Below are 69,557 nucleotides of genomic sequence, written 5' to 3'. Positions count from 1 at the left end.
GTGCGTGTCTCCAGTCCGGTGCCTCCAATTCCGGCACCACGTACCAGGCCTACAGTGCGTCTCAGCCGGCCAGAGTCTGCCGTCTGCCCAACGGCGCCTGAACTGTCCGTCTGCCAAGCGCCGCATGAACTGCCCGTCTGTATTGAGCCTTCAAAGCCGCCCGTCTGCCATGAGCCTGCAAAGCCGCCCGTCTGCCATGAGCCTACAGAGCCTTCCGCCAGACAGGAGCCGCTAGAGCCTTCCGCCAGACAGGAGCCGCTAGAGCCTTCCGCCAGACAGGAGCAGCCAAAGCCTTCCGCCAGACAGGATCAGCCAGAGCCATCCGTCTCCGCAGCGCCATCTGAGCCATCCGTCTCCGCAGCGCCATCTGAGCCATCCGTCTCCCCAGCGCCATCTGAGCCATCCGTCTCCCCAGCGCCATCTGAGCCATCCGTCTCCCCAGCGCCATCTGAGCCATCCGTCTCCCCAGCGCCATCTGAGCCATCCGTCTCCCCAGCGCCATCTGAGCCATCCGTCTCCCCAGCGCCATCTGAGCCATCCGTCTCCCCAGCGCCATCTGAGCCATCCGTCTCCCCAGCGCCATCTGAGCCATCCGTCTCCCCAGCGCCATCTGAGCCATCCGTCTCCCCAGCGCCATCTGAGCCATCCGTCTCCCCAGCGCCATCTGAGCCATCCGTCTGTCCCGAGCCATTAGAGCCGCCCGTCTGTCCCGAGCCGTCAGAGCCGATAGTCAGTCAGGAGCCGCTAGAGCCATTCGTCAGACAGGATCTGCCAGAGCCGCCAACCAGACGGGATCTGCCAGAGCCGCCAACCAGACGGGATCTGCCAGAGCCGCCAACCAGACGGGATCTGCCAGAGCCGCCAACCAGACGGGATCTGCCAGAGCCGCCAACCAGACGGGATCTGCCAGAGCCGCCAACCAGACGGGATCTGCCAGAGCCGCCAGCCAGACGGGATCTGCCAGAGCCGCCAGCCAGACGGGATCTGCAAGAGCCGCCAGTGAGCCATGAGCAGCCAGAGCCGTCAGCGAGCCATGAGCGTCTAGAGCCGTCAGCGAGCCATGAGCGTCTAGAGCCGTCAGCCTGCCATGAGCGTCCAGAGCCGTCAGCCTGCCATGAGCGTCCAGAGCCGTCAGCCTGCCATGAGCGTCCAGAGCCGTCAGCCTGCCATGAGCGTCCAGAGTCGTCAGCCTGCCATGAGCGTCCAGAGCCGTCAGCCTGCCATGAGCGTCCAGAGCCGTCAGCCTGCCATGAGCGTCCAGAGCCGTCAGCCTGCCATGAGCTGCCCCTCAGCCCGAAGCGGCTAGTAATCCAGAACTGCCCCTCAGTCCAGAGCTGTCTCTCTGTCCGGAGCTGCCCTTCAGTCCGGAGTTGCCCCTCTATCCTGAGCTATCTCTCTATCCTGAGCTATCTCTCTATTCCGACCTACCTCGCTGTCCTGAGCTACCTTGTCCCGGAGCTGTCCCTTATCTTGGTGTTGCCCCTTATATTAGGTGGGTGGAATAATGGGGTGGTCATTCTAAAGGGGAGAAGTAAGCTGGGATTGATTATGGTGGGGTGGGGACTTCGTCCAGAGCCTGAGCCACCACCGTGGTCAGATGCCCACCCAGACCCTCCCCTAGACTTTGTGCTGGTGCGCCCGGAGTTCGCACCTTGAGGGGGGGGTTATGTCACGTTCCTGACCTGTTTTCTGTTAGTTTTGTATGTTTTGTTGGTCAGGACGTGAGTTTGGGTGGGCATTTCTATGTTTTGTGTTTCTATGTTTAGGTCTATTGTAATCAGCCTTATATGGTTCTCAATCAGAGACAGGTGTTTGACGTTGTCTTCTGATTGAGAACCATATATAGGTTAGCTGTTCACACTGTTTGTTTGTGGGTGGTTGTCTCCTGTGTCTGTGTTTGTTTGCACCATACAGGACTGTTTCGTTCGTTCGTCATTTTGTTTGTAGTAAGTACTTGTTCGTTCGTTCTGCGTGTTTTATGTCAGTTCATCGTTCTAGTCTGTCTACATTCGTTTTGTTATTTTGTAATCATTTCAAGTATAGTTCGTTTTTGTTCTTGTTTAATAAAATTCATTATGGCATTTCAACGCGCTGCACCTTGGTCGAATCACTACTCCTCCTCTTCGTATGAAGAGGAGGAGGAACGTCGTTACAGTTGCCAAGGGCTAAAATAGAAGTCAGTTCTATTTCTGACGCATATCGCGCTGCAAGTCCTGCCTCTCCCATCTCCTCATTGGTTTATAGAAGCAGGTACCCACGTGCCATCTCCTCATTGGTTATACCCACGTGGGTGACTGAAGACGAACGAGGTCAGTGGCGGTAATGCACCTAATTTATGAAAGTTGCCAATCGCAATATAAAGTCAAGAGGAGAAAAAGCCTGGAAGGATGAGAGATGACTAGAAACGATTCAGTTGACCGTTTTATGTGTGGATTAATTGGTGGAGTAGAGGACCTTGAGCATTTCAGATAAAATAACATCTCAATGTTTATATCCCAGGACAAATTAGCTAGCAACAGCAAGCTAGCTAAATAGGACAAATTAGCTAGCAAGTGCAAGCTAGCTAAATTGCCATAAATGTTTAATGCTTTTTGACCTGTCCCCAAATTAATATAATTGGTTCAGAGTTTGTTTTGATATATTAACCTGCGTGTCGTGATCGCATTTGGTGTGGGGGGACAAAATACATGTATGCTCGATGGTGCACTTTGGCGCACGCGCGCAGCCGGTTTGGGTTTCGTGTTAGTCTCAGAGCTTTGCACAATATTTGCCCATTATTTTTTAATTCGTCAAGCTCTGTCAAATTGGTTGTTGATCATTGCTAGACAGCCATGCCATAGATTTTCAAGCTGATTTAAGTTTAAACTTTAACCAGGCCAATCAGGAACATTCAATGTCGTCTTGGTAAGCAACTCCAGTGTATATTTGGCATCTTGTTTTAGGTTGTCCTGCTGAAAGGAGAATTTGTCTCCCTGTGTCTGTTGGAAAGCAGACTGAACCAGGTTTTCTTCTAGGATTTAGCCAGTGCTTAGCTATATTCCATTTATTTTTATCCTCCCTAGTCCTTGACGAAGACAAGCATACCCATAACATGATGCAGCCACTACCATGCTTGAAAATATGAAGAGTGGTACTCAGTGATGTTGAGTTTTCTCCAAATATTACACTTTGCATTCAGGACAAAAAGTACATTTCTTTGACACATTTCTTGCAGTATTACTTTAGTACCTTGTTGAATTTTTTCTTCCTCTGTCATTTAATATGGAGTAACTACAATGTTGTTTATCCATCCGCAGTTTTCTCCCATAACAGCCATTCAACTTTTAAAATCACAATTAGCCTCATGGTGAAATCCCTGAGCGGGTTTCCTTCCTCTCCAGCAACTGATTTAAGAAGGGCGCTTCTATCTTTGTAACGACTGTGTATTTATACAGCATCCAAAGTGTAATTAATAACTTCATTATGCTCAAAGAGATATTCAATGTCTACTTTTCCCCCCCATCTACCAATAGGTGCCAGTCCCCTGGTCTTTGTGGTTGACTGTGCTTGAAATTCACTGCTCGACTGAGGCAACTTACAGCTAATTATATGTGTGGGGTACAGAGACGGGGTCGTCATTTAAAATAATAATGTTAAATAATATTATTGCACACAGTGAGTCAATGCAACTTGTGACTTGTTAAGCACATTTTTACTCCTGAACTTATTTAGGCTTGCAATAACAAAGGGGTTGAATACGTATTGATTAATTATTTTTAATTAATTTGTAAACATTTCTAAAAACATAATTCCACTTTGACATTATGGGGTATTGTATGTAGATCAGTAACACAAAAACGAAATGTAATCAATTTGTAATTCAGGCTGTAACACAACAAAATGTGGAAAAAGTCAAGGGGTGTGAATACTTTCTGAAGGCACTGTACACTGCAATCCACTTATGAGAAGGATCAATACAAAATACAACTGTTTCTAGGGGTCAAACATTATGGGGCAGAAACATACCATGATACAAATCTGCTATAAGAATAACATTTCCCTGGACTCGTGTCATTCTCATAAGAGGTGAACGCTGTACGAGGCACAGACACACCGAGATGGCAGGCTACTGCAGAACTTCAACACAATGTGTTGTGGTTGGCAGATGCAAATCTGATGCCAAGCTGTTTCAGTTGAAGATAATTGTTACTGGCTCAGTTCTCACTACTGCCTTAAGTGTAAGACCGGATTACTGAACGGGCACACAGGGCAAAATGTGTAGAATAGCATGAGATGAGCTATAAAACAGAAAATGTGTAGAATAGCAATAAATTCGATTTAACATGGCAAAATGTTCTGTCATATGTGAAAAATGTGTAGAATAGCATAAATTGAACTATAAAACAGCACATTTTTCTCTCTGCCCCATGGCAAAATGTGTTGAAATGCAAGAAGTTAGCTGTTTATCTGGTGGTAGGTGCCCCGGGGCCCAAAATGCTGTAGTCCTGCCCTGCTTAAATGCCAACATGCTTTTATCTGCAAGTGGATCATTCGTTTGTTTTCCATTTCATGTAACTTGATTGGACTGAGAGATAGACGGTGTACTACTTTCTCTTCTGTAAAGATCAAGACCAGGATCGGAGTCATGAGGCACGTGGTGAAGAATGGCCTTCTTTGGGACGACCTGTATATCGGCTTCCAGAACCGTCTGAGCAGAGAGCCAGACGTCTACCACCACCGGTAAGTCCTCGTCTCCTCACCTTCCCTCCTTTGCTTCCTTCCTTCCTTATTAGACGTCTACCACCACCGGTAAGACCTCGTCTCCTCACCTTCCCTCCTTTCCTAACTTACCAGACCCAGGCGTCTACCACTACCAGTAAGCTCTCGTACCGTTATGAAGTCTATTGTATGCGTTGCTGTACATTAGAGCAACGATTCTCAACTGGTGGGTTGGGACCCTAAATATTTTACCTGTCTTGGTTATTTGTCCAGGTTCTGGAACCACTTCCAGACAGAGTTGCCAGTCGCTGGGCCAGACTGGGACTTGTTCCTGCAGCAGGTGTCATCATACCAGAGGTCTGCTGAACCCCAGGGAATCCAAACAGAAAGTGGCTCTGCTTCTACATTGTCTTAGAAAAAGCAGACTATACTGTCTCATGAGAACCAAGCTTTGTGCCTGTATCCATTAATGAATAGTAATGAATAAGAAGACCTGCTCTCCCTGTCACTGTAGGTACCACCAACCTCCCTGTGCTACTGAAACAGGGAAAAAGGGACGTGGCTGACAATATTTAATTTCTGAATTGGTTTTTTTAAGGTTCATTTTCGAATTAGTTTTTTCATGTAATAGTGAAATCTATTAGCATAGCGTCTATTGTTGCTTGGCAGGTCTGTATGTTGGGGACAAGTACCAAAACGTAGGAAAATATATGCACTCACTACTATGCCGCTCTGGATAAGAGCGTCTGCTAAATGACTAACATGTAGAATATGAATAAACCTTGTATCATTGATTATCATGTGTATTATTGATTATATGATTTTGGACGTGTGCTGACAATGCATTTGCTATTTGTCCAACGCCTATTAATTGAACATAATTTAGTTTTTCTTTTTTCATAACAAAAATAAAAAGAGGTTTTGGTTAAGGGTGAAGTTAATGTTAGGGTTAGGTTAATGTTAGGGTTAAGGGTTTGGTTAACGTAAAGCCAGTTTTAGATTTTGGCTAGTAAGGCTGTGAATGGGATGCTGGTCAGAGAAGTCAGCTTAGTCATTTATGAATGTACTGTATTAAGCTGCTGTACACTGTGGCTCAACTAGAATTTGTCAACTTAAAATGTTATGAACTGTTGTGTGATTTCAATGTACCTGATGTTGTGTCTTTGGCATCAATAAAACCGAAGACTTATTTATCAAATAACTCTCTGTAATTATTATTACGCGATTAAACTGATTAATCATGTAACTGTAATTAACTAGGAAGTTGGGGCACCAAGGAAAATATTCAGATTAAAGTTATAATTTTCCTAATATAACTTTCAGATATTTTAATATCTGTTCAATTAGTCTTCGAATTAATGAATTATTATTTACCTCACGTTAGTCTCATTCCAAACATCGTAAATTGTTGGTTATCTGCACGAACAGTCTTCCATACATCAATTGTCTTTAAATCATTTATTTACTAACTAAGTAATTCACAGAAATGCATAACACAAACAAAATAGATATGTTTACAAAGAAATGATAGGGGGATGTGCCCTAGTGGGCTAAACTGGTATGGCGGCTTGTTAGACAGAGTGGTAATTATAACAATTGAAATGCTAATCCTTTGCACATGAACGCTCACTCATTCGGGAACAATTGCAATCAATATATATATTTACGCTCAGTGTGTCGTCGGGGTCTCTGTTGAAAAGTTTGTTTCTGTTGGAGAGTTTGTCCGCCCTATCTGTCGTGGTTAGAATGGATAGTTCAGAGTGACATTCATTCATGTCGTTATAGGATAGATGTTTCGGCGGTTGTCGGTCTTCGCGTTCAATGATACCGAATTCCTAGCTGCAGACTAGTAATTAATATCAAATATTTGTTCTTATTCAGTCAGTATCGATAGTCTAAGAGTTTAACCATGTGGTATGGTTAAAAGATTCAGCCATCTACTCAAACCTTAGGTTTATGGTCTCTACTCAAACCTTGGCCCTCTCGTGGTAAGCTGGTCTGCAACCTTTAGTCATGTCGTAATTGAGGTAAGCTCGGTCTCCTCTCAAACCTTGGCCCTCTCGTTATCGAGGTAAGCTGGTCTGGTGATAGAAAACACGGGTGGGGGTTTTATTCGGAAGAGCAGAAAAGGGCCTGTCCCAGGACGCCAGACCATAACTGCTCATGGGCGGTCCTCTGATTTAGTTAAACTCCAAAGGGAGTTGGAGTTTCCTTCATTAAACAGTCCAAAATCACATTACACAATTTCACAAACAGTATCATCCTCACTCATTCATCTTATACAACAATTAGATGTAAGCCTCATATCTAAGGCTATTGTATAAACAGCGTTATGGTAATGTGGCCGTATTGTCTCCCATGAGTTTCACAAAATTGTACCAAACGGACCAGTTCATAGCTGGATTCTTCACCGATCTTTTATACCTTCTCCAGCACATAAATGTTGTTCGGAACTCAAGTTCTGTGAGGTGGAAGAAATTCCTTTGTTCTCTCTATGAAAACTCACTCTCTCTCTATACTGTGGCCATGAGGAGATCATCTCCTCCAGGAATTTATGACCTGAGGTCGCAGCAGCCTGAGTGTAGGAGACAGAGAGAGGGGGATGGTGCTCGCTGTACCCAAAGAGGGCAACGTCATAACACTGACAACCAATGAAGTTCCTCTGGGAGAAATCTAGTTATTCTAAGTTATGAGTAGGGCCCGATACATGTAATATATAGCTTCTCAGAAGTAACTCAATCCTCCAGAAATTATTTAAAAAACAAATACTTTATCTGTTGCATTGATTGATAGACATGTAAGATACTGTGAAATAGCTACCCAGAGTTACTGTCTGCCTGAAGAGTGATGAGAAGTTCACAGAACTGACTGAATAGAAGTTCAGAAAACCACAGCCTTGCTGAAGTCACGCACATGTAACAGTTTAACTTTATGGCGTCCCCTCGCCCCGGGCGCGAACCAGGGACCCTCTGCACACCAACAACTGACAGCCACGAAGCATCGTTACCCATCGCTCCACAAAGGCCGCAGAGCAAGTGACGTAACCAATTGAAAGGCTATTAGCGCGCACCACCGCTAACTAGCTAGCCATTTCACATCGGTTACATTCACCCCCCTTTCGACCTCCTCCTTTTCCGCAGCAACCAGTGATCCGGGTCAACAGCATCAATGTAACAGTTTAACTTTACGTCCGTCCCCTCGCCCCGACCCGGGCGCGAACCAGGGACCCTCTGCACACATCAACAACAGTCAACAACAACGAAGCATCGTTACCCATCGCTCCACAAAAGCCGCGGCCCTTGCAGAGCAAGGGGAACCACTACTTCAAGGTCTCAGAGCAAGTGACGTAACCGATTGAAAGGCTATTAGCGCGCACCACCGCACACTAGCTAGCCATTTCACATCCGTTACACACACACACACTCCAGTAGATTCAAACAGAACTGCTGAATTCTCTCGTTCTCACACATGAATAAAGGAAGTTAAGCTAAGCACAATACCACACTTTTCCCTAGCCTTACAGGATCCTAGAGAGACCGAAACTCTCTCTAGCTATCGCTCTAGATAAGTCTCTCCCTGTATCTTCCTCTCTGTCTCTCACTTTTCAACAATGACATGAAATTACCCTAATCTCCTTTATGAGTTGGATGCCACCATCACCAAAGCTTTCACACTGGCTACAGACGTCAGTTCAACGTCTAGTTTTGATTTACATTTGTTTAAGTTGTCAACTGTCAATTCAACTCGAAATCAACAAATGTCACCATTCCAATGGATTTAGGTTCAAAGTTGGGTGAAAAAAAAGATGACGTGCGCTTATGTTGACTTTTTGCAAATCCTATCAGTTTTTCACGTTGATTCAACGACATCACATGGATTTTTTCCCCGGTTGAAATTGTTATGTTTGTTCCTTATATAATGACAAACCGGGGCATAGGTTTAACTACTTTTAATTAACATATACTTCAGCTAGAAAACTCCATGTTTAGCCATGCAAGGCATTCTTTAACCAGCTGCCTCCCGCATAGCCTGCTGGTTAACGTAGTCTAAATGTTATTAACACATAACAAAACACAGAAATGACGTGGAAACAACGTTTATTCAACTATTTTCTGCCCAGTAGTGTGGGGTTTTTATAAGGTTTTTTGACATGCTTAACTAACTATAAGCTAGTAGGGCTTCTTATGCATTAAAGTTTGAATTACTGACTCATGTGAACCTGCATTTTCCATTAGTCTCTACTCTTACCAGTGCTCTGTCTAACCATGAGGCCACAGCCTGAAATTGCAACAAATGTATCTGAGCATAAGATATGAACAAGCAGTGTGAAATGTGTGTGCGCTGTACTGCGTGACCGAGACTGTGCTAATCTTAGAGAGACACAGGAGGGGGGTGAATCAGGGGACTGCTGACTGTGGTGTACAATAGACATTAACAGATAAACTATACACACGAAGAACATCTGTGAGGTTCTGAGTTATGCACTATGACCCAATACTATAACAAACGTAATTAGCAACTGTATTAAATGTGATTGGATATTGACAAACTGTTGGCCTGGGAGCCTGGGTGTCTGTGTGTGTGTGCTGGAAGTAACAGTTAGCCAGATAAGAGTGCTGGGAAGCTGTGGTTAGCCTTGAGCGAGAACAGTGGCCATTGTATACAGGTGCGAATAGCTCAGACAATATTACAGAGCTGTCTGACCTCAGTCTTTGGGGTGAAGGAGCGTAATCTACACAGCAACAGCGTCGGGACATCACATGCGTTAAGGGGCCAGGACTGGTTTAAGGCGCCAACATCAACGATAGGCTGGGTGAGTCTAAACCACGCCCAGTCTCTACTCTGACAGGCCGGCTCGGAAGTGGGAACTATCTCTGTCATGAGTATTTATTATAATGTCTTTGTCAGTAACAAGTGTCTTCTCTGTTTTCATCCTGCGTGATGTTACAGTGAACCCGTATATACGGAAGTTGCATTTCCCATTTATTACTTAGTTAATAAAAAGTACATAGCATACAATTAGTGACTCATTGTCATACTTGTCCTTATACCAGATTGAATTGACGCAACCCTAACAGTAGGTTACCCATCTTTTGCCAGTTTATTACACTACTAACGTTACATGGTACAGACTCACTAGTACACAGCATTTCACACCGACTTCCTTCCTCCTCGCCATCCAGCAGTAAAATATGCAGACGTCTCAGTTCCTGTGTGAAACAACCTGCTTTACTAAGAAAGGAGATGTGATGTGAGACGTTTGTGTCCTGGTTCAATCGTCTGTACCTGAAGCATGGGGCAGCTACTGCTGCAGGGATTGCTGTGGGTTGTGATTTTCCTGGGCTCATCTGTCCCTAATATCGAGTCCTCAGAGTACAACCCATTTCCTGGCATCACCGACAAGAAGTTCATCGACGACTGTGTGAGGATACACAACGACAACCGATCCTCTGTGAATCCACCAGCCAGAAATATGCTCTACATGGTAAGCAGTGAGGCAATGAGAGCATGGATTCTCAAGTCAAAACTCAGAAATACCATAATATAGCTAACACTGGTTCCATGGAAATAATTCTGAATTTGATTGTTTTTGCAGTTGGAAAAGTGACAATTACGAATATTCAATACGTGAATAGTGCTTAAACGCTTCCTAAAGCAACAACAATGCATATAAACATTGCCTTGTGAGTAGGCTATAGTTGAATAAGACAGGGCTCTACACTGTCCTTTTTTACAAGAACCACGTGTGAGCCTAAATTGAAAAATGTAGGTGGGCACAAAGAAATGTAGGTGCACAATGAAACATTTGAGGTAAGGTAATAAAGCTAGAATCCTACATTTTTCGAGGCTCACTGGTGCTCCTAAATAGAAATTCCAGGTTGCAGACAAAATATGTAGTCGCATAGGCAAGTAAAATGGTCGCACTGTAGAGCCCTGTAAAACAATGTTAGAATGAAAGGAGGACAGGCCACTCAGATCCATAGAGGCGTGTAATCAGTTTCACATCACAGATACTGTCATTTTTTTAGACACCCACTAATTTGGTTGTATTTTTTTTCTCGAGACGTGGGATGAGGGCTTGGCCATCACTGCAAGGGCCTGGGCAAGACACTGTGATTTCCAGCACAACATCTACCTGAAAGAGGTCAGACGGGTCCACCCTGTTTTCTCCTCCGTGGGAGAGAACATCTGGGCAGGATACCCGCCCTCCACGTTCTCTGTCATGGGCGCCATGGATTTATGGGTCAAAGAAGTGAGCGATTACTCATACCAAAGCAATGCGTGTAGACCAGGAAAAATGTGTGGCCACTACACACAGGTACGTGTCTTCTACTGTATATTACAGCATCACTGCTAAAAACCATCACAACGACACAATGCAGGTTTAGCGTTGGGCCAGTAACCAAAAGGTTGCTAGTTCAAATCCCAGAGCCAACTAGGTGAAAAATCTATTGATCTGTCCTTGAGCACAGCACTTAACCCTAATTGCACCAGGGGTGCCATCAATAGCTTAGTGGTTAGAGCGTTGGACTAGTAACCGAAAGGTTGCAAGATTGAATCCCCGAGCTGACAAGGTAAAAATATGTTGTTCTGCCCCTGAACAAGGCAGTTAACCCACTGTTCCTAGGCCGTCATTGAAAATAAGATTTTGTTCTTAACTGACTTGCCTAGTTAAATAAAGGTAAAATAAAAAAAATAACAGCTGATCCCTGGCCTTGACCGCACTCTCTGAAGCTGTCTCAGGGACTGTGGGATATGCAAAAAGAACTTATTTCACTGCACACTTGTACATGTGTGAAACAGAACAAATATAAGCCCCCACTATTTGACCTATTATAAAAAAAAACATTGGTATAAAGGGGAAACTCAATATTTCATCATCTTTGCCAACTGCATGCTTGCTTGCATTCCCAGGTTGTATGGGCGACGAGCTACAAGGTTGGTTGCGCCGTCCAAATATGCCCAAATGGTGTCGACAGGACTTCGTTTTCTGATAAAGAGGGAGCCGTATTTGTTTGTAACTATGCCGAAGCGTAAGTCAGACTGAATACACATATTACATTTACAAAGCATAAGGCAGACTGAATACACAGATATACCAAATGAAATCAAATTGTATTGGTCACATACACATATTTAACAGATGTTATTGCAGGTGTAGCGAAATGCTTGTGTTCCTCGCTCCAACAGTGCAGTAATATCTAACAATTAATGTACACTTAAAGGAAAATTCCACCCCAAAACTATTTTGGTATTTGTTTCATTAGTCCATTGTATATATATATAGTCCCAAAAAGTGTCAGCAATTTCAAGATATATAACTTTTAAAATACAGCCGTATGATGCATTTTGCATCATTTGATTCTGCGTTGTGCATCATATGATACAAAATGAATAATTTCTGGAACACCTGGGGATTTTTTAAAGGTTATTGGAATTATGCAACCTTGCACTTTCCCTTAAAAAAAAAGTCTAAGATGCTCTGATTATAGAAATATGGAAACATTTTGGATAAATTAAAAGGATGTGCTTTCTCCAGGGGAAACGTGGTTGAGATGTTACCATACCAGAACGGGTTGGAAGAATGCAGCTCTTGTGAGGGTGCAAACAATCAATGCCAGGCCAAGCTCTGCCGTGAGTCTGTCAGTTACCATTTCCCACACCCAATAAAATAAGATGGACAACCCTGTGATGGTCTGAATGTTCAACATATTCCTTCAAAACAACACCAATTGTACATGCTACACGTTCAACAACACCAATACTCTTTCCCTTGTACATGCAACACGTTCAACAACACCAATACTCTTTCCCTTGTACATGATACATGTTCAACAACACCAATACTCTTTCCCTTGTACATGATACATGTTCAACACCAATACTATTTTCCATTTGTGACATAACAAAGCTGCCATATTGTATTCTCTCTTTACAGACAATCCAAAACGAGACGAACAGAAAAGTATGTTTTGAATACGCAACCCTTCATTTAAATGATCTTCCTAAGCCACAATGGCAGCATGTGTTCTTTGTGACCGACGGTAGCCTTTTCTTTTCTCACCTGTGTACAGGTTACAGATGGACCCCCGACTGGGACCCAGCCCTGGCCACCTGCGGCCCCTGCTGCATGGCCTTATTGGCCATCCGACCCCTGGCCCTTCTCCTCACCTTTGTCGCCGCATTTGGAGTACACAGATTGTACCCAAGCATATTTTTTTACGAATAGCTGAGATGTTTAGATTGATTGACCTACGCTGACGTTCTCATTGTTGTGATACCTTTCTCAATGTGGTCCTGTCTTTTTAAAATTGCCGCAGCCTCAAACCAAATTCCCATTGTGATACAATAAAGTGTACTACAAAAACGTATATACAGCTTTTGCTGCTTCCATTAATGTGTTAAAGGGAAAGTCTACCCCAAAATTAACCAAATCTTTATTTACTGACCTCAAGGAGTTATGCAGCAGTCTTTAATACAAACTCTAAGGCAAGCCCTCTAAAGTAAACAATGCATAAAATAAGAGTAGGAAAAATAGGTCTTAAATAGCTCACACTTCCAATTTATGACAATCTGTGTTAGTTAAGTTAAATATTTGAAAATAACTGTTTCCCCCCCAAAAATCATGTTTGCTTAACAATGAGAAATGGTGTTGGCAAAAGCACAAACAAGTCTGTGACCAGGCTCACCAACCACTGACAGCAGAACTCATAACACAAGAGCTTATGAAGGTTGAAGAGCAGTGTCTAAATCCATCTCATTTAGCCTAACAGGAAAATCAATTCTACATTACATATTTACATTTAAGTCATTTAGCAGACGCTCTTATCCAGAGCGACTTACAAAATTCGACAAATACAGAATGAGAGATGATCATATAGTTGTTTTATTGAGTCTTTAGAAGTAGCAACACCAAATGACAGAACACGGCCCAACACACAGTTCTCCTAAACACAATGCTATTTCACTGTTCAGCAGTCTTCTAGGCCCATTTCTGCCACACTTGACGCCTGTAGCGGCACACGACAACCATGTTCATTTAATCATGAACTAAAACTTTCAATGCCTAAACACAATGCCTTTTCTCAAAGCCTGCAGGTATATAGCTTTATACCTTGTTAATCATTTATAATAAGGACTATAAAAAAAGCTTTTAATAGTATGCATGCTATTTTTTATAAGTATACATTAACAGACTTAAGTCAGCATCATTATGAAACATTACTAGTCTTCCAATGCATTAACTGCATCATAAGCCATTATACTTGCAGGCTTCATAATATTTACAGTAAACACTACTTTAACATTGACAGGTGTTGGTTGAAAGCAGTACAAGTTGTTCTGAGGATTAGGACAAGAGGAGGAATCTGTGGCGTCGGGATAAACCAGGTGAACCACATTCTGTGCACGTCTTACAAACAGTTGGTAAACTATTGAAGAATGGGCCTCGGTCACAGGAAAACTAGGTAACACTCAGAGGCATTGGATGTCACATATAGGGAGACACCTTTACTGTATACTGTCTCCTCTACTGAGGACAGAGGCATTTCATATTCATTTCATCAAAACCATGAGGAAGATTCATCTCTGTGGAATTGGGGATATTCTATTAATATCCCAAATACATCTAGACAAACCCATGTTCTGACAAACCTGCCGTCCTTCACGCCAGTGATCTGCATACCTCGTTTCAATGCTGCAATAGTGAATATTGTCCATTGTCCAAGGTTAGCCCTTGTTCTTTTTCTTCTTGTCATAGGCAGGTGTGGTCTGCGGGGCAGGGTTAACAGAGGGGGCTCCTAGCTTCTTGGTCTTGGCTTTCCTTACCTTAGCCTTGAGGGCCTCAATGTTGATTTTGGCATCTGAGGGAGCTAGGAAAAAAACATGGTAAAAGAAAAATAACACATTAAACAGCTAGGTGTGGCTGTATGTGTTCAGGCAATGCTTCATTTAACCAGGTTAATCAGTTAATGATTTTTTTATTTAACCAGGTAGGCTAGTTGAGAACAAGTTCTCATTTGCAACGGCGACCTGGCCAAGATAAAGCATAGCAATTCGACAATTTACATTTGTAAAGTGCTTTTCATTATAGAAGAATAATTTCAAAGCGCATAAAATCATTTTATTATAAATGAGAATAGAATGTTTCTGAACACCTCTACATTCATATGGAGTATAATATTTGTGTGCCTAACTTTCTCACTCATTATTATTCACGATTCATTCAGGATTATCCATAATCACAGTAGCATCCACATTATCCATATCATGAAAGCAACAACCAAAGTGTAGGAGGAAGGGGAGGCCAGCTGATAAAGATGAGTCTTATTAAGGCCTGCTTTAAAAAGCCCCAAGACTGTCAGGAAGAGTTTCAAAAGATGTGTGAGCGGGAGGAGAAGGCCTGGTTGCCTGACTGGTGCAGGGCCTGAAGCAGTCTGGCTTGAAGGAAGTGGGTGGAAACGTTAAGTGGAGAGAAGGTAGTTAACAACATAATTATTCAAATGATTCACTGTACCTTTGTTAGTCTTCTTCATAACAGGTTTCTCCTTAGGAGGAATAAAGGCTCTGTTTCGCTCCTCTTGCCTCTTAGTCAAAGCCTCGGCTTGTTTCACCTTGGAAACAGACACAAGCAGACATAGGTCAAATGGATTTGGCACAGTAAATCCTGTTACGTGTCTTTTGAAGGTAATTCGTTTCTCATGCAATGCTATACAAATAGTAACTGGTGCATAGCTATCAAGTCAAGTTACCACACCCCAGGGTGAAGCGGTGTCAAGTGATATCCATGGTTACCACACCCCAGGGTGAAGCGGTGTCAAGTGATATCCATGGTTACCACACCCCAGGGTGAAGCGGTGTCAAGTGATATCCATGGTTACCACACCCCAGGGTGAAGCGGTGTCAAGTGATATCCATGGTTACCACACCCCAGGGTGAAGCGGTGTCAAGTGATATCCATGGTTACCATACCCCAGGGTGAAGCGGTGTGAAGTGATATCCATGGTTACCTTTATCTCTTCCATCTTCTTCCTCTTCTTAACGCTCTCTCGAAGGAAGAACTCTCCCGTTGCAAGTTCCTTGTCAATCTAGACAACCAGGAAACACAACAAAACAGTGAATCCAGGAACACGGGTGTGAACAAGTCTAGTGATAGGTATAGTGATGGATGGGTTATATCAAGTAGTTATAGACCAAGTCATCTGTTGATGTTAGGCTCTATGGCTGTTGTATGTTATAGTACAAGGATGAGTAAAAGAGAAGATTGGGAAATTATAAGCAATTTGCGGGCCGGAAAAAGGGCAGTTATAAAATATATTCATAAGATGTTCTCTTGACTTATAAAAAAAAAAATATATATATATATATATATAAGTGCCCTTTTCCCAGCCCACAAATTGCTTTTGACTTACAAATTGGTTTGAAAAGAAATCTAATCCCAATGTGGGCCTGGGGCCAAAGTTATTACACACCCCTGTTACAGTATGTGGAAGAGGACTTGTCAATGTCCTGTGTTGTTATCTTGAAACTGAACTTTAAAAATATATATACATTTTTATTGTACTGTGCTTGCACTTTGCATGCTACGTTTGATGTGCCATCTACATGAAGATTTGTATACTGGGCTAGCATGTTGTATAACACAGGAACCGATACAAATAACTACAACATCATGCCTGAGTGGTGGTTCTGACCCACTAACCTGGCTCTCAGGCTGCTGCGGTGTCAGACAGTTCTGACCCACTAACCTGGCTCTCAGGCTGCTGCGGGGGCAGGCGGTTCTGACCCACTAACCTGGCTCTCAGGCTGCTGCGGGGGCAGGCGGTTCTGACCCACTAACCTGGCTCTCAGGCTGCTGCGGGGGGAGGCGGTTCTGACCCACTAACCTGTCTCTCAGGCTGCTGCGGTGTCAGGCAGTTCTGACCCACTAACCTGGCTCTCAGGCTGCTGCGGGGGCAGGCGGTTCTGACCCACTAACCTGGCTCTCAGGCTACTGCGAGGGCAGGCGGTTCTGACCCACTAACCTGGCTCTCAGGCTGCTGCGGGGGGAGTCGGTTCTGACCCACTAACCTGGCTCTCAGGCTGCTGCGGGGGCAGGCGGTTCTGACCCACTAACCTGGCTCTCAGGCTGCTGCGGGGGGAGGCGGTTCTGACCCACTAACCTGGCTCTCAGGCTGCTGCGGGGGGAGGCGGTTCTGACCCACTAACCTGGCTCTCAGGCTGCTGCGGGGGGAAAGGTGTGTACTCCTTCTTTGTCGTCTTTTTCTTAGGCTCCTTGCGCTTGGTCAGGTTCTTGTGTCGGAAATTGGGCAGGAATCGCTCCCAGCTCTGCAGCCGCAGCTCGGGGTCCTTGGACAGCTCGCGCTTGATCATGAGCGTCTGCGGTCAACACCAATTGAACGGTCGCCAGAGTAAAAAGGGAGAAACGTGTTGGAAGAGTTAACTTGTATTATTGAAACTGAGGGTGGTTGAAGTCAGACTACATACTGGTAACTACATGGCAAAGCTCCAGAAAGGATGCAGTAGTTCAAGCCAGTTGCTTCATTAGAAGGGGCAATCTGCAATTGCTACATCCCTTTTTGTGTGTATATATATACATACACACACACACACACACACACACACACACACACACACACACACACACACACACACACACACACACACACACACACACACACACACACACACACACACACACACACACACACACACACACATTGATTCGTGAAGAGTATAATTCATCAGAACCCAAAATATTAGCTTGTTTATTACATTGTAAACAAACACGGTGTAGCCTCAAAAAAAATCTTTAGACTATTATTTTGATATCTTGGATCAGTCCTTGCATCCATAGCTGTCTATGAATTTGAGTGGCTACATTTTTCAAAGGCCCATCCCTCAGCCTTTAACCAAAAGAGAGGCGGGGGAACTGTTTTGTTATTGTTTCAACTAAGGATTGCCCCTTTAAATCCCTTGAGCCACAGCATTAAAGGAGCAACACCTCACATTTTAGATTTCTTTGACTGCTTAGAAACACCTAAAATAGCTGAAGTACAGCTTCCTCCCTGACCATATAAAAAATAACATCCGCTACAGGGACAACTAACAAGTTTTGCATTGCTAAGATTTTGGCTATTGTTGACAACCTCGTGTACGAGAGCCAATCGGAATAAAGGAATTTGTAAACACAACTGGCCAAACACGATAAAAAACTTGAAAATAAAGTTATGACGGATAGAATAAGTTGGTCTGGAGCATGTTGTTCTCAGCTGTCAAGGATCTTCTAACTTCCCCTTTTGGGATCATGGTAAGTTCAAGTCATCTATTCTAAAGGACTCCAATTCCTTTTGGTGACTTCCTCTGTGGCGTCAACAAAAACCCCACATCCTCTTACATAGAACAGTGCCGGTTACTTTAAGTTTACCACGAACCATGACAAAGTACCACGTAGACCACCTTTCTCCTCCTCCTTGGATGTGGAGGAGAAAGGTATCAATTACCTTGATGTTGTAGATGGGGTGGATGTTCTTCATGGTATCCAACACCACTTTCCGTACCTACATATGGGAAAAATTGTATTAGCAGATAATAATAATTGAGTCACTCAGAGAGAGAGAACAAAAAAAATACAATTGTTGCTCACTCCAGGGAAGTTTAATGTACTTTCCCCCCCCTTTTTGTGATATCCAATTGGTAGTTAGTCTTGTCCCATCGCTGCAACTCCCCTATGGACTCGGGAGAGGCGAAGGTCGAGAGCCATGCATTCTCCGAAACACGACCCTGCCGCACTGCTTCTTGACACATTGCTCGCTTAATCCCGGAAGCCAGCCGCACCAATGTGTCAGAAGAAACATCGTACAGCTGGCGACCGAAGTCAGCTTGCAGGCGCCCGGCCCGCCACAAGGAGTTGCTAGAACGCGATGGGAAAAGGAAATCCCGTCCGTCCAACCCCTCCACTAACCCGGACGACGCTGGGCCAATTGAGCGCTGCCCGGTTACGGCCGGCTGTGACACAGCCTGGGATCGAACCCAGGTCTGTAGACCGCTCTGCCACTCGGGAGGCCCTACTTCAGGTAAGTTGACTGAGAACACATTCTCATTTACAGCAACAACCAGCGGAATAGTAACAGGGGGAGGGAAATGAGTCAATTGGAGGCTGGGGATGATTAGGTGGCCATGATGTTATGAGGGCCAGATTGGGAATTTAGCAAGGACACCGGAGTTCACCCTTACTCTTACAATAACTGCCATGGGATCTTTGGTGACCACAGAGAGTCAGCACACCTGTTTTATGTCCCAATCTGAAAGACAGCACCGTACACAGGGCAATGTCCCCCATCACTGGGGCATTGGGGAAAAATGTAAGCCAGAGAAAAGAGTGCCACCTACTGGCCTTCCAACACCACTTCCAGCAGAATCTGGTCTCCCATCCAGGGACCGACCAAGACCAACCCTGCTTAGCTTCCGAGGCAATAGTGATAGTATGCATCTGAAAGGGATTTATTACCATCAATTGCAAAATGTGTACGGCCTAATCTCCCTATGGAGAGGTGGGCCTAAGTCAATTCAATAAATTATTTGTTGCTATTGCAGAAATGGGCACCTGATGAATTCAACAGGCTTATTTCAGTGGTTCCAGTGTGGGGTTAAGGGAGAGAGCAGGGTAGTGTTCAGTAAGGAGAAAGCATTTAGAAACGGAATGAAAATGCATTTTTGCCTTACAAAATGTTTTGCTATGGTGTACCCTACTGAACATGGCCCTTATTGAGGAAATCAGCGCTCACCTCTTTGAGGCCGTTGAAGGGTCCCAGGGCTGACACAGTGTTCCCCTGCACCATGACGTAGCAATTAGTGAGCAGCTCCAACGCCTGAGGGGGAAACAGGTTAGATAAATGCCTGTAAGAGGGAGGTTGAATGTGTTCCATGGAGAGCAATCTCCATCCACTCACACTCCATGACTGCCGCTAATGCCACCAGTACTACTACTGCTGCTGCTGCTGCTGACAGTACTACTGCGACTGCTGGCAGTACTTCTATGACTGCGACTGCTGACATTACTGCTACTACTACGACTGCTGACAGTACTGCTACTGCTGCTGACAGTACTACTGCTGCTGACAGTACTGCTACGACTACAATAGCTGACAGTACTACTGCTACTGCTGACAGTACTGCTACTGCTGCTGACAGTACTACTGCTGACAGTACTACTGCTGCTACTACGACTGCTGACAGTACTACTGCTACGACTGCTGACAGTACTGCTACAACTGCTGACACTACTGCTACGACTGCTGACAGTACTACTGCTACGACTGCTGACAGTACTACTGCTACGACTGCTGACAGTACTACTGCTGCTGCTGACAGTACTACTGCTGCTGCTGACAGTACTACTGCTGCTGCTGACAGTACTACTGCTGCTGCTGACAGTACTACTGCTGCTGCTGACAGTACTACTGCTGCTGCTGACAGTACTACTGCCAGTACTACTGCTGCTGCTGACAGTACTACTGCTGCTGCTGACAGTACTGCTGCTGCTGCTGACAGTACTACTGCTGCTGACAGTACTGCTACGACTACAATAGCTGACAGTACTACTGCTACTGCTGACAGTACTACTGCTGACAGTACTACTGCTGCTACTACGACTGCTGACAGTACTACTGCTACGACTGCTGACAGTACTGCTGACAGTACTGCTACGACTGCTGACAGTACTACTGCTACGACTGCTGACAGTACTACTGCTACGACTGCTGACAGTACTACTGCTGCTGCTGACAGTACTACTGCTGCTGCTGACAGTACTACTGCTGCTGCTGACAGTACTACTGCTGCTGCTGACAGTACTACTGCTGCTGACAGTACTGCTACTGCTGCTGACAGTACTACTGCTGCTGCTGACAGTACTGCTACGACTACAATAGCTGACAGTACTACTGCTACTGCTGACAGTACTGCTACTGCTGCTGACAGTACTACTGCTGACAGTACTACTGCTGCTACTACGACTGCTGACAGTACAACTGCTACGACTGCTGACAGTACTGCTGACAGTACTACTGCTACGACTGCTGACAGTACTACTGCTACGACTGCTGACAGTACTACTGCTACGACTGCTGACAGTACTACTGCTACGACTGCTGACAGTACTACTGCTACGACTGCTGACAGTACTACTGCTACGACTGCTGACAGTACTACTGCTACGACTGCTGACAGTACTACTGCTGCTGCTGACAGTACTACTGCTGCTGCTGACAGTACTGCTGCTGACAGTACTACTGCTGCTGCTGACAGTACTACTGCTGACAGTACTACTGCTGCTACTACGACTGCTGACAGTACTGCTACTGCTGCTGACAGTACTACTGCTGCTACTACGACTGCTGACAGTACTGCTACTACGACTGCTGACAGTACTGCTACTACGACTGCTGACAGTACTGCTGCGACCGCTGACAGTACTGCTGCGACCGCTGACAGTACTGCTACGACCGCTGACAGTACTGCTACGACCGCTGACAGTACTGCTACGACCGCTGCGCTAAAATGTTTATTCTATTCTACTGAGCCATTTACATTATGTTTGTATTCTGATCTTTTATTATTGTTGTTGTTGCACTATCGTGAAGGAACCTGCAAGTAAGCATTTCATTGGACGCTGTATAGCACGAGTATCCTGTGCTGTATACCACGAGTATCCTGTGCTGTATACCACGAGTATCCTGTGCTGTATACCACGAGTATCCTGTGCTGTATACCACGTGTATCCTGTGCTGTATACCACGTGTATCCTGTGCTGTATACCACGAGTATCCTGTGCTGTATACCACGAGTATCCTGTGCTGTATACCACGAGTATCCTGTGCTGTATACCACGAGTATCCTGTGCTGTATACCACGAGTATCCTGTGCTGTATACCACGTGTATCCTGTGCTGTATACCACGTGTATCCTGTGCTGTATACCACGTGTATCCTGTGCTGTATACCACGTGTATCCTGTGCTGTATACCATGTGTATCCTGTGCTGTATACCACGTGTATCCTGTGCTGTATACCACATGTATCCTGTGCTGTATACCACATGTATCCTGTGCTGTATACCATGTGTATCCTGTGCTGTATACCATGTGTATCCTGTGCTGTATACCATGTGTATCCTGTGCTGTATACCATGTGTATCCTGTACAGAAGACTAACAAAACTTTAAACTTCTTACTGCACAATGCAAAATCATGTCATACTCTCCATATCCCCGTACAAGAGTAAATATACTTACTTTGAAAAAGTGCTTTTACTTTTAGATTTTTCTTGCAAATTTTCTCCAGCTATATAGTGTCATCATTTTTCCTTCTACTTATTTTAATTCAATATTTTTGTTGTTGTAGCACTGTTGAGAGGAGAGCTTGCAAGTAAATGTATACCCCCTGTGCATTCTGTGCATATGACAAATAAACTGTGATTTGATTAGCTGACTGATTCTGACAGGTTGGGAGGTGTTAATAACACTATGCTGCCACCTAGTGATGCTAACATCTAAACACAACAACACAAATGTGTCCATTTGAACGCTCTCCCTGGCTGCACGGTTGAACAAGACCCACCTTGAGTGTAGATCCTTTAGGTCCGATGAGTCTCTGCCTCCTCTTCACAAACCGTTCTCTGGTTCTGACCAGCGTGCCAATTTTGATGATGTCACACGCCATGTCATCCTCCAAAATACGCACGGCCTAAAGGTGGAAGACAGAAGAAAACAACCAAATGAAGATACTTGTAGTGGTTTCTTTCTTGGGGGTAAGTATAGAGTTTAGACTATTCTTCCACACTATCAGGATCATTGTTGGAAGTTCAACTATGAATTGATGAACAAGAGAGCATGCCTACCTGCTCAAATGGCACACTTCTGGCCAACAGCTTGATGAGGTCCCGTGCCCTTACAACGGCATATGGGTCAAAGGTCTTTTTGGTGGTGCAAACCGTGATGCTGCCCTCGATCAAATCCAGGGTGGCCTTGATGTGCTGTTGATGAGAAAGAAAAGCAGAACATCAATGTTTTGGACAATTTAAAGGCCGTGTGCCTAAATCTAGGAGGATCATTCATCCTCACATGGCTACATATTTGCATGTTCACAAACACCTATACATGGGCTGATAAGATTGGATCAACTCGTCAACATGTAACATTATTCTTAAAGCTGGAACCCTTAATGGTGAAACTACCTCGTCACTTTGTGATCTTACAACAAAGAAGTTACTGCAAACAACAAAAATGTCCCCCTGAGACATCAATGCACAGTCCAGTGGAGGCTGCTGATGGGAGGACAGCTCATAATGGCTGGAACAGAGTGAATGGAATGGCATCAAACACATGGAAACCATGTGTTTGATACTATTCCAATCCAGCCATTACCACAAGATCATTCTCCCCAATTAAGGTGCCACCAACCTCCTGTGGTGCACACGCTATAGAACAGCAGAATACGTACTGCAATTGTTTTATTTTACCACCGCTCGACACACCTCTCCTCTGTTTCATCCTCAAAACAAAAACATGAAGATAGGTGCTGGTCCAGACAGTGGCACCACAGACAGAATAATGAGCCAGATATTTCACCAGATGTATAAATGTGAAGCATCCGGTCTAGGGCGGGCGGGATAGCATATTTCATGATATACCGGTATTGATGCAGGGACTGGTTTGGGTTTTTACTTTTACCTTATATACCGAATGTTTGGTTTGTTAAATGTGATACGCCATGTGTAATGTCAATTTTTATAATTTACTTCGCTACTTGAGTCATCTCTCTCCACTTTCTCTCCGTGCCACTTTCCACACAGACCTAGCCACGCCCCCTGTCACTCAAGGAGCGCATTTGATGTTCCTCAACCACGAGACATTTTGTTCAGTCTGCCTGGTGTACGTAGCACATGCAACAATGTTGATGACAACAATGCTGTTTTCACTTTGCTTCTTAATAATAATCCACTAGCGTTCTATAATGACACTATTAGTTTGTGTTTCTTACATCCGCAAACAGCTAGTTTGTCTTTTCTTAGCAAGTTGCCCTAAATCTTGTGAGACAGTAAATGTTAGCCACTAATGCAAATTAAAGGTACTGAGTATTTTATTTTACCAGGTAAATTGACTGAGAACACGTTCTCATTTACAGCAACGACCTGGGGAATAGTTACAGGGGAGAGAGGGATGAATGAGCCAATTGTAAGCTGGGGATGATTAGGTGACCGTGATGGTATGAGGGACAGCTTAGGAATTTAGCCAGGACACCGGGGTTAACACCCCTACTCTTACGATAAGTGCCATGGGATCTTTAATGACCTCAGAGAGTCAGTACACCCGTTTTAACATCCCATCCGAAAGACGGCACCCTACACATCGGGATATTTTTTTTAGACCAGAGGAAAGAGTGCCTCTTACTGGCCCTCCAACACCACTTCCAGCAGCATGTGGTCTCCCATCCAGGGACTGACCAGGACCAACCCTGCTTAGCTTCAGCAACAAGCCTGCAGTGGGATGCAGGGTGGTATGCTGCTGGCATGAGCAAAAGTAGCTAGCTAATACAGCCTGATAACACCAGTGATGGTGTAGACCTAATTCAGCATGTTGTTTGTGCAACAGTATCTTCTAAATCAAAGAGGAATATACAAAGCAAGAATATGTTAGCTACATCAAGTAGCTAAGAGAAAACATGCAATGTAGCCAAAGCTTATAGGGTCCCCTAGGAAACACTTAACAATTTAGTTCCTACCCTGTCACAATAACTCCTCCCTGGCATTTTCATTTGTTGTCATCTCAAAAAACACTGTATTCAAAGTGCCCACTATTATATTCTAACTATAGAATTAGAATAGTCATTATATTTCCATGATTCCAACAGTTTTGCTCTAATTCGCAAGTCACATCGCAACTGAAACATTTGGTTAAAAATACATCCTAGATTATTTGCCCATATCGTGCAGCCCTATGTGGCAGTGTGGAAATTCTCTCAATTGAGCAGTGGTGTAAAGTACTTAAGTAAAAATACTTTCAAGTACTACTTAAGTTGTTTTTTTGGTATCTGTACTTTACTATTTTTATTTTTGACACCTTACTTTACTACATTCCTAAACAAAATACTGTACTTTTTACTCCATACATTATCCCTGCCACCTAAAAGTACTCGTTTGTACATTTTGAATGCTTAGCAGGACAAGAAAATGGTCCAATTCACGCACTTGTCAAGAGAACATCCCTGGTCATCTACTGCCTCTGATCTGGAGGTCTCACTAAACACAAATGCTTTGTAAATTATGTCTGAGTGTTGGAGTGTGACCCTGGCTATTCATAAATAAAAAAATAAAAATAAAAAAATGGTGCCACCGGGTTTGCTTAATATAAGGAATTTGAAACTATTTATACTTTTACTTTTGATACATAAGTACATTTGATCAATTACATTTCCTTTTGATACGTATATTTAAAACCAAATCCTTTTACTCAAGTAGTATTTTACTGGGTGACTCACTTTCTATTAACGTATCTTTTCTTTTACTCAAGTATGACAATTGGGTCGTTTTTCCACCACTGCAATTGAGTGCAGGAAATGCAGAAATGATAAAAGTGATGAAATTTGTTTTGGTTGAAGTTGAATTGAACAGTATAAATCGATCAGAATGGAGAAAGACTCATTGAAATCACTTATAATGTATGCGTTGCCACCATAGGATGACTTACTACTCAAAACAAATGTAGAACTTTTATTAGTCAAAAACTAAAAACACCGTCACATACTGTCACACCGTCCATTTTTTTAAAAATACCGTGATATAATATTTTGGCCATATTGCCCAGCCCTAGTTGCTACTCACTACCAAATATGGTGATGAGAGGAAGCCCACTGCCTGGCAGTGGGAGACAATGGAGCGAGATGGATTTTGGCCGACATTCTGCAAATGTTCTACTATTCCTACATCATTTTAAAAACGTTTTAATTATATATAGCCATTGACTCTGGAATAGACCATATAACTGCCTCATGGGCTTAGTTCAACTGCTCATCAGAGCCCAAAATACATGTTTATACTCCAATAAACAATGGAGACACTATAGCCTCGAGACACTGTTAAAGCTCTAACTTTTATCTCATGGATGGTTAAGTCTTTGCAATCATAGCTCTGTCTATGAATTTGAATGGCTACATTTCTCCAGCAACGTCCCTCAGTTTTTAACCAATCCCATATCAGGGTGGTCGCTTTGTTATTATTTCAACTGCATATTTCCCCTTTAATTGGCTCAACTTACTGAATCGCCTAATGCTTTTTGCACCAGTGGCCAGCATTCTTTCAGGTATGCCTCTCTGTACTTGGGAAAGAGAGTGGCGAAACTGCTCTCCTCCAGTAGACCTTTGGGGTTGTCATCTTTTGTGAATGCTGGCTCCTTCCATCCATCGGGAACAGTGAAGAGTTGAGATTCATCCACTGAAAATACAACAAAATTAGAAACTAGGATATAACACACCTAACGTTATAACTAGCTACCTAACTAGGTAGGTAGGTAAATTAGCCACATTGCATGCACGTTTTCCCATACAAGTTCTTTCACTGAGAACAAATTGGTAGCAGTCTTCAAGCAGTGCTCATACTAGCACCATAAATAAGCATGAGGCCGGGCGCGAGCTACACAAATCAAGGGGTATCAGGCTTCTGTTCAGATACATGTATCCAGAAACGTGGACTATTATTAAGAAAGAATGACATGTGTTTCTGATACTAGACAATATCGTTGTAATACCTTGGTTTGTATTCTTTTTCGACTTCTTCCCCGACTGCGTTTCACTCACGCTTCCTTCTTTAGTGGAGGACGCCATTTTTGTTGTGCCGGAAATACAGACCGGAACTGCGTAGTTTGGAACTAAAATGAGGGTTGCATTCAAAATTGCAGCGTTGCATTACGTGCTAAGAGCGTTCTTGAAACTATATTCCAATGTGTAAGAGTCTTTGCAACATTGTGCCACAACAACCTTTTCGATCCTTACAATATTTGCTTATATAAATAACAATTTATGACAGTGTATTTCATGTTCAGGTGGTTTGGTAACTTCGCTTCGTTGGCTAATTAGCAGCTGTTTAGCCATAATCAGTAGATTTTTGACCAACCTGGCGATACCTTCTTCGTTCTCATTTCGGAAGTCACTGGTGTCTACAGAACTCCTATAGCTAGTTGCATTGAAATAGCTATAGAAAATGCTCCATTATTAAATACAGTTTTGCTCCATGAAGTGATAAAACAATTTATGCGCCGCCATCTTAAGTGTCTTTGTGCAAGATTTTGGCTATTAAAAGGTAGTTTCGCGAACCATTGCTAACTAGCGTTAGCACATTGCCTGGAAGTGTATGGGAATAGCTAGCATGTTAGCTGCTCCCATAGATGTCAATGCATTGTGCTTATGCCTAGAAGTATATGGGAATAGCTAGAATGTTAGCTTCCCCCATAGACGTCAAGTCATTGTGCTAATGCTAGTTAGCAACTTCCTTCAAACTGCATATTTATTGGAGTTGCGGCCAGTGCCTCTGCTAAACGAATATAGGGGAAACACTTCGGTATAATTAACAACAACAACAACAATATAAATGCAACAATTTCAAAGATTTTACTGAGTTAGTTCATTTAAGGAAATCAGTCAATCGAAATAAATTAGGCCCCTCATCTATGGATTTCACATGACTGGGTAGGGATGCAGTCATGGGCCTTGGAGGGCATAGGCCCACCCACTAGGGAGTCAGGCCCAGCCAATCATGAGTTTTTCCCCACATAGGCCTTATTACAGACAGAAATACTTCCCAGCTTGTATTCAGCACGTGACAAATACAGTTTGATTTGATGTCTGAGTGTTGCAGTAGCTACCCGTATTTTTTTTGGTTGCCATTTGGTTAATATAAGGAATTTGAATTATTTACACTTGTACATTTTTGCAATTACATCTACTTTTGATACTTAAGTATATTTAAAAGCAAATACTTTTACTCAAATAGTATTTCACTGGGTGACTTTCACTTGAGTAATTTTCTATACAAAAGGTATATGTACTTTTATGCAAGTATGATAATTAAGTACTTTTTCCACCACGGCACACCATTCAGGTGGATGTATTATCTTGGCAATGGAGAAATGCTCACTAACAGGGACATACACAAATTTGAGAGAAATAAGCTTTTTGTGTGTATGGACAATTTGTGATTTTTTTAAATTTCACCTCATGAAACCAACACTATACATGTTGCATTTATATTTTGGTTTAGTGTAGTTAGTCATTTGATATATTGGCAAGTGGTTTGGGTGTGCCCGTCACAATTTGTCAACTGAGGTTGCCTACCACCAATAGCATTAGTAGCCACCGTACACCTACTGGTGGCATTTAATGTTAATCGCTCATTTTGGCAATATTTACTTAGTGAAGACATCTGTACAAAATATATTGAATGAAACCCTGATAATACTCAGGACAAGAGGAAAACGAGATGTGGTTCCATGTGTTTATTGAGGCCTTGCTCTCTCATAATAATTCATTATAGCCTTTATTGCGCTCACACCAAGCAGTGTCAACATCAAGACGCCCATGGTTCCTCCCACGACGTAGATCATTGTCAAAGCCTCATCCCCTGCAAGGAAACAGACACATACTGAATTATAGCTACACTTTGTAAGGGTGATGTGTATGCTTCCATACAGCCGTCACGCGTAAAGCAGAGGCAGCAATTTTTGTAATAACCTTTAAAATGTTGATACATCCTAATATTTTCAACTTGGAACTTGCCGGGTCTTCTCAACTCCCATCTCTAGTTGCAAGTGAAACGTTGGAATTTAGAAAATGCTCTGTTATCAAATTACATTTTTGCCTCATGAAGTAATAGAACAGGATACCTTTTGCATCTCTTCGATATTTTAAGTAGAAATTGTGCACCAATATTTAATTTTAAAAGACGAAGTTCCCATTAATATTGACCACATGTAAAATGTAATTAAATCTGATTAAAAACAATAAGACTTTACCCAACTTAGGACCAACAAGTTTTCACCATCATAGTTATTTTTGCTGCTTTGACAAAGCCATTTCTGAAGTTATTTATTTCATGTGATTAGTGATGCATTAAGAAAAAAAACTTGTCCCTCATTTTAAAGGTCAAACCTGTTACGTGAACTGAACTCACGTTTTAATATCATGAAATTTTCATTTTTGAAATTATTTTTTTTCCAAAAGACATCTTATTCAAATCATAATGTAAAAGCTGGTTCTACTCTTCTTGGCCATTTTATGGTGTTTTGTCGTGGAAAACTGAGCGGGTTGAGCATAACATGTTAATAACCCTGTTAGCCATATACAGGCTAGACATTTTTTAACGGTTACATTTTTTGTTGTTGTAAAGCTTGCATTCAATTGTCCCTCCCTGTTGCATACAACAAACTTCCATCCCTTAGAATACGTGGACAACTACAAATACCTGGGTGTCTGGTTAGACTGTAAACTCTCCTTCCAGACTCACATTAAGCATCTCCAATCCAAAATTAAATCTAGAATCGGCTTCCTATATCACAACAAAGCATCCTTCACTCATGCTGCCAAACATACCCTCGTAAAACTGACCATCCTTCCAATCCTCGACTTCGGTGATGTCATCTATAAAATAGCCTCCAACACTCTACTTAACAAACTGGATGCAGTCTATCACAGTGCCATCCGTTTTGTCACCAAAGCCCCATACACTACCCACCATTGCGACCTGTACGCTCTCGTTGGTTGGCCCTCGCTTCATACTCGTCGCCAAACCCACATGTCATCTACAAGTCTCTGCTAGGTAAAGCCCCGCCTTATCTCAGCTCACTGGTCACCATAGCAGCACCCACTCGTAGCACGCGCTCCAGCAGGTATATCTCACTGGTCACCCCCAAAGCCAATTCCTCATTTGGTCGTCTTTCCTTCCAGTTCTCTGCTGCCAATGACTGGAACGAACTGCAAAAATCTCTGAAGCTGGAGACTCATATCTCCCTCACTAGCTTTAAGCACCAGCTGTCAGAGCAGCTCACAGATCACTGCACCTGTACATAGCCCATCTGTAAACAGCCCATCTTTCTACCTACCTCATCCCCATACTGTATTTATATATCTTGCTCCTTTGCACCCCAGTATCTCTACTTGCACATTCATCTTCTGCACATCTACCATTCCAGTGTTTTAATTTCTATATTGTAATTACTTCGCCACCATGGCCTATTTATTTCCTTAACTCCCTTATCTTACCTCATTTGCACTCACTGTATATAGACTTTTTGTTTTCTTCTCCTGTATTATTGACTATGTTTTGTTTATTCCATGTGTAACTCTGTGTTGTTGTATGTGTAGAATTGCTATGCTTTATCTTGGCCAGGTCGCAGTTACAAATGAGAACTTGCTCTCAACTAGCCTACCTGGTTAAATAAAGGTGAAATAAAATAAAATAAATAAAAATCCCCAGTCACAAGAGGATTTAGGGCTGATTTAAGATGAAATCGTCAACCCTGTTACTTTAATTGGCACTTAAAATTACTATAGTCAGTGCCTATTATTTAACCTTGATGGGGGAAAAAAATAAGTATTATGTTGAACATGTGTTCGTTATGACATTGATAAAATCAAATGAAATAAAAAAAAGTTACAACACCCAAAAGGGACACATTTCCTGGAACGACCCAACAATTACACACCACCATCTTAGTCATCTCTCATTGATTGGGACAGGAGGGTGTCAGTCAAAGCGATGCCGATGTCATTTACAAAATAGCCTCCAACACTCTACTTAACAAACTGGATGCAGTCTATCACAGTGCCATCCGTTTCATCAAAGCCCCATATACCACCAACCACTGGCCCTCGCTACATATTCGTCACCCACTGGCTCCAGGTCATCTAAAAGTCTTTGCTAGGTAAAGCTCCACCTTCTCAGCGCACTGGTCACCATAACACCCACCCGTAGCCCGCGCTCCAGCAGGTATATCTCACTGGTCATCCCCAAAGCCAACACCTCTTTTGCCCACCTTTCCTTCCAGTTCTCTGCTGCCAATGACTGGAACGAACTGCAAAAATCGCTGAAGTTGGAGACTTATAGCTCCCTCACTAACTTTAAGCATCAGCTATCTGAGCAGCTTACCGATCGCTACAGCTGTACACAGACCATCTGAAAATAGCCCATCCAACTACCTACCTTATCCCCATATTGTTTTTATTTACTTTTTTTTGCTCACCAGTATTTGTACTTGCACATCATCATCTGCACATCTATCAAACCAGTGTTAATTTGCTAAATTGTAATTACTTCGCTACTATGGCCTATTTATTGCCTTACCTCCTTACGCCATTTGCGTTATTGACTGTACGTTTTACACATGGTATAAACACTCTGTTGTTGTTTGTGTCGCACTGCTTTGCTTTATCTTGGCCAGGTCGCAGTTGTAAATGAGAACTTGTTCTCAACTGGCCTACCTGGTTAAATAAATGTTAAATAAAAAAATAGAACGCAACGCTTGATTTCTGAGTTGCGGTCCTGACATAAAACACTTCGGCGTGGACACCCAAGTGTCTCGATCGATCTGGAAGATCAGAAACAGACAATATGGCAGCGTACACATTGTTAGATCACCTCATTGAGCAAAAATGTATTTCATTTTATAAACGGAGCATTTTCTAAGTTCCAACGCTCCACGACGGCAGTTGAGAAGACACCGGTAAGTTCCAATTATGGAAGTATTGCCATGTAACAGTTTGTTGAAAAATTGTTGCTGGTGCTTTACATGAGTTAAGGTGTACCGGCTGCATGGAAGCATTCATATATCACTGTTACAAACTGAATTAGTATCCAAGACATCATTTGGAGCATCCCCAGATACCACAGGCCTGTTCAAGAATGTTACAGAAATAAATGTATAGATTAAAACGATATCGGCAACGCTCAAAACGTTTCACATCACACCAACTCACAGTTGGAGAGTTTGGTCCCTGGTGCCGCCTCGGGGGTGACCATCAGTGGTCCTGCTGACACGACCACAGCTACTTTGATGTATGGATCCCATCTAGCTGTTGATCTCTTAGAAAGTCTCTGGGTGGTACAGTTCTACAGAGAATCATAGGAAAAGATGTTTAAAAAAAATAATGACCAAGTTACTAATAAATGTGCATAACTGTTTGTTCAATCAATACAAATGTGTTTGTTGAGCAAAGCTGAATATCAGCTTTAAAAAGATGCACTATGCAGAAATCTCCGCCATTTCCTGGTTCCTAAAAGTTTGCCTAATTTCAGGTTATGTGACTAAACAAGTAAGTATAGTGTAAGAATCATTATACCATCTAAACCGCTGTGAAATATATTTTCCACAACCAAAAATATTGTATTTTCAGCCGTTGGAAGCTGGTGTACAAAAACTAAAGATAGACGCAAAAACTAAACTTATGAATGGAAAGCATAGAATTAGCTCATATAGAAAGATCTACCGCTTCTTAGACTTACTTTCAATTAAAATGACTGCTCTATAACACATTTCTATGTGTATTTGTAAGGTCTAATACATATGTCCTAATCATTCTTACCATTTTTAAATTGAAACAACTTTACTAAGACTTCCAATATATTTATAATGGCAAATAGACTTAAACTTGTTAGAAATTTACCGTAGTACAGTCCTCATCGTGACTGCATATCCGGGCCAGGCAGTGCATGTAAATGGGTAACTCCTTGGGCATAGTGAACATGTGAATGGAGAATCTGCTCCTCTGTGACACACCGTTCACAGAGAGCCAATGAAAGGTGCTGTCAACAGGGCAGCTGAGGACGAGAGAATAGGGCATGATCCTAAACTGCTTTTTTAAAGTCTTGAAAATCCAGGGTCATGCCCAGTAGGTTTGAAACAGAAGATGTTTGAAAACCTGGAGGTACCATCTTGTCCAAAAACAAAGAATATTTTATACCTCAACAAAAGAACCCGATACTCTAATAACCTATTCCCCCCCCCCCCCCATCACATAATGCCTCTACATGACATTTTATATTGCTCGATTGAACGCAGCCCAGAGTTTAGAATACCATATTTCACACCAGTGTCATATTCACTAGAAATCAAACAGAAGAAAATTGACTAAAACAGGAGAGGCTACCTGAACTACTCCAATAACAAACTCTTGTTTTTTGTGTGCACAAATGAATATGACCCAGGACAGTAACCCACCCATCTAGGAGAAAGAAGCCCTTGGTTTCGTCCTGTGGATCCGGGCTCTCTGTGGCCCAGCAGGAAACCACTTCTAGCAGGACCTCCGAGGCGAACGTGTTGTTTGTCAGAAGGGCCACCTCGAAGAAGAGTACGTCGCTGAGGTGGAGGGCGATGGAGTCTCTGTAGCCGTAGGAGAAGGAGTCGTCGCTGTACATGGTCATGGCCAGCCCCAGCTCATGGGAGGAGTTGTACTCCACCACAGAGTGGGAGATGATCCTGGAGGGGTAGAACAGTTTTTGGTCAAAACAGTTTTATGATTCTGATCCATTGTGTGAATCAAAAGTCCAGTAGATTACTTGTACATTTCAAAAGGTACCAGTAATATTCCCTCCCTTTGCAACCCTTGCCAGGCTACAGAACCAGTTTTTCCTTGTAGGTCACATAAATCAGGAACATCTCCTGGCCCCAGAATTACTCCGATCTGTCTTTTCTTACCACTCCAGATCTACGTTTATCTGGGTGTTGCGGACATAGTTCCGGGGGTAGATGCACTTCCAGATAACCTTGAGATCTCTTCGTGTGATGGTCCTCTCGCTGCTCAAGGTCACTGTCAGAGTGTTCCGGAACTCGATGTGTGTTCTGTTCACCTGGACACACACAGAAAATCCAATTTCATCCACAGAGTGCTGTGCACAACGGCATAATCACATTACACTAGTGCTTAGCAGGTATCCAGTGTGACCTGTTGTATAGATTCCATTATAACCCCTTTGCACATCTGAATGCACGGTCACTCACCAGCCGTCTCGTTCCACACCGCGAGGGTTTGCGCAACACGCGGAAGTGGTAAAGCGTCTCGCTCTCCTCCATGGTGCAACGGCCTTCATTCAAGACAACCGTCACGTCGCCACCGAAGTAGCCAATCAGGAAGGCTTTGGCGATACCTCCGGCCATCGATCTATTCAGGCACTGGGTGAACATCCCCTTTTCTGTTGAAATTAATTAACTTTCTTTACCCCCAAAAGGAATCAGCGTCGTATTCATTAGGCACAGAATGGAAGAAACCAGACTGAAACAGGGAGGGACTGCCTGAACTTCTCCAATAAAAATGCTTGTTTTCCATTGCAACACGTTTAAAACATAAAACATTTTCCGTTGTGTGCCCTATTGAACATGACCCATCAGTAAACAGGAGTGGTGTAGTAGAGAATACAAAAAAAGGTACACCAACAGACATATTGCACAATAACAAGAAGCTAACTGACCATAACAGACAGGATGTGAGGCAGGGGTAGGAGGGGGAACGAAGGCAGGCCCGACGTCATAGAAGCCATGTTGACACACACAGGTGTAGGAGTTCAGAGTGTTGACGCACAAAGAGTTGGCGTCACACCTGTTCAGGTCAGGGGTCGCACACTCATCTGGGTCTGTCCAAAAGGGAGGGTAAAGTTACCCCTAGGCGCTGCTCTTGGGTCAGTTTCGCATTTCCCCCACTAATGGCTAAGGTTAGAATCGGGAGAGGGGAAGCTGACTTTACCCTGGAGGGTAAAAAACCAGCAGCAGCATTCTGTGTAATGCACAGAGGTTCCACTATTTCAGTGATAGTGCCAAGCAATGTACAAACCCCACATTTGGGACAGGTGACGGCCTAGGTAAGCAAGATTTATAGTTTGAACGCATCACACAAGTTTAAAAGACATGAAATGTTGATAGAAATCTGACAATACTCCATGTGATGCTGTTGTTGGTGGTTCTCTTACCATCCCAGTAGATTATCCCATCCTTGACTGTGATATTGGGCGGCTGGAGGGACTGGATATGGTCCAGCTGCTCGCCAGGTGGTAGCGGTAAGTCTGCGTCGGTTATGGAAGCATCAAAGCCTTGAAAGGTAATCTTAGTTTTGGATTCGCCTTCCAGCTCCTTGAATGCAACCAACTCCACCCTGGTCTTAATCGGGTACTCTTTCAAAAGCTCCTCCAGCTACGGACATGAAGAAATGTCAGTGAAAGGGAGGCCAGAGTTGTGATCATAAGGCCACACGACAGAAAACTTGATTAAACATATTACAAAAAAAATGAATTAACGTTTGTCAAGTCCAAGTAGTCCCTCTCGGTTTCAGTCAGTTTTATTCCATTTGGTGCTCAAAGACACTCACTAGTTTTTCGTAGATGCGCTTCAGCTCAGCCCAGGGCTCAGTCTTTGGGTCCAACACCATTAACCAAGGCACAACGAAGGCTAGAAGTGAGAAAACAAAATGTCACTTTATTTCATAATAGCATAATGCACAAGACAATTAACAAAGCACTCGTTTCAAGTAAACTCTTTACCTGATCATATCAAGTGCATGTAGAATAGCAAATGTGTTCCTGCAACAACATCCATTTCTACCTCCTAAACATACCCAACACTATAAACAACATGTGGCGTACGTTCAGTAGGCAAACGTTGTGGAACACGGGATGGAAATGTCCTGAATAGAGATTACATGCTTCCTTACGCTACGCATCAGAGGCACGTTTGATGCATGCATAAACACTAGTCAAAGGTTTAGACACAACTACTCATTAAAGGGTTTTTATTTTTACTATTTCCAACATTTTAGAATAATAGTGGAGACATCAAAACTATGAAATAACAAATATGGAATCATAAGAAATGCGTTTGAGCCAATCAGTTGTGTTGTGACAATGTAGGGTTGGTATAGACAGCCCTATTTGGTAAAAGACCAAGTCCATATTATGGCAAGAACAGCTCAAATAAGCAGAGAAATGACAGTACATCATTACTTTAAGACATGAAGTTCAATCAATACAGAAAATGTCAAGAACTTTGAAAGTTTCTTCAAGTGCAGTCGGCAAAAACAATCAAGTGCTATGATGAAACTGGCTCTCACGAGGACTGCCACAGGAAAGGAATACCTAGAGTTACCTCTGCTGCAGAGGATAAGTTCATTAGAGTTATCAGCCTCAGAAATTGCATCCCAAATAAATGCTTCAGAGTTCAAGTAACAGACATCTCAACATCAACTGTTCAGAGAAGACTGCGTGAATCAGGCCTTCATGGTCGATTTGCTGCAAATAAACCACTACTAAAGGACACCAATAAGAAGAAGAGACTTGCTTGGGCCAAGAAACAAGCAATGGACATTAAACTGGTGGAAATCTGTCCTTGGATCTGATGAGTCCAAATTCAAAATCTGGCCTCCACAATTACATTTACATTTTACATTTACGTCATTTAGCAGACGCTCTTATCCAGAGCGACTTACAAATTGGAAAGTTCATACATATTCATCCTGGTCCCCCCGTGGGGAATGAACCCACAACCCTGGCGTTGCAAGCGCCATGCTCTACCAACTGAGCCACACGGGACCTCAACCCGACCTCAACCCAATCGAGATGGTTTGGGATGAGTTGGACCGCAGAGTGAAGGAAAAGCAGCCAACAATTGCTCACCATATGTGGGAAGACTGTTGGGAAAGCATTCCAGGTGACTACCTCATGAAGTTGGTTGAGAGAATGCGAAGAGTGTGCAAAGCTGTCATCAAGGCAAAGGGTGGTTACTTTGAAGAATTTCAAATATAAAATATTTTGTTTAACACTTTTTGGTTACTACATGATTCCATGTGTGTTATTTCATAGTTTTGATGTCTTTGCTATTATTCTACAATGTAGAAGATAGTAAAAATAAAGGAAAACCCTTGAATGAGTAGGTGTCCAAACCTTTGACTGGTACTGTATATATGACGATTCCACAACGTTGTGCCCTACTGAACACGGCCCAGATGACACCAACCTAGGTCTTCATTCGGCCTCAGGGTGGACGCCACCGGCAGCACGAGGGCGTTGACGGAAACGTTGACTCCATCGAAACACACCAGGGCTGTGTCGGCACTCCACTCGCCATCACACTCTTCCCACACGTCCAGGGCATAGTGCGCGCCCTCAATGAGCCCCGGGAGGCGGAGCAAAGGCTCCATCAGCCGGCCTTGCTGGATGGTCGAGCCGTTGTCATAAGACAGCTGGTACTGAAAGGCCACGCCCTGTTGTCCGGTCCCACCAATCCACAGCGCCGTAGAGTCCTCAGGACGGTAGCGCAGTTCTGATACACCTCTGGGTCCTATGAGAGAGAAGACAGGAGTAGGGTGAAGTTGACCCTAGACGCTGATCTTGAGTCAGTTTAACATTTCCCCTCTGATGGTTAAAGTTATGATTGGGGGAAGGGAATCTGATCCTAGATCTGTACCTAGGGGAAACTTCACCCCTGAGCAGAGAGGAGAAAGCAAAGACCCACCCAACATGGCAGGTACAGGCTGTTATAGTGGTCTTCAATACTGTTCCTATAGACTCTACAGGGTGGGCAGGTTTTTGTTCCAGCCCAGTACTGCTGCACATACTGTCTACTAAACTAATCATCAATCACTTGAATAGTTGAATCAGGTGTTGGATTAGAACAAAAGCATGTACATAAAAGCATGTGACCGCACTTTCTTTACTCACCAATCAAGCTGATTAAATTAGGTTACCGTTAATACATTTCTCCATTCAATCCCCCACTAAATGCATCTCCAACCTAGTAAAAAATAAACATGAGAGCTGCCCAAACATCAATCACGCAACTGCTCAACATGAGCCTTGAGGTCTGGGCTCTGTAGTTTACCTGTGCGAGCGCGTACGGTCTTGGAGCTCATGACCACGCTGTCTCCGCACAGCGCCTCTACTCTAGCCGAGTACTGGCGGCAGGGCAGCAGGCTGGCCACCGTGTGGCTGGTGAGCAGGGTGGTGTAGTGGAGCGCCCCCTGGTGGTAGATCCTGAACATGGAGATAGAAGAAGTGTTCCTCACCACCCAGCTCAGGGTGTAGTTGTCCGGCCCCGAGGAGGTCTGCCACAGGTTCTCAATTTCTGAGTGGACTAAAGAGAGGGCTGATAGTCATTTCCAGAAGTGTTCACCGTAAGCAAAGTAGGAGAAAGGCAATTGAAGAGTGTGAAAACAGTGCCATAGATAAATAGATGTTATGGGTTTACTTTGGCTGCATATCAATAGAAGGGACTTCCTCTTGTCTCCTTCCCCTCATGTGCAATGATCAGAGAACTCTGTTAGAATAGGTGAAAGTACCTGTCTGACATTTCCTCAGAACACCGGCCCTACCTCCTCAGAACACCGGCCCTACCTCCTCAGAACACCGGCCCTACCTCCTCAGAACACCGGCCCTACCTCCTCAGAACACCGGCCCTACCTCCTCAGAACACCGGCCCTACCTCCTCAGAACACCGGCCCTACCTCCTCAGAACACCGGCCCTACCTCCTCAGAACACCGGCCCTACCTCCTCAGAACACCGGCCCTACCTCCTCAGAACACCGGCCCTACCTCCTCAGAACACCGGCCCTACCTCCTCAGAACACCGGCCCTACCTCCTCAGAACACCGGCCCTACCTCCTCAGAACACCGGCCCTACCTCCTCAGAACACCGGCCCTACCTCCTCAGAACACCGGCCCTACCTCCTCAGAACACCGGCCCTACCTCCTCAGAACACCGGCCCTACCTCCTCAGAACACCGGCCCTACCTCCTCAGAACACCGGCCCTACCTCCTCAGAACACCGGCCCTACCTCCTCAGAACACCGGCCCTACCTCAGATTTACGCATATAAAGGGAAGGAGACAAGGAGGGGAAGAAACTTAAGACTATTGACACTCAGCCTAGCAAAGCATCAACTAGGTGGATCTTACCAGTATTCCCGTTGATTAAGACCATTCTGCTGTGGCGAGCCTCCGTGCCCGCCTGGCACACCGTCTGCAGGCCAAACTTCACCCTGCTACAGGGCGGCAGGTCAGACTGAGAGAACACAAAGGTGTCCAGTGTGTGCCTGAAGGACCTCTCCTCCAGGACATGGTTGGTGCCATTGAGGTAGAGGACCGTGACAAGGAAGAAGGAGAACTTGCGGTTGTCGGGACAGTCCCAGGACACCGTGACACTGCTGCTGTTCCACAACGTCACCTGGAAATGTCTGGGGACTTCTGGGTCTGGATATGAATAGAAATTATACAGCAAAATGTAACAAAGTAATTACTTCATAAATATCAATACAACACAGTGCTGCTCATATCAGTACCGAGCTCATGGGACGAGACATAAGTTATAGTCCTCAAATCTATACTTTTATATCATCAAAAAGGCCTGTAAATAACAGTTTGAACCTTAAGATTGGTGTGATTACACAGGGTGACAACGACTAGAGAGCTACCAAGGGTGTATTCACTAGGAACCAGCATATTAGTGTTGCTACAGTGTGCACTAATGAATACACCCCAACTGTACCTGTGATAGTGGAGAGACAGGTAAGCGAGTGGCTGCCTGCCATCTCCACACAGGCAGCATAGGAACTGCAGGACTCCAGGGCTGTGAAGCGGTAGTGGTTGGAGTGGGTACTGTCCACACTAAGGGCAGCGTAGGCCTTCATCTCAGAGTGGTATAGGGACACAGAGTGGACGGGGACAGGGGCAGCCGGGGGCTGCATCTTCTCTTTCCAGGACACCAGTAACATGGAGGTACTCCTGGACTCCAGCGTCAAGGGATAGCGCACGGTGTGACCTAGGAGAGGAGATGATGGGAGTCATGACTACATTTATGACCTGCACACCTGGGAATATGCCCACTATACCACTGATCGTCACCTGAATTCTGTCTCCATCTTGATTTCACTTTTGCGTCTCTCTCTCTCTCGTCTGTATTCCTTTCTGACGATCCATCTGTGTCTGTCTACCTACCTTCATCTCTCTCCCTCCCTTTGTCTCTCTCCCTCCCTTTATCTGTCTCTCCATTTATTTGTCTCTTTCCCTTCATGGCTCTCTCGGTCCCCCTCTCTCTCACTCTCGAACGAAGACAAAGACGTAACAACGTTACCGAGCATGAGGATGAAGTCTGGGTCCTGATAGAGGTACAGAGCGCTGTTTTCACACGCAAACACCTCATTGGTGGAGAACAACTCCAGGGCTTCCTAAGAACGATAACATGAGAATGGACAAACATTAATCTTTCATTCAAAAGGGACATTATGGTGACACCAGAAAAGAAGAGGAGAATGTGATCACTTATATTCCAGGTCTACCCACCAGAGTGCTATTGATGGGCTGTTGGTCAGGTTTATGTATACTTCTGAACTCAATGGAATGTGAACCTTCAAGTGAAGAAAAACATAATAATTATACTGTAGCATGATCTAATGAACGCCAATGGTAATCTCAGAATCCCAGAACTAAAATATTGCGTACTTTTGTTTAGATGAATGGATACAGGACAGTGTTTGTACTTAGATAAAGTCTTAACAATGAGTGGAAGGGTGGAAGACCTATACTTACCTGGGAAGATGGAGAATATCCACTTCCGAACCATGACACCATATTGAAGTGTCAATTTGTGTTCCACAGTAGTGGCAACGGTCAAAGATGAAAATGTGTCCTCTCTCCAAATGGATTTCAATTTGGTGTTGTTCAACAATAAATGTCCTTCTGGCCAACTGTAGAGAATCAAAGTGAACAAGACACATAGGTGTAAGTTAGTGCAAAGTGCATGGTTCAGAAGTTTGGCGTGATTATGTGTTTATTTAATACTGGACTTACCTGCCAAACAAGGAATTGTTGCTTATCTTCCAACATATGGAGAACGTAAAACTACTGCAGCTTCCTGCAGATTGTAAGAAGCTAACGTTACATGTCACAATTAACTCATGAAAATCAACCAAACCCCGCGTCCAGGAAGGAAAATAAGCTAAATACATGTTTGTGTGTAACTCATAATTGATGTGGAAACAGCATAGCCACTCAGTATCAATTACAAACACAACAATAACGCACTTAGCACGCACAGGCTACTTACCGAGAGATATCGTGTGAGGTACAAGAATGAACAATATAAATGGAAACGCGAAACAGGTCCTGCAAAAGCAAAGTCGGTGTTCTTTATCAATAATCATGGCCACCTTAATTCACCATTCGATTAATAATACAAGAACGAAATTAAGTATTTGTTTAGCCTACATGTTTCTTGCGACTGTTAATTTGCACTCAGGTATGGGTAAGCGTGATTGAGTTGACGAAAACAAACGACTGACCTGACGTCATCGATTTATAATGATTGACAGGTGCAGGTCAATCTGATAGGGCCCACTGTCTTGGTGCAGGTTTGATCACAAATTATTTGCACAATATCATATATTATGATGATTAAGAAAGGAGAAAATAGAGAGAGCTGGTAGTGTCAATGATCAGATAAATTGTGATGAACTTTCATATATTTTGTGGAACATTAATTTTGAGCAACATGGTAGACTCATGCCAATTTTGTTCCAAATAATTAGGTTTACTATTTGGAGGGAGGCTATGAATCAAATCAAATCAAATGATATTAGTCACGTGCAGAATACAACAGCTGTAGACCTTACAGTGAAATGCTTACTTACAAGCCCCCAACCAACAATGCAGTTTAAAAAATATGAATAAGAATAAGAAATAAAAGGAACAAGTAATTAAAGAGCAGCAGTAAAATAACAATAGCGAGACTATATACAGGGGGTACCGCTACAAAGTCAATGTGCGGGGGCACCGGTTAGTCGAGGTAATTTAGGTAATATGTACATGTAGGTAGAGTTATTAAAGTGACTATGCATAGATGATAACAGAGAGTAACAGCAGCGTAAAAGGGGAGGGGGGGCAATGCAAATAGTCTGGTTAGCCATTTTACTAGATGTTCAGGAGTCTTATGGATTGGGGGTAGAAGCTGTTTAGAAGCCTCTTGGACCTCTGACTCCGCCTGGTATAGAGGTCCTGGATGGCAGGAAGTTTGGCCCCAGTGATGTACTGGGCCGTACGCACTACCCTCTGTAGTGCCTTGCAGTCGGAGGTCGAGCAGTTGCCATACCAGGCAGTGATGCAACCAGTCAGGATGCTCTCGATGGTGATGCTGTAGAACCTTTTGAGGATCTGAGGACCCATGACAAATCTTTTCAGTCCCCTGAGGGGGAATAGGTTTTTTCCTGCCCTCTTCACGACTGTCTTGGTGTGCTTGGACCATGTTAGTTTGTTGGTGATTTCAATCTGCTCCACTACAGCCAAGTCGATGAGAATATCAATGTGCAAAGGGCAAGAATGTTAGCCTTCCGAAGTCTGTATGTCATTTCAATTTTATTTATGACTAACCACATGTACAAAGACAAATGATGCATTCATAACCAGTTGGAAACTCTGAACATAAAATTAACGTAAATAATTTGCATAATGCTTCTTGTTGGTTAATTCTGGTATCATCTTTCTACAAGATTCCAAGTCTGAAATGTCTGAGTTTCCTAGTTCCGACATGACTGTAGCACTAGTCGAGGTTCTCTACATGAACAAGGGTATGTGGACACATGCTCATTGGACATCTCATTCCAAAATCACGGACATTAATATGGAGTTGGTCCCCATTTGCTGCTATAACAGCCTCCACTCTTCTGGGAAGGCTTTCCACTAGATGTTGGAACATTCAGCCTCAAGAGGTCGGGCACTGATTTTGGACGATTAGGCCTGGCTCGCAGTCGATGTTCCAATTTATCCCAAAGGGGTTCGATGGGTTTGAGGTCAGGGCTCTGTGCAGGCCCGTCAAGTTCTTCCACACTGATCTGGACAAACCATTTCTGGACCACAATGCATTCGGGTAGGTAGCGTTCTCATGGCATCCGCCAAACCCAGATTCGTCTGTCGGACTGCCAGATGACTGCCAGATTCATCACTCCAGAGAACACATTTCCACTGCTCCAGAGTCCAATGGTGGCGAACTTTACACAATTCCAGCTGACGCTTGAATTTGCACCTGGTGATCTTGGGCTTGTGTGCTCAGCCATGGAAACCCATTTCATGAAGCTCCCGACGAACTGTTATTGTGCTGAAGTTGCTTCTTGAGGCAGTTTGGAACTCGGTAGTGAGTGTTGCAACTGAGGACAGACGATTTTTACTCACTACAGCACTTGGCGGTCCATTTCTGTGAGCTTGTGTGGCCTACTACTTCGCGGCTGAGCCGTTTTTGCTACTAGACGTTTCCACTTCAATAACAGCACTTACAGTTACAGCATCATATGACGGTGCCACGTTGAAACTCACTGAGCTCTTCAGTAAGGCCATTCTACTGCCAATGTGTGTCTATGGAGATCACATGGCTGTGTGCTCGATTTTATACAGCTGTCAGCAACGAGTGTGGCTGAAATAGCTGAATCCACTAATTTGAAGGGGTGTCCACATACTTTAGTATATATAGTGTATATTCCCTTTATTCCTTGTAATTACATATTGTCAGGAATATGCTCCTAAATACCTTTTTATAGACTGCATAACAGATATGAATTCTAATTTACAAAACATATGTTTGTACTAAGTGTTTTATTGTTTATGTGGGTGTAGTAGTGATTGCTTTATGAAAGTTGTTATGCAACCTTCAAAGAAAGTGTGACCATAAATTAACTAATGTTACAGATCTGGATTGGGGGGGAGGGGAATCTGATCCTAGATCTGTACCTAGGGGAAACTTCACACAGAGCAATATTGTGACCACCCAAGAATGAGCTGAGCTTCACATCTATTATCTCGTTAGGTAAAGGAAAGACCACCTGCCTCCCATTACTGGAAGTGCATCACAGGGTCCTAGCTATCCCAAGTATATCAGTCATGAGTCCTAATCCACAGTTGTCTGACAAGGGAAGTCTGAGAACTGTCCATGATTCTCCAATTGGCCAAATTGGTGTCACGAGTATCCACCGTATCCACACAGGCCACTGTAAGAACCAAAGATTCTTATTGTTAAACCCAAGATCGTTCACATGGGGCTTTTACATGGGAATCATTTCCACACTGTGAGCACTCAATCAAGGAGGTGGGCGGAGGAAACGAATTAATTTGCCCCCAAATTAATTAGTGTTAATTTGCATATTTCTGTTACTTTTCTAGGAAGTTTAGGAAGTCCATCTACAAAAAAAAGAAACGTTTTGGGAACAGAAAACTGTATAGAGATTGGATGTTTAATCTGAGAAAATAAGTAGAATGTGGAACCAGTTTCGTCTTGATTGATATAGTCCCTCTGACATGCCACTAGACTTCCTCTCTTTACCAAATATGGTATGAATAGGAAATCCGTTAGGGGAAGTGAAAGCATTTCCCCCTTCTTCATCTGTGTGGGAGTTTAGGCTTCAATTGTCTGCCCCAGCTACGACGCAACTAGAGAATGATCTGACTGAGACACCCTGGCTAATACGTTCTAATAATTCATTCAGGAAAGATGGAGAGTTATCACTGTTTCTTGCTGCTTTGCTCCCTGGTCTTTGCGCTGTCTTTTGCAGAGGAGACAACGTTTGAGAAGGAGATCGACCTTACAGAGTTTATTAGAAGGATTTCTTCCTCTGGACTACTGGTTAGGGATCAGCCTCTAGCTATCAACAGAGACCTTCGCCTTGAAACAAACTCACCGGAGGAGCTTGGAGATCCAGAGGATTCCATTCCCATCTGGACTGATGAGGAACCAGTCATCCAGAATACACTCAACACCGGGACTACCATCCCTGATATTCCTGACTATGGCCCCATAGTGTTGACCAACAATGGGGTGATCAAGGGACTCACAGTGGAAAAGTCCCACATATTTTATGGGATCCCGTACGCGGACCCACCTGTGGCCACGTACCGCTGGAAGCCCCCCAGACCGGTGACCCCGTGGCCGGGGATGCACGACGCCACGTACCCGAGGGACGCGTGTATGCAAGGCTGCAGTGGCCCTATATCTGACGAGTGCCCTCAGAAGGTAGGGGACTAACACAGATGGGCTTGATAATTATGTTATGATTTAGCACAATGTTCTATGCCATGTGCCGCGTGTTAACAGTGAAACATGAAATTAACAAAGTCCTGAATAATCTCCCGATAACATCCAGGAATGTCTTTGATTCATCAATAATGTGAGTATTTTATTTGCCGTGTGAAATGGCGTCTGAAATGTGAATATTTGGTTTCTGAAATGAAATGTGATCGTCCCATAGGTGAGTGAGAACTGCCTCTACCTCAACATATTTGTACCTCTGGATGTGAACTTCAGTTCCCCTTTACTGACAACCCTGCCAGTGATGGTGTGGATCCACGGGGGGGATTTCATTGCTGGCTCAGCCTCCAAGCCCCTGTACGATGGGAGGTTCATCAGTAACTTCACTCACACTGTGGTGGTGAGCATGGAGTATCGGCTAGGTAAGACAGGTCTTACCAGTTTCTCTAGGTACATATCTAGGATCAGTTTCCCTAAACCTAACCTAACGTTAATCATCAGTGAGGAAATGCCTAACTGACCAGGGTCTGTATTTCAAGGGAACCCTGCACCTCTTCACTATACAACCTTTGTCTATTTATCCAGGCTAGTTTCCTTGAGATCAATTCGTTTCTTTCATAAGAGACCTGGAACAGGGCAGAGACAGTCCAGAGACCTTGTGTGATTCATTAATGTGTGTGTGGTGGGGTGGGGGGGGGCAGCATAGGGGGGAAGTGCATTGAGTTTGCTGATTACATTACCCTACACAGTCCCAAAAATAGGATTGTGATTCCAAACATTTCTGAACAGAGAGCTTGTCTGATTTAGCAGAAGACCCTGGGTATATCAAGTTGCTGTATATATAATATACTTTTCTCAAGTGGACTTAGACTCCTCCCATCCTGTCCTCAATAAATACCATTTGGTGGGTGTAGCGAGTTGTGACCCTGTGGTGGCCTGATCAATATGGGTGTGTGAGACCATTGAGAAAATGCTATTATCTGTGTGGGTGTCAGAACAGGCTGGTGGGCAGAGATGGGAGGATGAGTTAATTGTAATGGCATAAATAGAACCATATCAAAACACCATGTGTTGATGTGTTTGAATCTGAGGGGTGTGTTTTGTGTACAGTTTTTCATGGTCCATGGAACTTGCTGTATCATTGCAGGGGCGTTTGGTTTCCTCGTCTCGGGATTAGACCCCAAAACCTCAGCAACCGGGAATTATGGGATCCTGGATCAGCAGGTTGCTCTTCTCTGGGTTCAACAAAACATTGCTCTGTTCGGAGGCGACCCCAGCAAGGCAAGCACGTACACATTATCCTGGCTTGTGTTCATTAGAGCATGCAAGGGAAATATTTACAAATGTTTGGCAATGGAGTGTTTCTTAGACTAGCCCACGTAGTCCCTGCCTGTTGATGTCTGTTTTTTATCTTAACGCCTAATGATCCACGGTCACACAGTCGTACAAAATGACAACATCTAATTTTCTTCCACCACCTCAAGTCCTTGATGATCAGGTGCAGCGTTGGGGCTCAGGTGCAGGGTTGGGCGTTAGGTGCAGGGTTGGGCGTTAGGTGCAGGGTTGGGGCTCAGGTGCAGGGTTGGGTGTCAGGTGCAGGGTTGGGGTGCAGGGTTAGGGCTCAGGTGCAGGGTTGGGCGTTAGGTGCAGGGTTGGGGCTCAGGTGCAGGGTTGGGGTGCAGGGTTGGGGCTCAGGTGCAGGGTTGGGGTGCAGGGTTGGGGCTCAGGTGCAGGGTTGGGGCTCAGGTGCAGGGTTGGGGCTCAGGTGCAGGGTTGGGGCTCAGGTGCAGGGTTGGGGCTCAGGTGCAGGGTTGGGCGTTAGGTGCAGGGTTGGGCGTTAGGTGCAGGGTTGGGGCTCAGGTGCAGGGTTGGGGTGCAGGGTTAGGGCTCAGGTGCAGGGTTGGGGTGCAGGGTTAGGGCTCAGGTGCAGGGTTGGGCGTTAGGTGCAGGGTTGGGGCTCAGGTGCAGGGTTGGGCGTTAGGTGCAGGGTTGGGGCTCAGGTGCAGGGTTAGGGCTCAGGTGCAGGGTTGGGCGTTAGGTGCAGGGTTGGGTGTCAAGTACCAGGTTGGGGGTCAGGTGCAGGGTTGGGGTCGGGGAAAGGGTTGGGGTCAATTCCATTTAAATTCAGTCAATTCAGGAAGTAAATATACATTTCAATTCCAATTGTTGTCATTGAACACTGAATTGGAATTTCTGTCTACTTCCTGAATGGACTGAATTGAAATGGAATTGATCCCAACTCTGGTCAGGAAAAACTCCAGATACACTGAACTAGATATTCACATTCTGACAATGTATAGAAATACCTTGTTGACAAGGTTGTATTTCAGCAGTGGTTGTTGTTGAATGACCTCTATATATCCCGTGGTGCTGTCGTGACTGATTTGTAGTGACGCCACACTACTGGGAGAATAACAGCCTCTGTGAGGCATGGCGAAGAGCTCCTCCAGCCCTGATGAAATTTCCCTGAGTGGTTATCGAGTGGGGAAAGATGCTGTTTGGGGATAGGGCTATGCTGCAGAGTTGGGTTGCAAAATTCCAGGAACTTTCAATAGATTCTCTGGTTTTCCAGAAGCCCTAGTTGTGCCCTACTGCAGAGACAGACCCAACACAAACACATTCGTTGGATCATGCAGAAAGACAGATCGCTGGCATCTCATACAAACAGCTAGTACCACACGCTGGTTGGTTCAGTAAAAGTGATGTTGAAAGCCTTTCAGTTCTGTATACTAACTCCATCAAACAAAGATCAACAGCTTTATCATTCTGCATTATATCTAAATGAGGCATAAAACCATCAGGATTATGTGTTTGTGTACGTTGTTATGTTCTCTGTCTGTGGATATACAACACAACCCTGATTATGGCCCATTAACATCCAACACAGGTGACCATATTTGGGGAGAGTGCAGGAGCCCAGTCAGTGAGCCTCCATCTGATGGTCCAGAGCAGTAAGCCCCTGTTCAAACAGGCTGTGTTCCAGAGCCTACCCTTCTCCATCCCTTTCAAGACCAGGTCGGTGACCTCTAACTCCTAACATCTGGGTAGTGTTCATTAGGGCACACTGCAGCAAAAACAAGCGTTTCTCATTGGACAGATCCACACTTATCTTCCTGTTTCAGTCCGTTTCCTTCCGTTGGCCGACTGTACACGTGACTCAGCTGGTGGTCTTGATCGCTAACTCCTTAAAAGAATAAATCCGCCGTAGTGGAAACGGCGCCACTGTCCGCCCCACCGCCGTTGTTGTTGTTTTTGTTTTGTTGACGAAGCTGAGCGTCGTGCAACGTAACAAAATAAATGGCAGTACGTATTCTACTGTTCTATCGCGCGTGCGATGATGGCAAAGGGAAAAATACAGTGTTCATTGTTTCCAGTAACTTCTTCGTTGTTATAATATCCCAAACAGACGTGGCGGTTTCACCATTAAGGATTCCAGGTTTAAGAAGGAGACCCTCACTTTGCTTCTATCATCTATATAGATCAACTTATCCTTCCCACATTTTGAATGAGTAATCCTTACCATATGTGAAATTGACTACAAAAGTGAAAATTCAATCAATGTTATTTATCCCCTCAGGGTTACAGTTTAGACATGCTAATTTGTCCAAGGAGACGAGGTACCGTTAAGTTCCTGTCCATGTCCTAGTAAAACAGTCATTCCATCTCCAGCTGTCGTTACTCTCCTTGTAGAGATGTGGCACTACCTAATGTTCCCATTGAGCAGAGAGAGACTATCTGTGGTCTGTTTTCTTTGTTCCAGACATGATGCCCTGAAGCTGGGGAGGGACTTTGCCAGACAGGCCAACTGCTCTGTGAGTGACATCGTGTGCCTGCTGTCCCTCAGTCCTCAGGCTGTCCTCGCTGCCCAGATGAAGTCAAGTAGGAGACCAGTCTTCTTCTGTGTCTCTGTCTGTCTGTCACTGACTGACCGTTTTTAGACAGAGTTGTGTCCCAAATGACCCCCTATCCCCATAGGGCTCGGGTCAAAAGTAAGGAACAATTTGGGACACAACGAAAGTTGACCCTCTACCTATCTACTGTTGACCTATCGAAGTTGACCCTCTACCTATCTACTGTTGACCTATCTAAGTTGTCCCTTATTCATGACAAAATCAACATCTCAGAGTTGTGTGTTTCACTACAGAGCTAGTTGTTTAGTATTTTGAGTGGAGTCATTTTATGTATATTTACAGGGTGTATTTTGGTAAGTAGCTAATTGTTGTTCTCTCTGACTCTCTCTCTCTCTCTCTTTCTTCCCCCTCCTCATCTCTCTTCTCTCTGTCTCAGGTTCCAAAGTGGTGAATCCCTTCAAGTTCCTGGAGATCTTTGAGACCTGGGGGCCCTACATAGATGGAGAGCTGATCAAGGAGCAGGCTGTGACTGCCTTCCAGAAGGGCCACTGGCAGAAGGAGAAACCAGTCCTCCTTGGTATGGACCACTTGAAATACACTCACATTTAACCAGAACAGCTTTTAACGGCTGGCCCCATAACACATAATAATACATTTAATTTGGCAGATGTCTTTCAGGACACTCAAGGACAACTTACAGTATATTAAAAGTAGGTACTCTGTACTAGTGAAGACATCTGTTCCACACTTAAGGTTACAGAGGTGGTTCGGTGCATGTGTGATGACGAGTAACCATTGCCAGAGACCTGAAGAGTTGCATTGGCTCCCCAAGTCAATGCCTGGACTTTGGCTAAGCTGGCTAATGCTGTGACTTAATTAGATTGAGTAGTTGAATGTTAGACGGTGAAGTGCAATTGGTTCCCTCTCAGCTGGCCACTCGACATAACACATCTGTAGGAGAGATTCTTCGTCCCTGATGTGTTCTGTGTCCTTCCCTTCTACAGGATCCATGGTTATATTCATACCAGGGTTGTGTTCATTAGGGCTCGCAATGAAAAATGTTTTAAAGCATTATATAGAAAATGTAAATGATTCCAGATAGTCCCTCCCTCCCTGTTTCATCCTGATTTCTTCTGTTTGGTGCCTAATGAACACAACCAAGATTATACCAGAACATTTGGACCAAAGTTTTGAAGGCATGTACAACAACCTTGCAGGGACCACTTCAGAGGAGGGGGTGATCTTTGTGTACGGGGTCTTCACCAAGCCTGTGTCTGCGGTGGAGTGCATCGTCTACACTGCGGCCATCTTCAAACAGCACGCCCTGAGGATCCTACGCAAGTACCTGCCCCTGTACAAGGACATTGATCGACGGGACATGCTGGCTCAGGTAAAATCTGACTTTCACAGAGGGTGCGTCCCAATAATCTCTCCTTTCTCCCGAAGTGTGCACTTGTTCACTTCCCTTAATGGATTTGGCAGGAAATTACTGGTATGGAAACTCCAGCCTATGCCTACACCAATCCAATGCTTTTAAATGAGTAGTGAACGGGTCCAGACATCAGGAAGACGAAGTCATTGGGACGTAGCCAGGGAGAAACTCAGTGTTGTCCATGCAATCATGTTAGATAAAAAAAGACACATCGAATGTAAAAAGGACACTGATCAATCATCCCAAAAAGTAATGTTTTACATTTAAAGTCAACAAAAGTTTTGGCAATGTTCATTGTCAGGCTCCAGATCAGTGGTTGTAGGGCTAGACGGTCACGTCTGCAGCCAGTGGACTGTAGATAGAGACCTCGGAGCGTGATGAGGACACATCTGCCCATCTCCTCGCTTCATCTCACCGCATCTAGATGAGCCTTGTTGAGCTCTGGGGAGAAGGTTTCAGTAGGTACAGATCTAGGATCAGCTTCCCCTCCCCCAATCCTAACCTACAAAACATGCTAAACTGACCCAAGATAAGCGTCTACTCTAGTGGTACCTTCACCCTACTCCCCATGCTGAAAATCTCTTACTCAATTCTCTGTGGGAATGCTCTGTCCAAGTCATCAAAAAAATCAGGACGGACTTAATCATTATAATTATAGGCTACCAAATTTGTATTAGGTTCTGATTATTTTTTGAGTAACCGAACTATCACAATAACCCAGAGAGCTAGGTTTCTAACTGCCTGAATTATTTTAGAGGTAAATGCTTTGAATATTCTGATTTTAATCTGTGTAGAGATGGGTTACTTCATAGTTTGGTTCTTCAAAGTGCAACTCCGTATGATTACCAGCAGAAGGGGCTAGAATACTACTTTCTGTTTAGGCTCCTCCCATGGCCATCCTCTTCAAATAATCATTAGTAGTGCTGTCTTGGAGCAGAGTGCCATTGTCTCTTTGAGATGTATACCACACAGTGGAAGCAGATCTTCAGGAAATAAGAGACACAGAGGAAGACTACCCAATCACAGTTTCCCCAAGCTACAGATCTAGGATCAGCTTCCCCTCCCCCCATCCTAACCTTAACCATTATCGGGGGAAATGCAAAACTGACCAAAGATCAGTGTCTAGGGACAACTTCACCCAATCACAGCCAGAGAGCTGCCATCAGATAGCCTGGGCTGCATAATGAATATGGCTCTATTTCACTACCAGCTCAGGCTAGATGATGTTCAGTGTGGATTACAGGATAAACTGACTCCAACCACACTAGAGACAACAACAGACAATGAATACATAAGCTGCATCAGTAGAATACATGCATTCACTGGAGTGAGGGAAACGCGCTCATTTCCAAGTCCACATCCAAAATGTGAAACAGAGAGCTCGGATGGTAAATAGCCTCAGGCACTTTCTCTGAAGGTTTTGAATCTAAAGTGAGAGATGAGTGTGCTGAGAGAGGCAGGGGGCAGAAGGTGACACTCCCATACCTGTTTGGTATTCATATACAGTTCACTGTCAGACTGTGTGTGTGTGTGTGTGTGTGTGTGTGTGTGTGTGTGTGTGTGTGTGTGTGTGTGTGTGTGTGTGTGTGTGTGTGTGTGTGTGTGTGTGTGTGTGTGTGTGTGTGTGTGTGTGTGTGTGTGTGTGTGTGTGTGTGTGTGTGTGTGTGTGTGTGCAGTGAAGAGGAGGAAGGACCCCCCCCCTTCCTAAAGGACAGGTCTCAGGGGAGGGGAGGGTCATGACAAATGTCAGCTATAGCACTGAGGCCACATGGCTCAGCCTGGGAGAGGGAGAAGGAGAGGTAAAGGGGAAGAGAGCGGGGGGGGGGGGGGGGGGGGGGGTAGAGAAAGTGAACTGGGGAGAAGGAAAGGGGGAGATAAAGTGAGCTGTTGAGAGAGCGAGGGGGAGGTATCTGTGACCAACAGATGCATATCTGTATTCCCAGTCATGTGAAGTCCATAGATTAGAGCCTAATGAATGTATTTCAATTGACTGATGTCCTCATATGATCTGCAACTCAGTAAAATCTTTGAAATTGTTCCGTTTTATATTTTTGTTCAGTGTATATCCTTTGAGGACACTGAGGGTTACAGGTGTTCTAGATGATTCTGTGCCGCGTAGGCGGCTGCCCTGAGTGTATTCCTGAGTATAGTTTCCAGGTAACAAACAAGACAAAAGGCTTTGAGCGGAAGTTCTGTAGCACACACACTAGCCACTAGGGACTCTTTTCTCTGTTTGTTGAACTCAATGACCTCTCTGTTTACCCACAGATTGTATTGAACTCAATGACCTCTCTGTTTACCCACAGATTGTATTGAACTCAATGACCTCTCTGTTTACCCACAGATTGTATTGACTTCAATGACCTCTCTGTTTACCCACAGATTGTATTGAACTCAATGACCTTTCTGTTTAACCCCAGATTGTATTGACCTCAATGACCTCTCTACTTACCTCCAGATTGTGACAGACTACGTCTTCCTTTGCCCCTCCCGCAAGGCAGCCCGAGCAGGCACCAAAGTGGGCAGCGCCGTGTGGATGTACGTCTTCGACCATGTGATGTCAGACCACAGTGTGTGGTCCGGTCTGTCCTTCTGCTACGAGCATGTGTGTCACGGCGCTGAGCTGCCCTTCCTCTTCGACACGGCCTCCGTGGCCAACTTCACGCTGGCCCCACCCGAGCGGCTGCTGTCCAATCGGATGCTGTGTTACTGGGGGACATTCGCCCACACCGGGGACCCGGCCTCACGGATGCAACAGAGCGGCTTCTGTAGACAGCAGCGCCTGCCGGCCTGGCCCCGCTACTCGGACACCAGCTCCTGGTTGGTTATGAACTTCACTGTCCGCTCCCATGCCCAGGTGGGCACCAGGGACCATATCTGTGACTTCTGGGACAAGCTGGGCATCTATTAGGGCACAGGGGTGGGCATGGGGCGGGCAAAGGTGTTGGTATTGGTTATGTATGCATACATAGTGTGTTATGTCACATTTGGCAATTCACCCTACAGTGGGAATGGTTGTCACCCTGTACACACCATTTATATAGTATGACTTACACTTAGAGATGATTTGTGAAGCACTTATGTAGTCCTTATGAAGCCTTTATGTATGCTATATAAAGCCTTTAGGAGGTGTACTTTGTTTAAAGTGGGACCAAAGCTGATTGTGTTTGTTGAAACTGTGTGAAGTCAGTTGACATTCAGTGACTTGACCTCCTTATAGAAGATTATTCTATTGTCCATTTAGTTCATAAACAATGGAAGTTTATCTTTTACATACCCCATTCTCCCTGGGAGACATGCACATACAGGACATACACAGAGGGATTGGGGCTAGAGCCAGGGTCAGACACAGTTATGTCATGTTTATGACTATATTATGATGGTGTTATAACATAGTTTAACTATGACAGTGTTAACAGTGACTTGTGACAGTTATAACAGTTGGAATATATTATGACTTATAATATACAGTTTGGCTATATTATGACTGTTATAACACCGTTTATGACCACATTATGACTGTTATAACATACAGTTTGGCTATACTATGACTGTTATAACATACAGTTTGGCTATACTATGACTGTTATAACATACAGTTTGACTATATTATGACTGTTATAACATACAGTTTGGTTATACTATGACTGTTATAACATACAGTTTGGCTATGTTATGATTGTTATAACATACAGTTTGGCTATATTATGATTGTTATAACATACAGTTTGGCTATATTATGACTGTTATAACATACAGTTTGGCTATATTATGACTGTTATAACATACAGTTTGACTATATTATGACTGTTATAACATACAGTTTGACTATATTATGACTGTTATAACATACAGTTTGACTATATTATGACTGTTATAACATAGTTTGACTATACTATGACTGTTATAACATACAGTTTGACTATACTATGACTGTTATAACATACAGTTTGGCTATACTATGACTGTTATAACATACAGTTTGGCTATACTATGACTGTTATAACATACAGTTTGACTATATTATGACTGTTATAACACCGTTTATGACCACATTATGACTGTTATAACATACAGTTTGGCTATACTATGACTGTTATAACATACAGTTTGGCTATACTATGACTGTTATAACATACAGTTTGACTATATTATGACTGTTATAACATACAGTTTGGTTATACTATGACTGTTATAACATACAGTTTGGCTATGTTATGATTGTTATAACATACAGTTTGGCTATGTTATGATTGTTATAACATACAGTTTGGCTATACTATGACTGTTATAACATACAGTTTGGCTATGTTATGATTGTTATAACATACAGTTTGGCTATGTTATGATTGTTATAACATACAGTTTGGCTATATTATGACTGTTATAACATACAGTTTGGCTATATTATGACTGTTATAACATACAGTTTGGCTATATTATGACTGTTATAACATACAGTTTGGCTATATTATGACTGTTATAACATACAGTTTGACTATATTATGACTGTTATAACATACAGTTTGACTATATTATGACTGTTATAACATACAGTTTGACTATATTATGACTGTTATAACATACAGTTTGACTATATTATGACTGTTATAACATACAGTTTGACTATATTATGACTGTTATAACATACAGTTTGACTATATTATGACTGTTATAACATAGTTTGACTATATTATGACTGTTATAACATAGTTTGACTATACTATGACTGTTATAACATACAGTTTGGCTATATTATGACTGTTATAACATAGTTTGACTATATTATGACTTATAACATACAGTTTGACTATATTATGACTGTTATAACATACAGTTTGGCTATATTATGACTGTTATAACATAGTTTGACTATATTATGACTTATAACATACAGTTTGGCTATATTATGACTGTTATAACATACAGTTTGGCTATATTATGACTGTTATAACATAGTTTGACTATATTATGACTGTTATAACATACAGTTTGACTATATTATGACTGTTATAACATACAGTTTGACTATATTATGACTGTTATAACATACAGTTTGACTATATTATGACTGTTATAACATACAGTTTGACTATATTATGACTGTTATAACATACAGTTTGACTATATTATGACTGTTATAACATAGTTTGGCTATATCATGACTGTTATAACATACAGTTTGGCTACATTATGACTTATAACATACAGTTTGGCTATACTATGACTTATGACTTATAACATACAGTTTGGCTATACTATGACTTATAACACGTCTATGACTATATTATGACTTATAACATACAGTTTGGTTATTATGACTGTTATAACACGTTTATGACTATATTATGACTGTTATAACACAGTTTGGTTATATTATGACTGTTATAGTATAATTTATGAGTTATAGTAGATAAAAGAACATGCGCTGGCACACACCCAGAATAATAGTTTGTGTGGAAGTGCTGACTGACGGCAAATAAATTATAGTTTATGACTTATAACATACAGCTTGACTATATTAGGACGTTATAAAATACAGTTTGGCTATTAGGACTTATGACAGTTTATGACTGTTAAAACATACCGTTTATGACTGTTATAACATATAGTTTGACTAAATTATGACTGTTACAGTTTGACTTATGACTGTCATAACATACAGTTTATGACTATGACGTTATAACATAGTTTATGACTTATGACTGTAATAAAATAGTTTGACTTTATTATGACTGTTATAACACAGTTTATGACTATATTATGACTTATAAAATACAGTTTGGCTATATTATGACTGTTGTAACATTGTTTATGACTTATGATGTTAAAATACAGTTTGGCTATTATGACTTATGACAGTTACTTATAACATACAGTTTGACTATAATATGATATAACATACAGTTTATGACTATTATGATGTTATAACATAGTTTATGACTATGACTTATAACAGTTTATGACTATATTATGAATATTATAACCATCGTTTAGGACTATACTGACTTATAAAATACACTTTGACTTATAAATACAGTTTGGCTAAATTATGACTGTTATAACATACAGTTTGGCTATTAGGACTATATTATGTTTTTTTTTTTTTATGTAACCTTTATTTAACTAGGAAATTCAGTTAAGAATTATAACTGTTATAACATATCGTTTATGACTGACTGTTATAACAGTTTATATCATGACTTAACAGTTTATGACAATATTATGAGTGTTGTAACAGTTTGACTGTTATAACAGTTGATGACTGACTGTTATAACAGTATGGTTATATTTACTGTTATAAAATAGTTTGACTACATTATGGAAGCGTTAACAGTTTGACTATATTACGACAGTGTTATAACGTACAGTTCTAATGACATGTTACTGATGTAGTATCCAATGAGGGGAAGAGAAGAAGACGAGGGGAAGAGAAGAAGACGAGAAGAAGACGAGGGGGAGAGAAGAAGACGAGGGGGAGAGAAGAAGACGAGGGGGAGAGAAGAAGACGAGGGGAAGAGAAGAAGACGAGGGGAAGGAGGGGAAGAGAAGAAGACGAGGGGAAGGAGGGGAAGAGAAGAAGACGAGAGGAAGGAGGGGAAGAGAAGAAGACGAGGGGAAGGAGGGGAAGAGAAGAAGACGAGAGGAAGGAGGGGAAGAGAAGAAGACGAGAGGAAGGAGGGGAAGAGAAGAAGACGAGGGGAAGAGAAGAAGACGAGGGGAAGAGAAGAAGACGAGAGGAAGGAGGGGAAGAGAAGACGAGGGGAAGAGAAGAAGACGAGGGGAAGAGAAGAAGACGAGAGGAAGGAGGGGAAGAGAAGAAGACGAGGGGAAGGAGGGGAAGAGAAGAAGACGAGGGGAAGAGAAGGAGGGGAAGAGAAGAAGACGAGGGGAAGAGAAGAAGAGAAGAAGACGAGAGGAAGGAGGGGAAGAGAAGAAGACGAGGGGAAGGAGGGGATGAAAAGGTGCAGTCATCCTTCACTCCCCTGACGTATGAAGCATATCTGTGTATCTACTTCGGAAGGATTGCATGTTTTTATTTTTCTAACCCTTTCTCGTTCCCAGCTGCCTCGTGCTGTGATTTGTTGCCTCTTCTCTCTAGCTCTCTCTTTCCATCCCCCTCTTCTCTCTAGCTCTCTCTTTCCATCCCCCCTTCTCTCTAGATCTCCCTTTCCATCCCCCTCTTCTCTAGCTCTCTCTTTCCATCCCCCTCTTCTCTCAAGCTCTCCCTTTCCATCCCCCTCTTCTCTCTAGCTCTCTCTTTCCACCCCCCCTTCTCTCTAGATCTCCCTTTCCATCCCCCTCTTCTCTAGCTCTCCCTTTCCATCCCCCCTCTTCTCTCTAGCTCTCTCTTTCCATCCCCCCTTCTCTCTCTCTTTCCATCCCCCTCTTCTCTCTAGTGCTCTGTTTCCATCCCCCCTTCTCTCTTTCTCGTTCCATCCCCCCTCTTCTCTCTAGCTCTCTCTTTCCACCCCCCCCTTCTCTTTAGATCTCCCTTTCCATCCCCCTCTTCTCTAGCTCTCTCTTTCCATCCCCCTCTTCTCTCTAGCTCTCCCTTTCCATCCCCCTCTTCTCTAGCTCTCTCTTTCCAACCCCCCTCTTCTCTCTAGCTCTCTGTTTCCATCCCCCCTCTTCTCTCTAGCTCTCTCTTTCCATCCCCCCTTCTCTCTCTCTTTCCATCCCCCCTCTTCTCTCTAGTGCTCTGTTTCCATCCCCCCTTCTCTCTTTCTCGTTCCATCCCCCCTCTTCTCTCTAGCTCTCTCTTTCCATCCCCCCTCTTCTCTCTAGCTCTCTCGTTCCATCCCCCCTCTTCTCTCTAGCTCTCTGTTTCCATCCCCCCTTCTCTCTCTCTCTTTCCATCCCTCTCTTCTCTCTAGCTCTCTCTTTCCATCCCCCATCCCCCCCTTCTCTCTAGCTCTCTTTCCATCCCCCCTCTTCTCTCTAGCTCTCTTTCCATCCCCCCTCTTCTCTCTAGCTCTCTCTTTCCATCCCCCTCTTCTCTCTAGCTCTCTCTTTCCATCCCCCCTCTTCTCTCTAGCTCTCTCTTTCCATCCCCCCTCTTCTCTCTAGCTCTCTCTTTCCATCCCCCCTCTTCTCTCTAGCTCTCTCTTTCCATCCCCCCTCTTCTCTCTAGCTCTCTCTTTCCATCCCCCCTCTTCTCTCTAGCTCTCTCTTTCCATCCCCCCTCTTCTCTCTAGCTCTCTCTTTCCATCCCCCCTCTTCTCTCTAGCTCTCTCTTTCCATCCCCCCTCTTCTCTCTAGCTCTCTCTTTCCATCCCCCCTCTTCTCTCTAGCTCTCTCTTTCCATCCCCCCTCTTCTCTCTAGCTCTCTCTTTCCATCCCCCCTCTTCTCTCTAGCTCTCTCTTTCCATCCCCCCTCTTCTCTCTAGCTCTCTCTTTCCATCCCCCCTCTTCTCTCTAGCTCTCTCTTTCCATCCCCCCTCTTCTCTCTAGCTCTCTCTTTCCATCCCCCCTCTTCTCTCTAGCTCTCTCTTTCCATCCCCCCTCTTCTCTCTAGCTCTCTCTTTCCATCCCCCCTCTTCTCTCTAGCTCTCTCTTTCCATCCCCCCTCTTCTCTCTAGCTCTCTCTTTCCATCCCCCCTCTTCTCTCTAGCTCTCTCTTTCCATCCCCCCTCTTCTCTCTAGCTCTCTCTTTCCATCCCCCCTCTTCTCTCTAGCTCTCTCTTTCCATCCCCCCTCTTCTCTCTAGCTCTCTCTTTCCATCCCCCCTCTTCTCTCTAGCTCTCTCTTTCCATCCCCCCTCTTCTCTCTAGCTCTCTCTTTCCATCCCCCCTCTTCTCTCTAGCTCTCTCTTTCCATCCCCCCTCTTCTCTCTAGCTCTCTCTTTCCATCCCCCCTCTTCTCTCTAGCTCTCTCTTTCCATCCCCCCTCTTCTCTCTAGCTCTCTCTTTCCATCCCCCCTCTTCTCTCTAGCTCTCTCTTTCCATCCCCCCTCTTCTCTCTAGCTCTCTCTCATCCCCCTCTTCTCTCTAGCTCTCTCTCATCCCCCTTTCTCTCTAGCTCTCTCTCATCCCCCTTTCTCTCTAGCTCTCTCTTTCCATCCCCCCTCTTCTCTCTAGCTCTCTCTTTCCATCCCCCCTCTTCTCTCTAGCTCTCTTTCATCCCCCTTTCTCTCTAGCTCTCTCTCATCCCCCTTTCTCTCTAGCTCTCTCTTTCCAACCCCCCCTTCTCTCTAGCTCTCTCTTTCCATCCCCCCCTTCTCTCTAGCTCTCTCTTTCCATCCCCCTCTTCTCTCTAGCTCTCTCTTTCCATCCCCCCTCTTCTCTCTAGCTCTCTCTTTCCATCCCCCCTCTTCTCTCTAGCTCTCTCTTTCCATCCCCCCTCTTCTCTCTAGCTCTCTCTTTCCATCCCCCCTCTTCTCTCTAGCTCTCTCTTTCCATCCCCCCTCTTCTCTCTAGCTCTCTCTTTCCATCCCCCTCTTCTCTCTAGCTCTCTCTTTCCATCCCCCCTCTTCTCTCTAGCTCTCTCTTTCCATCCCCCCTCTTCTCTCTAGCTCTCTCTTTCCATCCCCCCTCTTCTCTCTAGCTCTCTCTTTCCATCCCCCCTCTTCTCTCTAGCTCTCTCTTTCCATCCCCCCTCTTCTCTCTAGCTCTCTCTTTCCATCCCCCCTCTTCTCTCTAGCTCTCTCTTTCCATCCCCCCTCTTCTCTCTAGCTCTCTCTTTCCATCCCCCCTCTTCTCTCTAGCTCTCTCTTTCCATCCCCCCTCTTCTCTCTAGCTCTCTTTCATCCCCCTTTCTCTTTTGCTCTCTTTCATCCCCCTTTCTCTCTAGCTCTCTTTCATCCCCCTTTCTCTCTAGCTCTCTCTCATCCCCCTTTCTCTCTAGCTCTCTCTCATCCCCCTTTCTCTCTAGCTCTCTCTTTCCAACCCCCCCTTCTCTCTAGCTCTCTCTTTCCAACCCCCCCTTCTCTCTAGCTCTCTCTCATCCCCCTTTCTCTCTAGCTCTCTCTTTCCAACCCCCCCTTCTCTCTAGCTCTCTCTTTCCATCCCCCCTCTTCTCTCTAGCTCTCTCTTTCCATCCCCCTCTTCTCTCTAGCTCTCTCTTTCCATCCCCCTCTTCTCTCTAGCTCTCTCTTTCCATCCCCCCTCTTCTCTCTAGCTCTCTCTTTCCATCCCCCCTCTTCTCTCTAGCTCTCTCTTTCCATCCCCCCTCTTCTCTCTAGCTCTCTCTTTCCATCCCCCCTCTTCTCTCTAGCTCTCTCTTTCCATCCCCCCTCTTCTCTCTAGCTCTCTCTTTCCATCCCCCCTCTTCTCTCTAGCTCTCTCTTTCCATCCCCCCTCTTCTCTCTAGCTCTCTCTTTCCATCCCCCCTCTTCTCTCTAGCTCTCTCTTTCCATCCCCCCTCTTCTCTCTAGCTCTCTCTTTCCATCCCCCCTCTTCTCTCTAGCTCTCTCTTTCCATCCCCCCTCTTCTCTCTAGCTCTCTCTTTCCATCCCCCCTCTTCTCTCTAGCTCTCTCTTTCCATCCCCCCTCTTCTCTCTAGCTCTCTCTTTCCATCCCCCCTCTTCTCTCTAGCTCTCTCTTTCCATCCCCCCTCTTCTCTCTAGCTCTCTCTTTCCATCCCCCCTCTTCTCTCTAGCTCTCTCTTTCCATCCCCCCTCTTCTCTCTAGCTCTCTCTTTCCATCCCCCCTCTTCTCTCTAGCTCTCTCTTTCCATCCCCCCTCTTCTCTCTAGCTCTCTCTTTCCATCCCCCCTCTTCTCTCTAGCTCTCTCTTTCCATCCCCCCTCTTCTCTCTAGCTCTCTCTTTCCATCCCCCCTCTTCTCTCTAGCTCTCTCTTTCCATCCCCCCTCTTCTCTCTAGCTCTCTCTTTCCATCCCCCCTCTTCTCTCTAGCTCTCTCTTTCCATCCCCCCTCTTCTCTCTAGCTCTCTCTTTCCATCCCCCCTCTTCTCTCTAGCTCTCTCTTTCCATCCCCCCTCTTCTCTCTAGCTCTCTCTTTCCATCCCCCCTCTTCTCTCTAGCTCTCTCTTTCCATCCCCCCTCTTCTCTCTAGCTCTCTTTCATCCCCCCTCTTCTCTCTAGCTCTCTTTCATCCCCCTTTCTCTCTAGCTCTCTCTTTCCAACCCCCCCTTCTCTCTAGCTCTCTCTTTCCATCCCCCCTCTTCTCTCTAGCTCTCTCTTTCCATCCCCCCTCTTCTCTCTAGCTCTCTCTTTCCATCCCCCTCTTCTCTCTAGCTCTCTCTTTCCATCCCCCTCTTCTCTCTAGCTCTCTCTTTCCACCCCCCTCTTCTCTCTAGCTCTCTCTTTCCATCCCCCTCTTCTCTCTAGCTCTCTCTTTCCATCCCCCTCTTCTCTCTAGCTCTCTCTTTCCATCCCCCTCTTCTCTCTAGCTCTCTCTTTCCATCCCCTTCCTACCAACCCACATGCTCACAGAGGCATAACAGGCTACTTATTTACTAAGGCAAAGTATCGATTTCACAGCAGTAAGTCCAGATCAATAGAAAAGGGTATCTAGAATCTCAAAACGGCCCTAAAGGCAACTGAGGTCATGTGGGTAATTCCCTCTTGAACAGTCTACTTCCTTGTTAAACAGCAGGGCTACAGATTACAATGCATTCTCAATAGAGGTATTACAGTATTACATTTTCCCCACTAATGATTAAAGTTAGGATTGAGGGAGGGGAAACTGGTCCTAGATCTGTTCCGTGGGGAAACTTCACCACAGAGCCTCAATAGACTACAAAGGATGGCTCATGTTATCCTATCCATAATCCACTATAAAATAGCTAGCATAAAATTATTAATTCCCCTGTAATTTATGTAATCTTCAACTGTATTCACCACCACCCAGATGGTGGGTATAAAGCTCTGAGGACAAATGTTATGGTATTATATCATTGAATTGTAATATCATATGGAAATAAGCCTAGGGGAAATGTAATACATTTTTTCAGGCATGATGTTCTGGCTCTGTATTTCAATATATAACTCTTCCCCTTTTTTGGAGTTTACCCGCCGCGTTGCTAGCATTCAGGTTTTGGGTTAGAAATAGGCATAGCCACTACATTGATTCAGTGTATTTACACTGCATATCTGGAGCACATGGTTCTGTTCCAAATGGAACCCTATTCCCTTTACGGTGCATGGGCCCTGGTTAAAAGTAGTGCACTATGTAGGGAATAAGGTGCCATTTGGGAAGCAGCCTGGAGTACATGGCTCTCAATGTCAACGGAAGCCACTGTGATGTGTCCCTATTTTCCTCTCTCTTATGGTGGCCTCTCTTCTAGATGCCAAACTCACTGCAGTCTCTGACCTTTTCCCTCTACAGTGCCAGTCTATGCCACACACACACACACACACACACACACACACACACACACACACACACACACACACACACACACACACACACACACACTTACATGTGTGCATGTACGCACACACACACACGCCAGGACACACACACACATAAGCACAGACATACACACACTGCCTGTACAGTCCCACGCTGCCTGTACAGTCCCACGCTGCCTGTACAGTCCCACGCTGCCTTTACAGTCCCACGCTGCCTGTACAGTCCCACGCTGCCTGTACAGTCCCACACTGCCTGTACAGTCCCACGCTGCCTTTACAGTCCCACGCTGCCTGTACAGTCCCACGCTGCCTGTACAGTCCCACGCTGCCTGTACAGTCCCACGCTGCCTGTACAGTCCCACGCTGCCTGTACAGTCCCACGCTGCCTGTACAGTCCCACACTGCCTGTACAGTCACACACTGATTGTGAGATGTGTTGACACCAAGAGAGAGAGCCAAATCATCCTCATTAACACTGGGCTCTACTGGACATTCCACCGCCCATATACAGTTGTCCAATACCAACATGAACTGCATTACAATGTCATCGATTGAGTGATCAGAGATGTCTGGATGTACAATCAATGGCAACTAATCATAGCACCACACTAATGGCTAGTTCCTGACTGGGGTTCTCTCTCTCTCTCTTTCCAAATCTTATAATCATCAATGAGGACGAGAAAACTCAGAGAGACTATCCACCTCATCCACTTATAATGAGGGAATGGCCTGAGTCAGTGGCTGATTGTCACTAGGATCTAAATTATCTCTGGCACTCTTTGCGAGCAGAGGCTTGCATGGACGCATTCCAAAAATATCTGATTATGGCCACGATGGCGGCAATTAAATATCAGATGACAGCTCCGCTCTGCACATCGGCCATGCAGCAAGCCAGGATGCAGAGGTGTGAGGTGCTGTTGTTGACGGTGGAGACTTTGAATGCAGCCTTCACATGGAAGAGAGACTAAATTAGTTAAACAATTCTGGCCCTGAAAAACCCTTGTAATTAAAAATGGGACACTATGTAAAATCCCACAAACACATACTGTGATTTTAAAGTTTTTCTGATTACATCAGGCAGCTGTGTGACAATTAGACAAGCTATTACAATTAGATATGGAGGAAAAGGATTCAGAGGATCACATTTATTTGAAGATTACATTTTGACTGATTGACTCCTTTGGCATCAGAGGCAACTGATGGAATAATATGGGCTACAACCCAACCAGCATTCATCCTCTGAAATTGCCTCAACGTGTTGAAGTCTCAAGGGCAACTGTGAGTGGAGATGAAATTAGTCCTCTTGTCGTTGTGAATTCCAAATGAGTCAGAAAAGCCCCTAGCAGTTGTCTCTAGAGTTCTGTGTAAAAGTTAACTAGTTTTCCAAATGGCACCCTATTCCTTACATAGTGCACTACTTTTGATCAAAGCCCTGTGGGTCCTGGTCAAAAGTAGTGCACTATATAGAGAATAGGGTGCCATTTGGGACGAATCCTTTGAGTTGCTGTTTTCATGTTCTGGCTAAAGTCCAGCTGTTGTCTTACATCTCAATAAGAGAACATTGTTTTGTCTCGTGTGCTGAGGGCATGTACCAGGGAGTACAAAGTCCTGTCTTGTCTGAAATCGAGCAGATATTATTCCTCTCTTTGATACTCAAATAACAGTCTTTGATACATTTCATTTCTGAAGACTTTTGGACACAAAATAGCTACCAATGGGTCGTTGTGAACGCAGATAAGTGCGTTAGAGATGTGTGTTGTTACGAGTTGAATTGAGGGCTACTGCAACAACACCATGGAGTCTGTATGTACAGTTGAGTCAGAAGGTTACATACACTTTAGCCAAGTACATTTATACTCAGTTTTTCACAATTCCTGACATTTAATCCTAGTAAAAATTCCCTGTCTTAGGTCAGTTAGGATCACCACTTTATTTTAAGAATGTGAAATGTCAGATTAATAGTAGAGAGAATGATTTATTTCAGCTTTTATTTCTTTCATCACATTGCCAGTGGGTCAGAAATTTACATACACTCAATTAGTATTTGGTAGCATTGCCTTTAAATTGTTTAACTTGGGTCAAACGTTTCGGGTAGCCTTCCACAAGCTTCCCACAATAAGTTGGGTGAATTTTGGCCCATTCCTCCTGACAGAGCTGGTGTAACTGAGTCAGGTTTGTAGGCCTCCTTTCTCGCACATGCTTTTTCAGTTCTGCCCAAACATTTTCTATAGGATTGAGGTCATGGCTTTGTGATGGCCACTCCAATACCTGGACTTTGTTGTCCTTAAGCCATTTTGCCACAACTTTGGAAGTATGCTTGGGGTCAATGTCCATTTGGAAGACCCATTTGCGACCAAGCTTTAACTTCCTGACTGAAATCTTGAGATGTTGCTTCAATATATCCACATAATTTTCCTACCTCATGATGCCATCTATTTTGTGAAGTGCAGCAGTCCCTACTGCAGCAAAGCACCCCCACAACATGATTCTGCCAGCGGGTACTGTAGTGGGTACTGTAGTGGGTACTCTATTGGGTACTGTAGCGGGTAATCTATTGTGTACTGTAGTGGGTACAGTAGCGGGTACTGTAGCGGGTACTGTATTGAGTACTGTAGTGGATACTCTATTGGGTACTGTAGTGGGTACAATAGCGGGTACTGTAGCAGGTACTGCGGTGGGTACTGTAGCGGGTACTGTATTGGGTACTGTAGCGGGCACTCTATTGGGTACTGTAGTGGGTACTGTAGTGGGTACTGGAGCGGGTACTGTAGTGGGTACTGGAGCGGGCACTCTATTGGTTACTGTAGTAGGTACTGTAGTAGGTACTGTAGTGGGCATTGTAGCGGGTACTGTAGCGGGCACTCTATTGGGTACCATAGTGGGTACTGTAGCAGGTACTGTAACGGGTACTGTGGTTGATACTGTAGCGAGTACTCTATTGGTACTGTAGTGGATACTGTAGTGGGTACTGTAGCAGGTACTGCGGTGGGTACTGTAGCAGGTACTGCGGTGGGTACTGTAGCGGGTACTGTATTGGGTACTGTAGCGGGCACTCTATTGGGTACTGTAGTGGGTACTGTAGTGGGTACTGTAGTGGGTACTGGAGCGGGCACTCTATTGGTTACTGTAGTAGGTACTGTAGTGGGCATTGTAGTGGGTACTGTAGTGGGTACTGTAGCGGGTACTGTAGCGGGCACTCTATTGGGTACCATAGTGGGTACTGTAGCAGGTACTGTAGCGGGTACTGTGGTTGATACTGTAGCGAGTACTCTATTGGTACTGTAGTGGATACTGTAGTGGGTACTCTAGTGGGTACTGTAGCGGGTACTGTGGTTGATACTGTAGTGAGTACTCTATTGGTACTGTAGCGGGTACTGTAGCGGGTACTCTATTTTGTACTGTAGCGGTTATTCTATTGGGTACTCTAATTGGTACTGTAGCAGGTACTGTAGCGGGTACTGTAGTGGGTACTCTAGTGGGTAACGTAGCGGGTACTGTGGTTGATACTGTAGTGAGTACTCTACTGGTACTGTAGCGGGTACTGTAGCGGGTACTCTATTGGGTACTGTAGTGGGTACAGTACCAGGTAATGTAGCAGGTACTGCGGTGGGTACTGTAGCGGGCACTCTATTGGGTACCATAGTGGGTACTGTAGCAGGTACTGTAGCGGGTACTGTGGTTGATACTGTAGCGAGTACTCTATTGGTACTGTAGTGGATACTGTAGTGGGTACTGTAGCAGGTACTGCGGTGGGTACTGTAGCGGGTACTGTATTGGGTACTGTAGCGGGCACTCTATTGGGTACTGTAGTGGGTACTGTAGTGGGTACTGGAGCGGGTACTGTAGTGGGTACTGGAGCGGGCACTCTATTGGTTACTGTAGTAGGTACTGTAGTGGGCATTGTAGTGGGTACTGTAGCGGGTACTGTAGCGGGCACTCTATTGGGTACCATAGTGGGTACTGTAGCAGGTACTGTAGCGGGTACTGTGGTTGATACTGTAGCGAGTACTCTATTGGTACTGTAGTGGATACTGTAGTGGGTACTCTAGTGGGTACTGTAGCGGGTACTGTGGTTGATACTGTAGTGAGTACTCTATTGGTACTGTAGCGGGTACTGTAGCGGGTACTCTATTTTGTACTGTAGCGGTTACTCTATTGGGTACTCTAATTGGTACTGTAGCGGGTACTGTAGCGGGTACTCTTTTGGGTACTGTAGTGGGTACTGTAGTGGGTACTGGAGCGGGTACTGTAGCGGGTACTCTATTGGGTACTGAAGCGGGTAATCTATTGGGTACTGTAGTGGGTACAGTAGCGGGTACTGTAGCGGGTACTGTATTGGGTACTGTAGTGGGTACAGTAGCGGGTACTGTAGCAGGTTCTGCGGTGGGTACTGTAGCGGGTACTGTAGCGGGCACTCTAGTGGGTACTGTAGTGGGTACTGGAGCGGGTATTGTAGTGGGTACTGTAGCGGGCACTCTATTGGTTACTGTAGCGGGCACTCTATTGGGTACCGTAGTGGGTACTGTAGCAGGTACTGTAGCGGGTACTGTGGTTGATACTGTAGCGAGTACTCTATTGGTACTGTAGTGGATACTGTAGTGGGTACTCTAGTGGGTACTGTAGCGGGTACTGTGGTTGATACTGTAGTGAGTACTCTATTGGTACTGTAGCGGGTACTGTAGCGGGTACTCTATTTTGTACTGTAGCGGTTACTCTATTGGGTACTCTAATTGGGTACTCTAGTGGGTACTGTAGCGGGTACTGTGGTTGATACTGTAGTGAGTACTCTACTGGTACTGTAGCGGGTACTGTAGCGGGTACTCTATTGGGTACTGTAGTGGATACTGTGCGGGTACTGTAGTGGATACTGTAGCGGGTACTCTATTGGGTACTGAAGTGGATACTGTAGCGGGTACTCTATTGGGTACTGAAGTGGTTACTGTAGCGGGTACTGTAGTGGGTACTGTAGTGGGTACTGTAGCAGGTACTCTATTGGGTACTGAAGTGGAAACTGTAGCGGGTACTGTAGTGGGTACTGTAGCGGGTACTCTATCGGGTACTGTAGTGGGTACTGTAGCGTGTACTCTATTGGGTACTGTAGTGGGTACTGTAGTGGGTACTGTAGTAAGTACTCTAGCGGGTACTGTAGCATGTACTCTATTTGGGTACTGTGGTTGATACTGTAGTGGCTAGTCTATTGGGTACTGTAGTGGGTACTCTATTGGGTATTCTATTTGGTACTATAGCGGGTACTGTAGTGGGTACTGTAGCGGGTACTGTAGTGGGTACTGTAGCGGGTACTGTGGTTGGTACTGTAGCGGGTACTCTATTCGGTACTGAAGTGGGTAATCTATTGGGTACTGTAGTGGGTACAGTAGCGGGTACTGTAGCGGGTACTGTATTGGGTACTGTAGTGGATACTCTATTGGGTACTGTAGTGGGTACAGTAGTGGGTACTGTAGCAGGTTCTGCGGTGGGTACTCTAGCGGGTACTGTAGCGGGTACTGTAGCGGGCACTCTATTGGGCACTCTATTGGGTACTGGAGCGGGTACTCTATCGGGTACTGTAGTGGGTACTGTAGCGTGTACTCTATTGGGTACTGTAGCGGGTACTGTAGTGGGTACTGTAGTAAGTACTCTAGCGGGTATTGTAGCATGTACTCTATTTGGGTACTGTGGTTGATACTGTAGTGGGTAGTCTATTGGGTACTGTAATGGATACTGTAGTGGGTACTCTATTGGGTATTCTATTTGGTACTGTAGCGGGTACTGTAGTGGGTACTGTAGCGGGTACTGTAGTGGGTACTGTAGCGGGTACTGTAGTGGGTACTGTAGCGGGTACTGTGGTTGGTACTGTAGCGGGTACTCTATTGGGTCCTGAGTCAGATACCGTAGCTGGTACTCTATTGGGTATTTTAGTGGGTACTGTAGCGGGTACTGTGGGTACTGTAGCAGGTACTGTAGTGGGTACTGTAGCGGGTACTGTGGTTGGTACTGTAGCGGGTACTCTATTGGGTCCTGAGTCGGATACCGTAGCTGGTACTCTATTGGGTATTTTATTGGGTACTGTAGCGGGTACTGTAGCGTGTACTCTATTGGGTACTGTGGTTGGTACTGTAGCGGGTACTGTAGCGTGTACTCTATTGGGTACTGTGGTTGGTACTGTAGCGGGTACTGTAGCGTGTACTCTATTGGGTACTGTGGTTGGTACTGTAGCGGGTACTCTATTGGTACTGTGGTTGGTACTGTAGCGGGTACTCTATTGGGTACTGTGGTTGGTACTGTAGCGGGTACTCTATTGGGTACTGAAGTGGATAATGTAGCGGGTACTGTAGTGGGTACTGTAGTGGATAATGTAGCAGGTACTCTATTCGGTACTGTAGCGGGTACTGTATTGGGTACTGTGGTTGGTACTGTAGCGGGTACTGTATTGGGTACTGTGGTTGGTACTGTAGCGGGTACTGAAGTGGATAATGTAGCGGGTACTGTAGTGGGTACTGTAGTGGATAATGTAGCGGGTACTCTATTGGGTACTGTATTGGGTACTGTAGTGGGTACTGTAGTGGATAATGTAGCGGGTACTGTAGCGGGTACTGTATTGGGTACTGTAGTGGGTACTGTATTGGGTACTGTATTGGGTACTGTATTGGGTACTGTAGCAGATACTGTAGTCCTTATTCCAGCCTCCCTGAATGTCACCCTCTCCATAGGGACACTGGCTCAGAGGTCCTGCAGGCATAAATTCCCATTCAAGTGGCAATTAAAATTGAGAAATTCAGTTGATCAGCTTTTATTACTTTGTAATACGGAAACATCGTGAATCTAAATTGTTATTTTTGGAAGGCCCTAGGACCGGGTTCCGCTGAGTCGCATAGTTGTACCCTATTCTCCAAAGGTTTTGCCATGTAATAGAGAGATTTGTGCTAGAATTGCATTGGTCTCCAGAGCTCCAGAGTGCAACTTCAAAAGTGATTGTACAATTAGCAATTTGCCCAACTCAAAAATAAATAATTCTGTCTATCCAGCAGATTTAGGAGGGAAATAGAAAATGTGGAAAAGAGTAGATTCAAATTGTTTAACATTGCTTTGTTTCCAGTCAACTCTTCCAGTGACATAGCATCATGTCAGGGCTATTGTGACATTGTAAACCATAGTTCATTCAGTTTGTTTGTGTATGTGTA

At 44.3% G+C, this 69,557-nt stretch overlaps 4 protein-coding genes across 6 annotated transcripts; 2 read left to right on the top strand and 2 right to left on the bottom strand.

Moving 5' to 3' along the window:
* The first annotated feature begins 9,224 nt into the window (after positions 1-9,224).
* On the top strand, positions 9,225-13,070 carry glipr1a (GLI pathogenesis-related 1a). Of its 2 annotated transcripts, XM_071332107.1 has the most exons (6): positions 9,821-10,183; positions 10,763-11,017; positions 11,614-11,732; positions 12,239-12,333; positions 12,638-12,664; positions 12,774-13,070. In XM_071332107.1, exons 1-6 carry the CDS (start codon positions 9,992-9,994, stop codon positions 12,926-12,928), a joined length of 843 nt encoding a protein of 280 aa, XP_071188208.1. In that variant the 5' UTR covers positions 9,821-9,991; the 3' UTR covers positions 12,929-13,070. The 2 variants fall into 2 exon arrangements, with proteins under 2 accessions (XP_071188209.1, XP_071188208.1); XM_071332108.1 differs by lacking the exon at positions 12,638-12,664 and having other exon boundaries at positions 9,225-10,183.
* Positions 13,071-13,571: 501 nt separating this feature from the next.
* On the bottom strand, positions 13,572-26,652 carry krr1 (KRR1 small subunit processome component homolog). Its single transcript, XM_071332106.1, has 10 exons — positions 26,500-26,652; positions 26,011-26,186; positions 22,596-22,730; positions 22,316-22,441; positions 19,485-19,568; positions 18,201-18,257; positions 16,906-17,076; positions 15,708-15,785; positions 15,215-15,311; positions 13,572-14,570 (listed from the first exon to the last, which is right to left on the bottom strand). The coding sequence occupies exons 1-10, from the start codon at positions 26,573-26,575 to the stop codon at positions 14,428-14,430; spliced, it is 1,143 nt and encodes a 380-aa protein (XP_071188207.1). The 5' UTR covers positions 26,576-26,652; the 3' UTR covers positions 13,572-14,427.
* A 1,575-nt stretch (positions 26,653-28,227) lies between these two features.
* Positions 28,228-41,071, bottom strand: LOC139533758 (uncharacterized). Of its 2 annotated transcripts, XM_071332102.1 has the most exons (19): positions 40,979-41,071; positions 40,818-40,876; positions 40,562-40,625; positions 40,301-40,458; positions 40,055-40,119; positions 39,846-39,939; positions 39,261-39,533; positions 38,672-38,965; positions 37,600-37,851; positions 36,736-37,059; positions 35,096-35,175; positions 34,701-34,920; positions 34,206-34,367; positions 33,739-33,929; positions 33,436-33,587; positions 32,959-33,216; positions 32,405-32,558; positions 31,718-31,850; positions 28,228-28,367 (listed from the first exon to the last, which is right to left on the bottom strand). In XM_071332102.1, coding segments are annotated over exons 1-19 (3,060 nt in total). In that variant the 5' UTR covers positions 40,981-41,071; the 3' UTR covers positions 28,228-28,242. The 2 variants fall into 2 exon arrangements, with proteins under 2 accessions (XP_071188203.1, XP_071188202.1); XM_071332101.1 differs by having other exon boundaries at positions 40,818-41,025.
* A 3,051-nt stretch (positions 41,072-44,122) lies between these two features.
* LOC139533753 (crystal protein) lies at positions 44,123-53,221 on the top strand. Its single transcript, XM_071332094.1, has 8 exons — positions 44,123-44,762; positions 44,998-45,199; positions 45,925-46,058; positions 47,665-47,792; positions 48,538-48,656; positions 49,065-49,205; positions 49,846-50,018; positions 52,519-53,221. The coding sequence occupies exons 1-8, from the start codon at positions 44,244-44,246 to the stop codon at positions 52,969-52,971; spliced, it is 1,869 nt and encodes a 622-aa protein (XP_071188195.1). The 5' UTR covers positions 44,123-44,243; the 3' UTR covers positions 52,972-53,221.
* Positions 53,222-69,557: the final 16,336 nt, after the last annotated feature.

The sequence above is a fragment of the Salvelinus alpinus genome, chromosome 11, assembly GCF_045679555.1.
Source record: "Salvelinus alpinus chromosome 11, SLU_Salpinus.1, whole genome shotgun sequence".
NCBI lineage: Eukaryota > Metazoa > Chordata > Actinopteri > Salmoniformes > Salmonidae > Salvelinus > Salvelinus alpinus.
Note: the sequence above shows the minus strand (reverse complement) of the source record. Positions and strands in the feature narration are given on the sequence as shown.

What these genes read in the sequence shown, in the direction of transcription:
- LOC139533753 (XM_071332094.1), top strand. Translation starts at nt 44,244, where the DNA reads ATGGAGAGTTATCACTGTTTCTTGCTGCTTTGCTCCCTGGTCTTTGCG. An exon ending in TCGGAGGCGACCCCAGCAAG is followed by an intron (nt 46,059 to 47,664) that starts GCAAGCACGTAC and finishes CATCCAACACAG; the next exon opens with GTGACCATATTTGGGGAGAG. An exon ending in GACGGGACATGCTGGCTCAG is followed by an intron (nt 50,019 to 52,518) that starts GTAAAATCTGAC and finishes ACTTACCTCCAG; the next exon opens with ATTGTGACAGACTACGTCTT.
- LOC139533758 (XM_071332101.1), bottom strand. Translation starts at nt 40,914, where the DNA reads ATGATTATTGATAAAGAACACCGACTTTGCTTTTGCAGGACCTGTTTC. An exon ending in CTGTCTCTCCACTATCACAG is followed by an intron (nt 38,966 to 39,260) that starts GTACAGTTGGGG and finishes ATTCATATCCAG; the next exon opens with ACCCAGAAGTCCCCAGACAT. An exon ending in GACCGTACGCGCTCGCACAG is followed by an intron (nt 37,060 to 37,599) that starts GTAAACTACAGA and finishes TCTCTCTCATAG; the next exon opens with GACCCAGAGGTGTATCAGAA.
- glipr1a (XM_071332107.1), top strand. Translation starts at nt 9,992, where the DNA reads ATGGGGCAGCTACTGCTGCAGGGATTGCTGTGGGTTGTGATTTTCCTG. An exon ending in CCAGAAATATGCTCTACATG is followed by an intron (nt 10,184 to 10,762) that starts GTAAGCAGTGAG and finishes TTTTTTCTCGAG; the next exon opens with ACGTGGGATGAGGGCTTGGC. An exon ending in TGTGTGGCCACTACACACAG is followed by an intron (nt 11,018 to 11,613) that starts GTACGTGTCTTC and finishes TTGCATTCCCAG; the next exon opens with GTTGTATGGGCGACGAGCTA.
- krr1 (XM_071332106.1), bottom strand. Translation starts at nt 26,575, where the DNA reads ATGGCGTCCTCCACTAAAGAAGGAAGCGTGAGTGAAACGCAGTCGGGG. An exon ending in CTAAAGGATCTACACTCAAG is followed by an intron (nt 19,569 to 22,315) that starts GTGGGTCTTGTT and finishes TTTCCCCCTCAG; the next exon opens with GCGTTGGAGCTGCTCACTAA. An exon ending in AGAAGATGGAAGAGATAAAG is followed by an intron (nt 15,312 to 15,707) that starts GTAACCATGGAT and finishes TCTGTTTCCAAG; the next exon opens with GTGAAACAAGCCGAGGCTTT.